Here is a 72,089-nt window from a genome sequence, read left to right as displayed (position 1 = left end):
TGCTCTTTAATAGCAGAGTCTCGGTTTCTTACAGTCCCCATTCACTGGTTTTCAAACCAGCTAAGAGGGCTCATCTTTCTGATGTTGGACCTCAGGGTTGGGGTGCCTAATATGCAGCTCAAATCCCTCACTCCCCAGGGAGGATTTCAAAGTCTGTGATATTCCCCTCCTCTTCTGCGTCACACGCTAGTGGTACAGGTACCAGTTAGATTGCTTCTTCTCCTCCTACCAGATTCCGTGTGTTTTTTCTTTATGGCCTTGGTTGTAGAAGAGCCATTCTCCTAGTCTTAGGTCAGCAAGAGTTGCCATATATGTAGTTGTAGTTTTGATGTGTTCATGGGGGGAGGTGAGCTCAGCGTATTCGTACTCTACCATCTTGATCCCACCTCCATATCATGATATGCCATTCTTATCATTTCCTTCAAAGTCCCACATCATTGGGAGATGGGTAACATTCAGTCAATTGATTTAAACTTAGTATGCTTTGTGCTGGTCGTGATTATCCTATTATATTTCCTGAATCTTGTGAAAGGATTGTACATATTTGTGCATGTTAAAACAAGTATCCCTGTAGCTACATGTGGGGCCCCAGATGCACTGAAACAGTCAGATAATTGTATCCTTCAGAATATATTTCATTTAAATTGTAATACCTAAAAAAATCAAATCAATAATGAGAGATCTCATCTTAAGAAAGTAGAAAAATATGCAGAAAAACACATATCAAGCAGAATTAAGGACAACCACAGAAATTAATGAAATTGAAAACAGAAAAAACATAGAGAAGATCAAAATCAGTGAAACCAAAAGCTGTTTGTTTGTGACAATCAATAAAATAAAAAACCTCTAGCAAGACTTACAAAGAAAAAGAGATTAAACAAAAATGACCAATATCATAAAAGAAAGAGGGGAATATAATAATAGACCCCATAGACATTAAAAGGATATTAAGAGAATTTCAGAAATAATTCCACATGTATAAGTTCAACAGCTTAGATAAAATGGACCAATCCTCCAAAACCACTGTGGTTGGCTTAAAATACCCCTCCCAAGGTATTTGCACATCGTAATCATAGGAACCTATGAATGTTACCTTATATGGCCAAATGAGACTTTACAAATATAACTAAGAATATTAATGTAGGGAGATTATCTGAATTATCCAGTTTTGTCCAGTGTAATCACAAGGGTCCTTATAAGAGATAAGGCAATGTAAAGACAGAGGCAGAGAGAGATCTGAAATTGCTATACTGCTAGCCTTGAAGATGGAGGAAGGTATTCTGAGCCAAGTACTACACGGGATGCAGCTTTAGAGCTGGAAAAGACAAGGAAATGGATGACCCCGTAGAGTCTTTTGAAGGGCACAGACCTGCCAACACCTTGATTTGAGCCCATTAAGACTCGTTTAGACTTTCTGACCTCCAGAACTGTAAGGCAACAGATTTGTGTTGTTTCAATTCACTAAGTTTGTGGTAATTTGTTACAGAAGCAACAAGAAAACTAATACAACTGCAAACTATCAAAAGTCACCTAGTGTGAAGTAGGTAACCTGAATTGTCTTTATAACAATTAAAGTAATTGAATTAGTAAAAAACATTGAAAATAGAAATCTCTAGGCCCATATGATTTCCTTTGTGAATTCTACCAAACATTTAAAGAAGAAATAACACCAATTCTTTACAAGCTCTTCCAGAAAATAAAAGCAGTGGGAATAATTCCCATGTCATTTTGTGAAGTCAGCATTAACCTGATAGCAAAACCAGACAGGATTAAAAAGAAAACTATAGACCAATATTCCTAATGTGGGAAAATGCAAACATCCTCAGCAATATTAGCAAATCTAATGCAGGAATATGTAAAAATAATTATATACACAATGACCAAGTGGGTTTCACCCAGGGAATGCAATGTGGCTTCAATATTCAGAAATAATCAATTTAATTCATCATATAATCAGCCTTAAAAATAAAAACATATGCAGAGAAAGCATTTGACAATATACAACATTCTTTCAAGATAAAAACTCTTGGCAGCTTAGGAGTAGAAGGGATGTTCCTCTGCTTGATAAAGTGTATCTAAAAAAAAAAAAGCCCTATAGCAAACATCATACCTAATAGTGAAATAGTGAATTATTTCCTCCTAAGATTGGAATTAAGCAAGAAGGCAACAATGGTCTCTCTTACCCCTCCTATTCTACATTGTACTGGAACTCATAGTCAATGCAACAAGGCAAATACACAATGAAAAGCATCCCATATTAGAGAAGAAGAAACAGAACTGTCCCTATTTTCAGACAATGTGATTGTCCATGTAGAAAATCCAAAGTACTCTACAAAAATCTCCTAGAACTAATTAGAGAGTTTAGCAAGGTAGCAGGACACAAATTCAGCACTCAAAAATCAATCGTATTTTAATACACATGTTATAACCAAAGACATGTACTAGAATGTTTATAGCAACATTATTCATAACAGCTAAAACTGAAAACAACCTAAATATTCATTAATATTAGAATAGATAAATGCATTATGGTATATTTGTATAGTGTAATACTATACATAAATTAAAATGAATTATTTCTACATGCAGCAATATATAACATAATGTTCAACAAAGTAAGTCAGACAAAAGAAAAGACATCATGTATGATTTCATTTATAGTTAATAACAAGCAAACTAATCTATGGTAAAGAAATCAGATAGTGATTATTTTGGGGAAGCAGGCAGGAATATTTACCGTGAAGGCTTCTGGAGTGTTGGTAATGTTCTATTTCTTGATTAAGGGGAAGTTACACAGATATGTTCATTTTGTAAAAGTTAAGCTGTTGAAAATTTATGGTGCAAGTGTTTTTTCTGTATCTGTATGTATATCTGATATATATATATATATATCTCATGCACATAAACACACAGGTAAATATAAATTTTTAAAGTTTACTAGTGAAAGGAAGCAGTTACAACATATTGCTTACAAAAGAGACATGATAGAAAAGAGATAATATGTAAGTATATCCTCTGAGCATGAGGCAGTTATTTTAGTAAAAATAAATAAGTAAATAAAAAAATAACTTTTAAAAAGTAAGAAAAAATACATAAGTATAAAGTTGGAAGACAGAGGAAAAACCAAACACAAATTTTAAAGTTGTGTTTGTATAATGATGAGTCCCACTCCCACCCCTTTACCATTAAAGGTTAAAATTCTTCATAGGGACTTACCCGATGGTCCAGTGGCTAAGACTCCGCACTCCCAATGCAGGGGGCCTGGGTTCAATCCCTGGTCAGGGAACTAGATCCCACATGCCGCAACTAAGAGGCCGCACACCACAACTAAAAGAGCCCGCATGGCACAATGAAGATCGTAGATCCCTCATGCCACAGCTGAAGATCCCGCACGCGGCAATGAAGATCCTGTGTACCTCAACTAAGACCTGGCACAGCCAAATAAATAAATAATAAATATTAAAAAAATTCTTCATAGTGGATTAGGAAAACAAATACAACAATATAGACTTTTAAGTGTTATTCTTATTATAAAGTCCCCAGAAAACAAAGAAAATTACTGGACAAATATATATTGATCAGCTGAAGAGCATACTTTAAAGCAAAAACTAGTGAGGAGATAAAAAGTATATATTCATAATGATAAAAGGGAGGCCAATAATACATAATATTAATATATTTTTACCGAATGAAAGCAATAATAAAAAATAAATGCACAGAGAAATTGATATGTTTGTAGAATTAAATTAGCATTCCTACTCAAGTATCCAAAAGAAATACAGGAAGAGAATGTTAAAAATAATATTAGTATGATAGAAATAATTTGTATATGTTTGTGGTGGGTTGAATAATGGCCCCCAAAAGATATGTTCAGGTGCTAAACTCCAGTACCTGTGAATGTGATTATATTTAGAAATAGGGTCTTTGCAGATGTAATTAAGGATCTTAAAATGAGATCATCCTGGAGTTAGAGTCGGTCTTGCATACAGTGACAGTGACAGTGTCCCTATATGAAACAGAAAAGGAAAAGACACAGAGACACACAGAGGGGAAAGGTCATGTAAAGACAGAGGCAGAGATTGGAGATGCAGCTACAAAGCAAGGAACGCCAAAGATTGCAGTCAGCAGAAGCTGGAAGAGGCAAGGAATGAATTGGCCACTAGAGCCTTCAAAAGGAGCATAGTCCTACCAACATCTTGATTTCAGACTTTAGCCTCCACAACTGTGATTAAATAAATTTCTCTGTTTTAAGCTGTCCAGTTTGAAGTAGTCTGTTATAGCAGCTCTAGGAAATGAATACAGATTTTGGTAGTGGGATGTGGAGTGCTGCTATAACAAATACCTAAAAATGTGGAGGTGGCTTTGGAATTGGATAGTGGGTGGAGGCTGGGAGTATATTGAGGCACATGATAAAAAATGCCTAGATTGTTTTGGAGAGGTTGTTGGTAGAAATGTGGATGTTAAAGGCTATTCTGGTTAGGGTTCAGAAGGAAGTGAAGAGCACTGTAGAGAAAGCTTCTATCATCTTAAGGAATACATGTGTCATCATGGACCAAATGTTGGTAGAAATATGAATGTTAAGGATGTTTCTGGTGAGGTCTCAGATGGAAATGAAGATTATTGGAAACTACAGGAAAGGTGATTCTTGTCTTAAAATGACAGAGAAGTTGACTGAATTGTGTTCTACTTTGGGATGGGAAACAGAAATTATAAGTGCTGAACCTGGATATTTAGCTGAGATTTCCAAGCAAAGTGTATCTCCTTGCTGCTTCTAGTAAAATGAAAGAGGAAAGAAATATGTTGAGGAAGGAACAGTTAAGCAAAAAAGAAACAGCACTTGATGATTTGGGACAGTCTCAGGCTATCCAGACTGCAAAAGATGCCAATGTTGGGAGATTCATTGATTGGAAAGAAGGTCAATTGTGTGGCTGGAAAAACTTTACTGAAGAGATTAGATGTATGACTCATGGATCCAATCAACAATCTCAGCAGAAGCCAGGGATAGAGATGGGGTTATCCAGGAATGATCTGTGATGAACCCTCATGTCTGATGGAGTGGACCCTCTTCACACACACAGGAGACTGGTGAGGTTTTTCAAAATGTTGTATTAGCAGAGATATTGCCTGCATGGACTGAACGGGACAGAGACAGAACTAAGTGAAAGAGAGCAGTTGGCCTTTCAAAAATTTTCAAGCAGGAAATGGGCTGATATAGCCAGTTGGTGGCAAATATGTACTACCCTTCAAGAAAAAGAAAGAATGACTCTGAGGGCAGAGTCACAGATGCAGAAGCAGAAGCTAGAGAGGCAGGTGCAAAATACATTAATAATACAAGAAACTTCCTTAACATGGTAAAGAGGAAATATTTTTAAAGAGTAGCAATGTATTTAATATTGCTTATTTGTTGTACAAACCCTGGAGACATAGCCACTGGAAAATAGGAAGAAAACATTGCCACTAAAAAAACCCCACTAATGCCATTTTCTGAAATTGCCTGAAATGCTTATTTCATCAAACCATGCTATTCTCTATGTAAATAAACATACATAGGAAGCCTGGGATTTAAACATTAACTAAGCAATATTAATGATGGTGTTATTGAGATGCTTTACCCTAATACCTCTATCTGCACTGCACAAATAGATCTGCCAAAGGTTTCAAAAAGTTATTGTGAGGTTTTCAGGTCACTTTTCTCTAGATGGGCATTATTAATGCTTTTTAGAATTCTGACCGATGCAATGAGACTTGAAAAAATAAATACATGGAGAAGTATTGTATTAGAAGAAACCAATATGTTCTTATTTGTGGATAGCTTGAATGAATGCTGGAAAATCTAAAAGAATCATCTACAAAACCATGTCACTCTGACATGTGTTAATTTATGTACTCATATGATACCAGGAAAATTCCAATAAAATTTGTTCTAAAACACAATAATATTCTTCTTGAAATTAATTTTTAAAATAAGCATGTAAGATTTTAAATATGAGAAGATACTAGAGCAATAGGAGTAATCTGCTCTAGAAGATGTTGGACTCTGGTCATTATATTAATATTTTCAGTGAAATAGACTTATCCTAAAGATCGACCTAATTATATAGGAAGTTTAAATATATAATAAAATCATGTATCCCAAAATAACACACAAATGGGGAATTATTTAATGAGTAGTATTAGGATAACTGAATAGTGCCTTTGGGAGAAAAATTTGACTTAAAAATATGTTTAGATAAATATTTTATATTGACTCCAATAAACTCCAGAAGAATTAAGCATTACCCATTACATCATGCCATAGAAAAGCTAGCAGAAATAGGTGATAACTTTCCACAATTTGAAGTAATAAGAAAAGTTTAAAGGGGATGATTGACAAACTCAATTACATAAAGTGTGAAACATCTGTTCAACAGAACATGAAATGAAAATAAAAGAGAAAACTATACACTGGTATCAGGTATGGCAGATCAAAAATTAACATCAATAATGAACAAAACGAGGATTCTAATTCACAAGAATATAATTAAGATGCCAATGAGTAAAGGGAATCAACAGTCAGTAAAATAGAAAAGGAAAAATAGAGAGGGAGCATAGGGAAAAATATTCAGCCTTACTAGTGACTAAAGCAATGCAATTTGAAACAATAAAGAGGTGCCGTTTTGCACCTATTAAATTAGAAAAATTGAGTCTACTCAAACTAGACAAACTTGTGGTTAAATTAGTGCACTCCAGCCTTGTTGATGGCAGAGCAAACGAGTATAACGTGTAAAACAATTTGGTGATATATATAAAGAGCCATAAATTTTTGACTACTTATTTTACTCTTGGGAACTGAGCCTAAGGAAATATTTGTTAGTGCGTTATCTATAATAGCAAAGAATTGGAACCTAGATACATGTCCAAAAATAGTTGAACGAGTAAGTAAATTACAGTATAGAAATTAGGCATTAAATCATAATTGTAAATATGTAACAACATGGGAAATATATGTGAGATTTTATTAAATAGAAAAGAGGATATCATTTAGAGGATCATAATGATATACATAAAAATATGAAAGTGTAGATGTGGATTTAACAAGTATTTAACATCTTGAATTTTACACTTGGGAGTTGTATCTAGTATGCAATTATATATTTATATGTAATCATTTCTGATCAAGATATAAAACTTTGAACAACCAACATTTAGGTTTTTTTAAATAATCACATTCAAGAGGAGAATAACATATTCTCTAACATATCTTCCCTGCCGTAAGCCATTGTTAGCTATATGCCTTTCCAATGAACATTAGAAATATCTCAATGAAAATATGTGGTGTATAATCATTTCTAAGTATCACTGGAAGTATTTTTCATTATCTTCAACTTAGTGCCTCAACACGTTGATTGGCAGTATTAATTAAAACACCATTTTTATGACTTGCGTGGAAAACGGTGGTTTGATCATGGCCTGTTGATTTTAGCAATAGTTTAACAAAGGAGTTGCAACTTATATAGTTTATTTTGAAGGTGTGAATTAGTCTTTTCTCTCTTTGGAATATTGATTTTTAGCTATGTGAAAATGTTGTGAACTTAGTCAATATGTGTAAAGAAGCAGAACTCTTGGTGGCATGCATATAAACATTTGATCCCAAACCATTTGACTTGTAACATAGTATTATCTATTTAAAAGAAGACTCCTTTAATCTCTAGAAATATGCTCTAAAATAGATGGAACGTTCAGTTGACTGACGCATTTAACACTTTTAAAGACATTGTTTTCCTTTAATTTTTAAATAGAACAACAACAAAAGTAGCCCAATCGAGTTTTTGACCTATGACAACATTTATGGCAGTTCTGTGCCTGCTGGTCTCAGTCCCACAATCTCAACTGTCCTCAACTCTTTCTGCTCCAAGTAAAGGTGTTGGTAGACAGATGCATGCAATAGTTTCCATGTAAGTCTCTTTCAGAGAAGAAAGAAAACAAACAATGGAAGGAAAAGGAGAGAAAGCAGCATGATATACTTATTAAAAGGTATGGATTCTAAAGCTACATTGCTGCAATCCAAATGCTATTTCTTCACTTTAATTGTTATTTGGCCTTGGACAAATTATGGTTTCTTACCAGTATTTTACAGATTCAGTGAAAAAGGTTTTGCTCTTTCTAACTGCATGTTTTGCAGTTTGACCTTAATTGTTCCTTCATCTCTTTAAGCCTCAGTTCCTTATCAATGAAATAGTAACTAATACACCCTGGAAACATGCTTTCTGTTATCATTAAAGAAAAGTACCTATAGTTAACAATACTGTATTATTTACTTAAAATTTTTCCGTGAAGGTAGATTTTATGTTAAGTGCTGTAACCACAAAAGAAAAAAAAATTTAAAAGTGAGCGGGAGGAAACTTTTGGAGGTGATGGATATGTTTGTGGCCTTGATTGTGGTAATGGTTTCATAGGTGTATACGTATCTAAAAATTCATCTAATTGTATACATTAATTATGTACAGCTATTCACATGTCAATCATACCTAAAGTGTTTTTTTTAAAGTATCAGTTTAGATGTATTCCACAAATTTGAAGAATTTTTATTATACAGTTTTAATTATTTAAAAATTCTTATTATGAATTCTTCTTTGAGTAGTAGAATTTTAACATCATGTTTTTAAATTTCCAAATGTATAGAGTTTTGACCATTTCATTCCGGTTATAGAACATGGTCTGTTTGATACAAATTCTTAAGGTGTTTTGAGATGTGCTGTGTGACCACATATGTGATCAACTTTCCAAATATTTTGTGTGTATTTAGAAGATTGTCTGTTTGAGGGGGAGGGTTCTATATGTATATTCCTTAAATTAAGTGCATTAATTGTGTTATTTAAATTTTCTATATCTTTACTATTTTAATTTCATCTCTTAACCTATCGATATTTGAGAGAGGTATATTTTTATCCCTTCCTGTCATAAAACAATTACCAATTTTTCTTTAGTTCTATCAGTGATTGCTGTATACATTCAAGGCTATATTATTAGGCATTACAAGTTTAGATTTGTGATATCTCCCTGGTGAATAAAACCTTTTATCAATATGAAGATTCTTTTGCCCCAATAATAATGTTGTCTTTCACCTTTGTATTTTTTTGTGATATTAACATAGCTACCCCAGCTTTCTTTTGGTTAATATTTCCTAGTATACCTCAGTTTACTATTATCTTTGTCATCCCCCAAATTTTAGCTCCTGGCATCAGTATTTGCACCCAGGACATCCTGAGATTTTGTGTTCTGTTATTATTCACCTCTCAAATTTTAGCTCACTGCTCTTATCTTTCTTTTATAGTTTGCTTGTGTTGGACCATGGTGATTTCATTTAGTGGAAGCTCAAAAATACATTTAAATAATGTGTATTTACTTTATCTAGTATACAAATATAATATTTAGAATATCTTATCTGGCATTTTGCCAGAAGCAGACATCCTTGCTAGACTTTTGACTTTAGTATGATCTAAATAAGCTACTTTATTTAGCTTAGCAGACATTTTAAATATGTTATGGTACTTTTTTCAAGGTTGAAAGCAGTGTAAGAATCTTTTCAATATAGAAATCCACTGCCAGTTAAAACCTATATTGCATTCCTGAGCTAGCCTATGAATTTCATGTGTGCTGTACTTCCCCTGTGTTTCACTCCTTGCATAGTGTATCCTATCACCTAGATTGAAAATAGAGACCAAGAAAATTTTTATGGCAATCCTCTGAGTTCTGAGTCTGAGAAGTGTTCAAAGATGTATACCTTGAAATCTATGAAGTATTAGAATAATTTCTGTAGATCATTAAATAATACTACATTTTAAATACTCAAGCTATTTATTTAACTATCATAATTTGAGGTTGGGTCTAGAATTATGCTAATACTGTAGCCACTAGCCACATGTGGCTACTGAACCCCTGAAATGTGGCTAGTCAGCAAGATATGGAAACAAACCAAGTGTCCATCAACAGATGAACGGATAAAGAAAATATGCTATATACACACAATGGAATATTATTCAGTCTTGTAAAAGGTGGAACTCCTGACAATTGTGACAACATGAATAAACCTGGAGGGCATTATGCTAAGGACATCAGCCAGTCACAGGATAGACACTGCATGATTCTACCTACATGTGACATCTAAAACAGTCAAACTCATATATACTGCAAATATCTTGAAATATTTTTATACTCATCACTAAATTGAAATTATGTCATTTATTATATCTACTGGTAGATTTTATTATTTAATATACTTGATATTATTAAATAATTGTCAAATAATTTAATTACTTAATATATCAGTAAACAAGCACATGGTGTTACTGTATGAGTCACATTATATCTCTACTGGATAGTACTGGGATAGAAAATCATAGCCAAATAAGGCTAGACTCTGTATTTTTAACTTAGGACCCACGAATGGACTTTGGGAAGTCTGTAACCTTTCTTGAAATCATATGCAAAATTTTATGAGATTGTGCATACAGGTATTTCTGTTTTATCAAATTCACAAAGAGTTGCAAGATCTCTCCCCAACAGATTAAGAACAACTAGCCTAGACTGCGAAACTTAGTGATTTTCCATTGTCACAAACCAAGCTGTACAATGTGGAAGTCCAAAAATACATCTTGAAAATTGGTTATAGGTTTAAAAATTCATTCATTTATTCAATTAATCCTTATTGCATGTCTACTAGGGTAGTAATTACTGGAGTTGCCACTCATTTCCAGTAACATATGATTGCATAGCACATGTTTTTGTGACAAGGGGATATAGAAGTGAATGGTCAGATTCTGGGTTGTCAGTAATGATATGGATGTTTCAAATTCATAGACTCATATAATTCATGTCAGTGTCAGTCTGTCAAACTAACACTTATATAGTGTCTCCAAAAGAGAATTATGCAGTTCAATGGGAAGAGAACAAAAGGAGGCTTCCTGATGGAGAACTGAAAAGGCACTGGGATTGAAACTTACTTTTAGATAGTGCATTTTAAATAATACAACCCAGAATTCCCTGTGCTTTATTCTTTCTGAAGTGCTTTTACATACATTATCTCACTTGTGCATTTGATTTCACAATAAGCCTATGCACCTAAGCAAGGCAGATAGTATTACCTCCATTTGGTTTATGTAGCAGACAGGCTTGACTCCTTCTCAGATGCTCAGAGGGAAACTTCTCCAGTCAGCTCAGAAGCAAAAAGTTGCAACCGTAGTTTTCTCTTTTCCCCTAATTTCCTCTCTATCCTCATGAATTTGTAAAAATGGACTTCTGTCTGCTTAAGTGCCTCAACTCATTTACGTCTTTTCTGAGCTTTCTTTTTGCCCCTAGCTCCAGTCTGAAATTTACTCCAAAGATAAGCATACAAGGAGAAATTCCTGTGAAGTAAAGAACTACCAATAGAATGTTTCGCTCCAGACAGAGAGGTGTACTTATCTAGAAATAGAGATTTCTACTAGATTTAGACTAGATTTAGTGGGCACTGAAGTAGGTAATAAAGCAAATTTGACATTAATAGTTTTCTTTAAAATATCCAAAGATAAGGGATGAGGATGTGTAGAAAATGCTGTGATGGGTTGCCTAGAATCTCCCTTTGGTAATGACAGCCCTCAGCTTTCAGCCATCTTTGGGAACTTCTTTAGCTGAAGAGAGCTACCTTTCCTAAGGTCATCCCCCCCTTCCTTAGGTGGCCTACCTCCAATGACTGATGGATATCTTGACTTTGTCATACTGCCCCAACTCAAAACAGCTACAGAGGACCATTTCATTTTCACAACACCCAATAGGGTTGGTTGGAGCTTCCACTGAGGCTGTTTCACAGCTTAACCTTTTTCCTATGGCAAATTCTTATTCTTTATCTTAACTTCCATAGTTTTTGTCCCTAGTAGCACTCTATAATAAGCCTGCTGTATTCTAGTATTTCAAGCATCTGGTTCCTGGAGAACTAACCTCGTTCAGCTAAGGCCAGGAGTAGTCTTAGAAAGCAGATTCTGGAATGGGATTTTAGGTTTATGTCACCTCCTGTCTGGCTGGTAACGACACCTCCATCTTTGATCATAGATGGAGCTCAGGTAACTTCTGGCACAAGCTAGTGGTATAATTGTTAAAACTTTTACATGTGATAAATTGAGATGGTATGTTATTAGAAAATGATTCAGTGGGTTATATCAGGTTTTTGAGAATTGGGGGAGGAGATAGTAACTGTAAGGGTATTGAAATTTGGTTATCTTGATAAGCTCAATTAATATTTTGGGAAAAAAATTGAGCATGATTAATTGGACCTTATAGGCTAAGTGTGATCGCCAGAAGGCCTCCTTGATAGCGTTGAAAGAGACTCTCTTCTTAAGCAGAAGGGCAAAGCTCAGAACTAGGCTGAGGACTTAATCGTAAGAATAGCAGAGTTTCAAAGAAGTTAAAGTTTCAACCAAGGCAGGTCTGCTTTAACAAGGTAAGGGCTCTGACTGGAAAAGAATGGGACATTGACACATGGGATGGGAAGATCTGGATTGATGCTCCTGAAAATCTTGAATCTGCAGTCCCGTGACTCCTCTGAGCATGTAGAAAAGGGCCACTCCTTCCCATGAAGGCCTGGTGTTCCCTTCTTGTTTGGAGACAGTGCAGAAGCCCCTCCCTTACAAGACAATGTGTGTTCCTTTCATCTTCTCCCACATTTCATCCTGGCCACTAAGCCTATGACTAGGGTTATGCTTCAACTTAAACAAGCTAGGAATATGATGGACCTAGTAAAGGAGAAAGGGGACAGGAATAAACACATATTTTAGGTACAAATTTGCCTCTCCTGCCTGTAGGGCCTCAGCCATCATTGTTATGCAAGGGCTTACAGAATGTTTGATCCACCAACATGAGATGCTACATAACACTGCATCAGACCAAGTGATCAATTTTACAGCAAAAGTGTTGTGGCAGAAATGCCTTTATGTGATGCTGTGTTACAATTGGAAGAATACTTGGATCATGGAACCAAGGTGAGGAAGTAGAATTGGCCACAATTACCATCACACCCAGGGAACAGTTTGGGGAATTTATGCTTCCCATCCATGAAACCCTGGGATCTGTGGGTTTAGAGGTCCCGGTTTCCTAAAGGAGAATGCTTCTCCTAGGGGACACAATAAAAGCTCCATTGAACTTTAAGCTATGAGCTTGACAAGGAAAAAGATCTCAGGAGTTCAGGAAATAGACTGTGGTGGACACTGTGATTCACCACCCAGTTCCCCCTTCAGAAATGAAGATCTTATTATCCCAGCTGCTGGAAATGCTTCCAGCAGATGGCTACCAGTTATCATCCTCCTTTTAGGATTGTCTCAGCTGAAGTGGGTTGCCTTCCTTGAGGTCACACCTCCTTCCTGAGCAGCTCACATCTAACGACTGATTGGTGCAGGGGTATAAAGTCCTGGTCATCTTGTCCTAACTTTGATCAGCTCTGGAAGTTCATTCCATCTTCACAGTGCCCTTTAGAGTCAGCTGAGACTTCCACTGAGGCTGCATTATGGCTCAGCCTCTCCCCCTGCCCACTCCTACTTCTTCTCCTCCTTTCCACAGGTGGTTGATCTTAAGAGCATTGCATAAATCTTCCCTTATGCTAATCGCTGTTTTATAATCGGCTTTCCAAGAAAGTCAGCCTGTAACAGAGTTAGAGTAATTATAAATCAAGAGTGATAGATGATATGCTCCTTCCATTTAAACAGGAAATACAAGAAAGAAAAGCTAATACATTATGTGTAATTATTTCATGTAGTTCCTACAGCAACCCTGTGAGGCAATATGGAAAAATGTTATTTTTTATGAGAAATCTAAACCTTGAGAAGTGAACTTACATGGTCAAAATTACATGATTTGTTACAGAGTTGAGCTAGGGTAAGAGCTGATGAGGAACTGCTCTCATTCATTTTCAACTAATGGTTGCTGAGTACCCTCTAAATATCTGGTAATTTATACAGAAAATTAACATGATTATCTATATTTTATAGATAAAGAAACAGACTTAAAAGGATTAAGCAACTCAATCGAACAATTAGTCATAGATCAAACAACTAGTGATCAAAATCAAACAACTAATGAGTTGTAGGGCTGGGATTTAAACTCAGGACTGTCTGACTCTAGTCCAGTGCCTTTTCTATTAGCCCACAATTAACTGGCCTCAGTTGAACTTCCCGTATTTTTGAAGGGAAATGTCATTGAGTTTGGGTTTGATGGCCTTTAAACTGGATACATTGCTTGATTACGGATCCAATTATTAGAGTTCTCAAGGTGTGTGGAGGGGAGGTGTATAGTATATATGAGTTCCTGTGGTAACATTTCAAAATACATATTCAAAACTATGATACAATTTTATCTTTGGAGAATGAATAAAAAATATTGTTTTCATAAATGCTATAGAAAACAAAGCTTGACACACTTCCTTTGCCCCTGGGAATATGCAAAAAATAGCAATGATTGTCTATGTATACATAAGGGGAATGAATTTTAGAATTTTCAAGCAGAGAGGTGAAATTTTACATTTATTTAAAGTGCAAAAGCCTTTCAAAACATTGAAGAATACTGTTTTATATCATTCTGCCTTCACTTTTAGATGATCTGGCACATCTTGCATGAAAATTTCAAAAGATAAAATTAAGTACTATGTGGGTAATCAGTCAATGTTATATCTAATGTGACATCTTGTATGTTAACTGTACCTCTCCTTTACATTCTGATAGTAATTAATCCATTCAACAAGTATGTGTTAAGCTATGTGCCAAGCCCTGTGCTAAATGATACGGATACATGAGTGAAGTGATCCATGAGCTTCCTGTCTTCAAGTCTTCCCTGCACTATATGACAGCAGTTGTGCCTTATATCTAAATCTTTACAACTGAACACGCTTAGCTCAAGGGCTATGCTTTTGATGTTTTCCTTATCCCTCATTGTGTAGTATAAAACTTTTAACCTTTTTAAGTCTTGGACTTACTGTGTTCCATAATTTCTCAAAGACAGAAAAGCAGGGTTAACCAAAACACCAAACAAAAATCTGAAATTCTTTAGTGCCAGCACAAAGACCTAAGAAAACAATAAAGTCAAACAGTAATTTTCATGAACACCAGGGAATGGGTTCAGGAACAATCTAAATAAATTGCCAAGAATAACAGAAATGGATAATTACATTTTTTTTTCTGTGTGAGCTATACGCGATCAGTGAAATTACCAGTGCCTGACACAACATGTTAGAAGGTGCTCTTTTGCCACCAATTAGATCATAAGAATTTTCTTATATTTTTAAATAAAGAAAGCTGTGTGTTCTGACATGCAGGATTTGAGATAAAACAGAGTAATCTAATTACAAAATTACCGAGTTCCCTGTTTATTGTAGTCTGTAGAGTAGGGAGGATAGAAATAAGATACCCTTCTGCTTTCAGAACACTTGAGGCAAGTATATTCATACTGCCATGAAGTTGTGGAATAGCTGCAGGAAGGAGATTTATCTGACGAGGAATGTAATTAGACAGGTTGGCTCCAGCTGTGAATTTGCAGCAGTTAGAGAATTTGGTATAGCAGTCCTAAATTCAACCTGCAAATGTTCTTAGAGAATTTATTATGTCTCATCACAAAGATTTTCTTTGGTTCTTGCTGGCCTTCATGATCTACTCTAATGATATGGTGTTCTAAAGTTTTTGCCTTCACAGAATATATGTTTAGAGACTATGAAAATTACTGTTATTCTGTCATTTCTTGAGGAGTTGTCCTAACTCACATTCACTACCTTTATATTTTTTGACCTTTTGCACAACTCTCACACAGATATAACTTATGGTCAGATGTAATATCACCTCAGAAAGAGAATGGCATAGCTTTATTTATACATTGAAGCCAATGTTGTAAGTTTGCCTGCGAACATTAGCTAGTTAATTTTAACTTTAGAATGAGGTTATATCTAGGGACTTCCCTGGCGGTCCAGTGGTTGGGACTTCACCTTCCAATGCAGGGGGTGCGGGTTTGAACCCTGGTCAGAGAGCTGGGATCCCACATACCTCGCGACCAAAAAGCCAAATCATGAAACAGGAGCAATACTGTAACAAATTCAATAAAGACTTCTTTAAAAATGGTCCACATAAAAAAAAAAACCTAAAAAAAAAAAGAATGAAGTTATATCTAATGATAAATATATAGAAAAGACATGCTCAGAAACTGGCTCTAGAGAGATATTGGCACTTTAGAAGAGCTTGGTTTACATTGAATTTATTGATATTGTAAACATTTATTGTGTTTGCACTCAGACTAGATTTTAGATTCCAATTGTACCCAATTCGTACATACAGATTTTAAAACTCTAAAGAGAGAAAGTATAATATATATTAGGTTGTTTCATCATTTCCTCACTTTATGTCTCTTGGGCTTTCAATTTCCTGCTTATCTCAATGAATAATCTTAAATGAAATTTTGATATATTCCCAAGAACCTTATTTTGAAAACAATTCACCCATTTAGGAGTATAATGCTGACTGCTGTCTTGATTTAAAGCAAAGGAAACAGGGCTTCCCTGGTGGTACAGTGGTTAAGAATCCACCTGCCAATTCAGGGGACACGGGTTTGAGCCCTGGGCCAGGAAGATCCCACATGCCACAGACCAGCTAAGCCCGTGAGCCACAACTGCTGAGCCTGCGCTCTAGAGCCCGTGTGCCACAACTACTGAAGCCCACATACCTAGAGCCTGTGCTCTACAGCAAGAGAAGCCACCACAATGAGAAGCCTGTGCACCACAACGAAGAGTGGCCCCTGCACGCCACAACTAGGAAAAGCCCACACGCAGCAACAAACATGCAACGCAGCCATAACTAACTAAATAAATAAATAAACAAAAATAAAGCAAAGAAAAATAATTAATAAATTAAAAAAATATGACATAACATGCCAGGGAATGAGTTGAAGAGATGGGAAGCATTAGATTGCATGTCATAGGTAGGGCCTTAGCTGGAATGTTGGCTAAGTGTCATAAAACTATTGGATATGAAAATCAGATAAGGAGTCAAAAGTTCAGGTTTTCAGGCCCAAACACTAATAAGTAATTAATTTTCAGGTGTTTGGAACAGCTAAAATGTCAAAGACAAAAGTATCCTACTTCTTTGTTCACTTATTTAATTAATGTTTAAAATTTGTCCTCCATATAACACTTATTATGTGCCAGATACTATTTTAATTGCTTTGCAAATATTAATCCAATTAGTCTTCATAATAACCCTCTGATGTAGGTATTACCCTCTATAGGCACAGAGGTTGTAAGAAAGCTGCCAGATGTCATATACCTGATAAGTGGAGGAACCTAAATGAGGATTTAAACCTCATTCTAGAATTGGCACCTTAACCACTATGCACTATACTAATTTTAAAGTATTACTAATTATCCATTTCAAATCACCCAGTACAGCTTCTTATTCTTAGCAATAGAATGAGGATATTAACTGAGAATCTTCCTCCTGTAGTTTCAGATTTTTGTCAGAAACCCCAAAAGCTGAGACCAATATAAAGAGAAGCAAGAAGGATCTCTGCCTTCCAAAGCAAGGTGTTAGACCATGTTTGCAAGGCATGCTAAAATGCTGCATAAGTAATTAAGGTTGGGGGAACAGAGATAATAGGAGAAAATATTTGGAGTAGGTTGTCAGTGTTCTAGGAAGAAGAGAAAGCAGTGTTTATCCCTCACTTTAAGCCAATCAGGAGAGGGAGCTTCAGGAGAACCACTCAGAAAGGTGGGTCTGAGTCTCTTGGTGTCAAGAACGTGCAGGGTCTGGTGTTGAAATAACCCCTAAACATGGCCAACATGTTAAGAGGCTGAGCCTAGGTCAGTCACAAATGATGAAACTAAAAGACGCATCTGCAGCAAGCTGTACTTTTTCGAACATGACACTTTCTCCAGGCAAAAGAATAATGTGCAGAATTGAAGACCTCCCATCAGATAGACTGAAAGGGGATCATAAGTAGCTATGAGGAAAGGCATTGCCTATGTCACGGGGACCTCAGAAGTAGGCCCTTAATAGAGGATATCCAAGAAGTATTTATAAGTGCCCCACTTACGGAGTATACTGCGGATGTAAAAATGAATGAGGGAATTCTCTATATAATGCTATGAAATGATCTCTAGGACACATTGAAAAATGAAAAAGGCCAAATATAGAGCAATGTTTTTTATTGTACATACCACCTTTTATGAAGAAGGGGGTAATATGATAGATAGATGTAGACATACATATAAATACATACAGATAGATATAGATAAGGTCTGGAAATGTGTCTGGCATTTTTGCTATAAACATCTTTGCTGCAAGCAGTTTCCTTACAAGCAGTTTCCCTTCAAGCAGTTTCACTGCACAACTAAATGGCCATAAGGCAATTCTGCTGTAAAAATACAAAATAACAAAAATAAAATAGAAGAGGGGCAGAGAGAGGTGTGGCCAAGATGGTGGAGTAAGAAGACCCTGAGCTCACCTCCTCACACAAGCACACCAAAACTACAACCACTTACAGATCAGCTACCGATGAGAATGACCTGAAGAAAAAGATCTTCTGCAACTAAAGATATAAAGAAGGAACCACAGTGAGATGGGTAGGAGGGGCAGATTCGCAGTATAGTCAAGACCCATACCCCCAGGTGGGTGGCCTAAAAATGAAAGAATATACAATTGCAGAGGTTCTCCCCAAGGACTGAGGGGTCTGAGCCCCACATCAGGCTCCCCAGCATGGGGGTCCTGCACCAGGAAGAGGAGACCCAGAACGTTTGACTGTGAAGGCCAGTGTGGCTTGCTTTTGGGAGAGTAAAGGGATTGTAGGAAACAGAGACTCTGCTCGTAAAGAGTGCACACAGAATTTCACACACTCCAAGACTCAGGACAGAAGCAGTAATTGGAAAGGAGCCTGGGTCAGACCCACTTGCTGATCTTGCAGAGACTCCAAGAGAAGCAGGAGGCAACTGGAACTCACCCTGGAGATATAGACACTGGCAGCAACCATTTTTGGGATCTTATCCTATCATGAGGACACTGGTGCTGGCAAGCACCATATTGGAATTCCCCCTTTAGCCTATTAACACCAGGACCCAGCCCTGCCCACCAGATGGTCCAGGACCCAGCCCCATCCTCCAGTGGGCTGGCATTAGCCCTGGATTTCCAGAGCCCTGCAGTCACCAGACTAGACCCCCCTACCAGCAGGCCAAAAACAGCTCCAGGACTCCCAAACTCCATAGCCAGAGACCCCAGGACCTGTCTCTGCTCATCAGTGGGATGGCACTAGCCCCTGGCCCCAGATTCACCCACCAGACAGTGGGCACCAACCCTGGCACCTCTTAGGCCCCAGCCCCACCCATCTGTGAGCCAACAAAAAAACCGGGATCCACAAACCCCATAGCCAGAGACCCTAGGACATGGCTCCACCCATCAGTGAGCTGGCAATAGCTCCAGGACCCTCTGGGCCCTGGCCCCACCACTGAAAACCCGACTCCAGCTCTGGAACCCACAGGCCCTACAACCAGAGATGCCTGGACCCAGTTCCACTCACCACTGGGCCAGCACTAGCTCCAGGACCTAGCTTCATCCACCAGCAGGCATGCACCACCCTGGGATGTCCTGGGCCCCAGACCTGCCCACCAGCAGGTGGACACCAGCTCCAGGACACTTTGGGCCTCTCAGCCAACCACCCCATGATCTAGCCCCACCCAGCAGCAGTCTGACACGAGCTCTAGGACATCCTAGACCCTGCAGCCAGCCATGTCAGAAAACGACCCTGCCCACCAACAGCCTGTCACTAGCTACAGGAACCTGACCCTGCAGCCAGCCACCCTGGGACCCAGCTCTGCACACCAGTGGGCCAGTACTATCCCCAGGACCTCCAGGGACTCTGCAATGAACTTGTGACCTTGCCCTGCACACCAGCAGGCTGGAACCAGGACCGGGACTCCCCTGGACTTGCAGCCAACTATGCCAGAACCCAGCCCCACCCACCAGCAGCCAGCAGCCTCTGCACAAGGCAATTAACTGGACCAGGGGTCAGCCACACCTACCAGAGCACCAACAGTTAGTAAGCCTGCCACAGCAGAAGGACCGATACAGCCCACATAGGGGACATCCCTAGAGCATATAGCTCTGGTGACCAGTGGGGATTTCACTGCTAGGCCTCATAAGACGTCTCCTACATAAGGCCATTTCTCTAAGATCAGGAAATGTAACCACCAAACTAAATACATAGAAATAAAAACAGTGAATTAGGCAAAATGAGGTGACAGAGAAATATGTTCCAAATGAAGGAACAAAATAAAACCCCAGAAGAACTGAGTGAAGTGGAGATAAGAGTTCAAGGTAATGATCATAAAGGTGCTCAATGAATTTGGGAGAAGAATGGATGAACACAGTGAGAAGTTTTAACAAAGAGTTATAAAATATAAAGAAGCAGCAAACAGAGATGAAAAATACAATAACTGAAATTAAAAATACACAAAAGGAATTAACAGTAGATTAGATGACACAGAGGAATGAATCAGTGAACTAGAAGACAGAGTAGTGGAAATCACCCAAGCTGAATAGAAAAAAGAAAAAAAGAATTAAAAAAAATGAGGACAGCTAAGACACCTATCAGACAATATCAAGTGAACTAATGTTCACATTATAGGGGTCCCAGAAGGAAAACGGAGAGAGAAAGTGGTAGAGAACATATTTGATGACATAATAGCTAAAACTTCCCTAACCTGGGAAAGGAAACAGACATCCAAGTCCAGGAAGCATAGAGTCCCAAATAAGATGAATCCAAAGAGAACCACACCAAGACATATTGTAATTAAAATAGCAAAAATTAAAGATAGAGAATACTAAAAGCAGCAAGGGAAATGCAACAAGTTACATACAAGGGAACTCCCATAAGGCTCTCAGCTGACTTCTGCAGAAACTCTGTAGGCCAGAAGGGAGTGGCATGATATATTTAAAGTGAGGAAAGAGACAAACCTACAAAGAATACTCTACCCAGCAAGGCTCTCATTCAGTTTTGGTGAAGAGATCAAAAGTTTTACAGACAAGTAAAAGCTAAAAGAGTTAAGCACCACCAAACCAGCTTTATGAGAAATGTTAAAGGGACTTCTCTAAGTGAAAAAGAAAAGGCGACAACTAGAACTATGAAAATTACAAAAGGGAAAAGTTCATCAGTAAAGGCAAGTATATAGTGAAGATAGTAAATCAATGATATGTAAAGCTAGTAGGAAAGTTAAAGGATGAAATCAGTAAAATCATCTATAGCCACAATAAGCAGTTAAGGGATACACAAAACAATTAGATATAAAATATGATGTCAAAATCAGTAATCAGGAGAGGATTAGAGTAAAAATCAGGGTTGTTAAAATGCATTTTAAATCAAGAGATCAGCAACTTAAAATAATCATATATAGGTACACACACACACACACACACACACACACACATATTGCTATATATAAACCCTATGGTAAGCATAAACAAAAATCTACAATAAATACACAAAAAAAAAAACCCAGAAAGGGATCTAAACATAACATTAAGAATAGACATCAAATCACAAGGGAAGAGAACAAAAGATGAAGAAAGGAACAAAAAAGAACTACAATAACAACCCCCTAACAATTAACAAAATGACAATATATACATACCTATCAACAATTACTTTAAATATAAATGGACTAAATTCTCCAATCAAAAGATATAGAGTGGCTAAATGGATACAGAAACAAGACCCGTATGTATGGTGTCTACAGGAGACTCACTGCAGAGCTAAAGATACACACAGACTGAAAGTGAGGGGATGGAAAAAGGTATTCCATGCAAATGGAAACAAAAAGCTGAGGTAGCAATGCTTATGTCAGACAAAATAGACTTTAAAACAAAGACTGTAGCAAGAGACAAAGAAGGACATTATATTATGATTAAAGGATCAACCCATGAAGAAGAGGTAACAATTGTAAATATATATGCACCTATATACATAAAGCAAATATTTACAGACATAAAGGGATAAATTGATAGTAACACAATAATAGTGGGGGACTTTAACACCCCACATACATCAATGGAGAGGTCATCCAGACAGAAAATCAGTAAGGAAACACTGGCCTTAAACAACATGTTGGATAAGGTGGACTTAATAGATCTATATAAAACCTTCCACCCCAAAACAGCAGAACACACATTCTTTTCAGGTACATATGGAAGTTGTTTAGGATAGATCACAAGCTAGGCCAGAAAACAAGTCTCAATACATTTTAAAAGACTGAAATCATATCAGGCATATTTTCTGACCAAAACTCTAGGAGACTAAAAATAAACCACAAGAAAAAAACTGCCAAAATCGCAAACTCATGAAGGCTAAACAATATGCTACTAAATAACCAATAGTCACTGAAGAGATCAAAAAGGAAAGAAAGAAATACCTGGGGAGAAATGAAAATGAAAACACAATGATCCAAAATCTATGGGATGCAAGAAAAGCAATTCTAAGAGGGAAGTGTGTTAAATAGAAGCCTACCTCAGGAAATATCTCAAATTACCTACCCATACACCTATAGGAACTAGAGAAAGAACGAACAAAACACAAAGTTAGTAGAAGAAAAGCAATGATAAAGATGAAAGCATAAATAAAGGAAAAGAGAAAAAATAGAAAAAAAAATCAATGAAACTGAGATAGTTTTTTGAAACTCTAAAGAATATTGATAAACCTTTAGCCAGACTCATCAAGAAAAAAAGAGGGCCCAAATAAAATCAGAAATGAAGAAGTTTCAACTGACACCACAGAAATACAAAGGATCATAAGAGATTACTATGAACAATTATATGCCAATAAAATGGACCACCTAGGAGAAATGGAAAAATTCTTAGAAGTCTACATTCTCCCAAGACTGAACCAGGAAGAAATAGAAAATAAGAACAGACCAATTACCAGTAATGAAGTTAAATTGTTAATTAAACTCCCAACTAAGAAAAGTCCAGGAACAGGTGGCTTCACAGGTGAATTCTACAAAATATTTAGAGAAGAGTTAACCCCTATTCTTCTTAAACTATTCCAAAAAATTGCAGAGAAAGGAATACTTCAGAACTCATTCTATGAGGGCAGCATCACCCTGATACCAAAACCAGACAAAGATATCACAATAAAAGAAAATTACAGGGCAATATCACTGGTAAACATAGATGCAAAAATCCTTAGCAAAATATTAGCAAACTGAATTCAACAATACTTTAAAAGGAATATACACCATGATCAAGTGGGATTTATCCAGGGATGCAAGGATGATTCAGTATTCACAAATGAATCAATGTGATATACCACTACTGATTTGAAAAATAAAAATTGCATGATCATTTCAATAGATGCAGAAAAAGCTTTTAATAAAATTCAACAACTATTTGTGATAAAAACTTTTAACAAAGTGGTTATAGAAGGAACAGCCCTCCACATAATAAAGGCCGTATGTGACAATCCCACAGGTAACATAATATTCAACAGTGAAAAGTTGAAAGCATTTCCTTTAAGATCAGGCACAGGACAAGGATGCCCATTCTTGTCACTTTTATTTCAACATAGTATTGGAAATTCTAGCCACAGTGGTCAGACAGGAAAAAAGAAATAAAAGGAATCCAACTGGAAAGGAAGAGGGTATTATGCTAGGCGAAATGAGCCAGACAGAGAAAGACAAATACTGTACGATTTCACTTATATGTGGAATCTAAAAAGCAAAACAAATGGAGAAACATAGCTAAACAGAAACAGTAATAGATACAGAGAACAAACAGGTGGTTATCAGAGGGGAGATGTGTGGGGACAGGAAAGAAGTAGGTAAGGGAGATTAAGAGGTACAAACTTTCAATTAAAAAATAAATGTCACATGTATAAAATTTACAGTGTGGGGAATATTGTCAATAATTATGTAATATCTTTGTATGGTGACAGGTGGTAACTAGATTTATCATGGTAATTATGTAATTTCTTCTTATGTGACAGATGGTAACCAGATTTACCATGGTGATCATTTTGAAATGTATAGAAATATCAAATCATTATGTTGTGTACCAGGAAGTAAATAGTGTTGTAGGTCAATTATATTGCAACAATAAACAAATAAACTCATAGAAAAGCACATCAGATTTGTGGTTACCAGTGGTGGGGATTGGGGGGAGGGGAATTGGATGAAGGTGGTCAAAAGGTACAAACTTCCAGTTATAAGATAAATAAGTACTAGGGATATAATGTACAACATAATAAATATAACTAACACTGCTGTATGTAATATTTGAAAGTTAAGAGAGTAAACACTAAGAGTTCTCATCACAAGGAAAAATTTTTTTCTATTTCTTTATTTTTGTGTCTATGTGATATGATGGATGTTCGCTAAAGTTACTATGGTAATCATTTCATGATGTATGTAAGTCAAATCTTTATGTTGTACACCTTAAACTTATATCATACTGTATGTCAATTATATCTCAATACAACTGGAAGAAAAAGAGAAAAAATAGAAAAAATAAAAGAGGGACATTAAAAAGGACATAATGAAACATGAAAAATTGATAAAAAGTTTTAAAGATTTTATTGTGAATAATGAAAATACAAAAATATTTGAATACATTTAAATTGCATGTAGATTCATGGTTATAGTTGTATTTGGGTGTATTTTAGAGAAAATGATGATATTCAATACTTCCTTTCTCAAAGTCAATCATTTAAGGATTCAGGATTTAAGTTTCTTAAGATATAAAAAGTTGTAAGTCTTTAGATTTCCTTCGTAGTATTGATAAAATGAACAGACAAGGGATGCTGCTATTTCTTATCAATATATGCAACATATATAAGAGGCAGTACATATCTGAACTGCATTTAAATATTCCATCACATGCCTGGTCCTTAAATTTCACCAAATCATCTAAGCCAGATTCTGTGCCAAATACCAAAGTCCTGTCTGCATCATGTTCTCCACTATCAAATTGCAAAAAAAAAAAAAAAAAGAAAATTGCATTATTTTCAAGAAACTTGCCATCAAGAATCACGTTTCTGTTCTTTTGGGGGGAAGAGGAGGAGCTTGATTCTTCTCTTGCCTCCAGCTTCTAATATTGCGTGATAAATTTGGTAAAGAAGGCATTAGAGAACAAGCTGTTGTATGTAAATTAGCATAAGAATCGATAATTAATCCTCTTGAAGACTGTTATGAGTTACTAGCCACCTCTTTTACATTTGTCATTGCTTGGTAAACTTTTGGTTTTGATGGGTGGGAGGGATGACTGTGCTCACCAAAGGATTTACAAACTGATATATTATCATTTTCTAGTATAGTATGCGGTCTGGCTTTATACTCTCTTATTTCACACTTCCAGTAAGTTTTCTTACCATTGTATTTTCAATTAAGTCAATATACATAGTTGTTATTCACTAGTTTAATACCACCGTGTCCACTTATCACTGTATAGCCCATCATGAGACCTAAGATTTATAGAATATAAAAATGGGAGTACTGCGTCAATGGAGGAATGAAATCAAACTGTCAACCAGTTATTTTATCTTTTAGGGCCAAATTGCCTTATAGCCAATTAATTGTGCGGAGAAACTGCTTGTGACAAAAATTCTTATGGTGAAAATACCTAGAACCAGCTGGGAAGCAGACTTTTCTGAAGTTTCTTTTTTTTTGAATTTTGGCACATGTGATGTTGTGATATAATAAATATAGATTTGATCTTTGTTTCCAGTTCCTGGTATGAGCTTCTAAAAACCCTTGGAATTTTCTGAGTGATAGAGACATCAGAAGCATCTTTAGTTATACATAACAAGCCCCTTTCAAACTTATCTGAGTTTATGGTAAAGAGATGACTGGTAGCTGGAAGCCCATAGATAACTTCAGGATGGAGGCTTGTTGCCATAGGAACCAACCAGGGGACTAGAGGTTTAGAACTTTCAGCCTCCTATCCTGTGCCCACTTCCACCCCCACCTCCTGGGAAGGAAGAGGGGCTGTGGCTTGAGTTAATTGCCAATGATCAATGACTTAGTCAATCATGCTTATGTAATGGAACCTTCATTAAAACCCTAAATGAAGGGGTTTGGAGAACTTCCAGGTTCACGAATGCCTCCATGTGCCAGCAGGGTGGCATACCCCAAATCCATGGGAAGACTCCTGTGATTAAGATCCTTTTGGACCTTGCCGTTTGTACCTCTTCATCTGACTATTCATTTGTATTCTTTATAATAAACCAGTAATAATAGGTAAAGTGTTTACCTAAATTCTGTGAACCATTATAGCAAATGATCAAAGCTGAGGAAGGGGTTGTGGGAAACCCTGATTTGTAGCCAAATCATACAGAAGTGTGGGTAACCTGGAGACCCACTGCTTGCAATTGGTATCTAACGTGGGGGGCATTCTTGTGGGACTGAGCCCTTAACCCGTGGGATCTGATGCTATCTCTGGGAAGATAGTGTCAGAATTGAATTAAATTGTAGGACAGTCAGTGTCTGCTTGGTGTGCAAAAACCACACAATTTGACGTCAGAAGTGCTGTGAGAAGAGAAACAGTTTTCCTATAGTACATGTAAAGTTTCACATAATTAAAATGACAAAATTAAATCAAATAATGTATCAATAAAAGCAAAAACCCTATTCCAAGTAAGGTCATATTCACCAGTACTAGTGGTTAAGAACTCAAAATATCTTTTGGGGGGGACACAATTCAACCCACAACAAAGACAAATGAGGTTTTTGTTGTTGTTATTGTCATTATGTTAAAAGTATCGTTATGACCTCATTTTATGTAATTTGTTATGGTTCATTGCTTTGCAGTTATTATCAATAATGACATTTAAATTGGCCCATCTTTGGTCAGTGAGATTCTTTCAGATTGGCTACTCTATCCTGTTGACATTACCTCAGTAGTTTATCATACCATCTTACTATCACTAAAAGTGGAACAACCACCCACATGTGCTTCCTGGGGTGATGCAATAAGTATGGTACCACCTATGAAGTATTCTGGCCAACAAACTGGAACTAAATCTAGTCAGTCTAACTTACAGAAAAAAATATGAGAGAAAAAAACGTTAAAGTATACATTTGTACTCAACCAAATCCAGACTGTTGAAACTCTACAAGACAAAATGATTCTGTTTCTTTAACAATAGATATCACGGAAAAGAAATTTTGGAGGGGGAATGAAACAAGAAGAGACATACCAACCAAATTCAAAATCTTATTTAGATTCTTTTTTTGAAAAAGTAACTAAATTTTTTTGAGACAATTAGGGAAATGTGAATATGACCTGCTATTGGATGATGCTGAGAAATTATGATTCATTTTCTTAGATGTTATAACGGTATTATAGGTTGTTTTTTTAAATATGCCATCTCTTGACAATAAATACTGAAGTATTCAGGAGTGAAGTGATAAGTCAAGGATTGCTTTAAAATGTACCAAGAAAAAACAAGGAAGCAAGCAAGCAAACAAAACAAACACACAAATAAACACATAAAGAAATAAATAGTAAAAGTTGAAGGATTTTGATAAAACAATATTGGGAAAATGTTGATAATTGTCAAAGCAGGAAGTGTGCATGAGGTTTCATTTTAATATTTTCTTTATTTTTGTCTGTTTGAAGATACCCATAATAAAAACATTCTTTTAAATGTCTTATAATAAAAGTCAGCAATACATTTGTCACCCATAGGGTGCTAATGCCAGATACCAAACATTCCAGCTATTTAAGACTAAGACTAAATTAGAATTGACATATAACATTGTATTAGTTTTAGGGGTACAACATAATGATTTGATATATGTGTATATTACAAAATAATTGCTACAAGAAGTTTAGTTAATATCCATCACTACAGATAATTACAGTTTTTTGTTCTCGCGATGAGAAGTTTTAACATCTACTCTTAGCAACTTTCAAATATATAATACAGTACCATTAACTATAGTCACCATGCAGTACATTACATTCCTAGGACTTATTTGTCTTATAACTGGAAGTTTGTACCTTCTGACCACCTTGACCCGTTTTACCCACTCACCTCCCATCCCCTCACCCCCCACCTCCAGCAACCATCAATCTGTTCTCTGTGTCTTTTGAGTTCTGTTGAGTTGTTGCTGTTCTTGTTGTTTGTAGATTCCTCATATAAGTGAGATCATACAGTATGTCTTTCTCTGACTTATTTCACTTAGCATAATGCCCTCAAGGTCCATCCATGTTGTCTCAAATGCCAAGATTTTCTTCTATTTTATGATTGAATAACATTCATATATCTATATATCATCTATATCTATATATCTATACACGATGTTTGGGACTCAGCTATGGGCCATCAGCAGCTTACACTCCTGGCAGCTGAAGGAATGAGTGCTTCCATCCAAAAGGGAGAAATGGACAGTGCACCACAACATCCCTCTCAAGGGGGCTAGAAAAAAAAAGACAATTCAAAAGATCACTCCAAGAGTCAGCTTATTCAAAATATTGATTGCATGAGTGTACATACATGCATATGAATATTGTCTGTGTGGTGGAGGTAATTAATGACCTGAACTTCCTCCCTTTTGGGATGTTGCAGGAATAAAATACAATATTATTTGTAAAAGTATTAGTGAATGATAGAGTGCTGTAGGGAGTACCGTGTCATTGTGAAAAGATTAAATGCCTGGAAAAGCTCAGTTAGTATCCTGTCTCTCTTTTAACTAGTTATGTCCACATTATACTGTGGTTCTCTAAGACAGTAGTTGTCAAACTTTGGTATACATCAGAATTCTTAGGGATGCCTGTTAAAATATAGAGGCCTTATTCAGCATCTCTGGAGTAGAGCCCCGTCTGCACTTGTAACGTGTATCTCAGGAGACTTTGAGCAACACTGCTTTAAGAGCCTTTCTAGATTTGAGGTCATATTGTCACCTTTTTAGTTACTTACTTGGATCAATATTTTACATTCAGTGTTCTGGAAAACACCAGATTTGTTGGTAGTTAGTAGAATATCATAGAATGTACTTTAGGAAATTCTGACTCGGATTTTTCACAAATTCAAGTTAGCTTGGGCTTTCTAATACTAGTGTACACTAATAATTGCTGTCAGCTGATTTTTAAGGTTACCTACTACTTCCTCTTTCCTTTAGAATACATATTTAATCTTGAATTTTTTTCTGCCATTGTTGAAAATCATACATTGGTTAGCATAACAGGATCTCCTAAACACCTGATACAGCAGAATTCACCTAAATAATTTTCATAAGAACATTAACATATTGAAATGATAACTCCTGTGTGATTCCATAGTAATTGTGATATTAGAATGAAGTGTCATGGGTATGTATATAACAGAAACCATACTTGAAATATGAGCAAGTTATACCTGATAAAAAGAATACTATTTCTCAAAATAAGAAAAAAAAAGAATGACAGTGGAACATTTCTTGAAACCCTCTGCTGTCTATGGGAAAGATACTGAGACTAGGAAGAACAGAATAAAAGCATTTACAAATCAAAATCTTGTCCAAAATATCAGGTTGATTTGCTACTCTTATTGAAAAAAAATCTTACACCATGTCCTGAATATCTCTATTGAAAATGGGTAGCATATACTTCCTATCTTAAAGTTATGGATGATTGCTAAAACAAAAGGTATACAGCACTGAAACTGACTACCTGCATATACAATTGAACCAATAAGATAAAGATTGCAATATGTAAAGTGCCTGATTTTAAGAAGTGCTAATGGCAGTCCAAATGGGCTTTTGATTCAGAGTTACAGGACATTTTCCATCCAGAATTTTAACCATTATTTCTATTTACACTACTGTAAAAATGCCTCCTTGTTTCAGAAGTTTGAATGACACCAAAAGGGGCACCTTCCAAGTCTAAATTTCAAGAAACTCCGTATTTCTCCCTCTCTCTGGCCCACTATACCAAAATTCCAAAGAACCCTATCACTTATGGCCATTTGTACAATTCTCCTACATCTAAATCTGAAATCCAGAAAATAATTCCCTTCCAGTAAACCTGCTGATAATACTTGTCTACTATCTGTGTTTATATATATTTAATTTTTTATTGAATTTTACAAAGCAGTGCACATATAAGAACTCAATTATTAAAAAGTTAATATGTTTATGTGGCCACTTCCCGGATTGGGAAATAGAGCATTGCCAGCACAGCAGAGTCATTCTTCAGTACCTTCCAGTTACTACTTCCACCCTATTCCCAAAAGCAACCACCGTCTTTACTTCTAACACCATAGATTACTTTTTTTCTTAGTCATACAGTGTGAACTGCTGTGGTTTGTTTTTTCACTCAACATTATGTTTGAAATATTCATCCATGTCATTGCATGTAAGTATTATTTATTCATTTTCATTGTTATTGTAAACCATTGTATGACTATATATCAATTTACTTATCCAGTTATCTGCTTATAGACATTTGGTTTGATCCCACATGGAATAAAATTAGAAATCAATAGCAAAAGGAAATTGGGAAAACTCACAAATGCACGGAAATTAAACAACACACTCTTAACCATTGGATCAAGGAAGAAATCTAAAGGGAAATTAGGAAATTTCTCAAGACAAACAAAAATGAAAATACAACATACAAAAACTTATCAGATATAGCAAAATCAGTACTTAAAGGGACATGTATATTAATAAATGCCTATATTAAATAAGGAAGAAAGATCTCAAGTAAACAATCTAACTTATGTGTCAAGGAACTAGAAAAAGGAGAAACTAAGCCTAAAGTCAGGAGAAAAAAGGGAAACAATAAAGATTAGAGCAGAAATAAATGAAATAAGTCATAGAAATACTCTTAAATAATTAGACAAAACTAACACTTGTTTCTTGAAAAGATAAACAAAATTGACAAACGTTTAGTTGGACCAAAAATGAGAGAGAGAAGACTTAAATAAATAAAATCAGAAATGAAAGAGAAGATATTACAACTAATCCCACAGAAATAAAAAAGATCATCAGAAATGAGTACGAACAATTATACATGAGAATATTTGACAATGTAGAAGAAATGAATAAATTTGTAGAAACATATGACCTACCAAGACTGATTCAAGAAGAAATAGAAAGCCTGAATAGACCAATAACAAAAAAGGAGATTGAATTAGTAATTTAAAAAACCACCTAACAGAGAAAAGCCCAGGAATAAATGGTTTCACAGGCAAATATTACCAAACATTTAAAGAAGAATGAACAATAATCCTTCTGAAACTCTTCCAAACTTATTTTTATGAGGCCAACATCACGCTGTTACCAAAGCAAGACAAAGACATGGTAAGAGAAGAAAACTACAGGCCAATATTCCTGATGAACATGGATGCAAACATCTTCAACAAACTATTAGCAAACTGAATTCAACAGTATATTAAAAGGATCATACCCCATGATCAAGTGGGATTTATTCCTGGGATGCAAGGATGGTTCAACACACACAAATCATTAAATGTGACAATAAGGGAATAAAGGACAAAAATTTTATGATCATCTCAATACATGCCTAAAAAACATTTGAAAAAATTCAACACCCTTTCATGATAAAAGCTCTCAACGTAATAAGTATGGAAAGAACTTATCTCAATAAAATAAAGGTCATTATGAAAGTCCACAGGTAACATAATACTCAAGAATGAAAAAGTGAAAACTTTCCTCTAAGTACTGAAACAAAATAAGGATACCTACTCTCACCATTTCTATTCAACATAGTACTGGAAATCCAATCCAGAGCAATTAGGAAAGAGAAAAAAATAAAAGACATCCAAATTGGAAATAAGACGTTAAATTGTCTGTTTGTAGAGGCTGTATTCTTATATATAAAAAACACTAAAGACTCCACTAAAAAACTCTTGGAGCCAGTCAATTCAGTTACGTTTCAGGATACAAAATCAACAAATATCAGTTTCATCTCTTTACACTAAAAATGAACAATCTGAATAGAAAATGATTCCATTTACAATAGCATAAAAAATAAAATACTTAAGAATAAACTTAACCAAGAAGATGAAGCACTTTAAAAAATAAAACTACAAAATATTGCTGAAAGAAATTAAAGAAGACATAAATAAATGGAAACATATCCCAGGTTTATGGATTAGAAGACTTACTATTGTTAAGATGTCCATACAATTCAAAGTGATCCAAAGATTAAATGCAATCTCTCAAATTCCCAATGACTTTTTTTAGTAATATGGAAACCCATCCTAAAACTAATGTGGGATCTCATGAGACCCCAAATTGCCAAAACAATTTTGTAAAAGCAGAACAAAGATGGAGGATTCACACTTCCTGATTTCAAAACTTACTACAAAGCTGCAGTAAGAAAAATAGTGTGGTACTGACATAAAGACAGACACATAGACCAGTGGAATAGAATGGAGAACCCCCAGATAAACCTTTGCATACATATTCAGATGATTTTTGGTAAGGGTGCCATGACCCTTCAATGGGGAAAGGAAATTCTTTTCAACAAATGCTGCTGGGAAAACTGGATATCCACAAGCAAAATAATGAATTTGGAACTTTACTTCCATATACAAAAATTAACTCAAAATGGACCAAAGACCTAAATGTAAAACCTAAAAATATAAGACTCTTAGAAGAAAACATAGGTCAAAATCTTCATGACATTGGATTTGACAATGATTTCTTGAATTTGACATGACAGGCACAGGCAACAAAAGAAAAAAATAGACAAATTGAATTCATGAAAATTAAAAATATTTTTTAGCATTAAAGACTATCAGAGTAAAAGGATAACCCACAGAATAGTAGAAAATATTTGAAAATCATAAATCTGATAAGGGATTGATATCCAGAATACATAGAGAACACTGAAAACTCAACAACAAAGATAGAAACAACCTGATTTAAATATGGGTGGACTTAAATAGAAATGTATCCAAGGAAGATACACAGATGTCCAATAAGCACATGAAAAGATGCTCAACATCACTAATCACTAGGGAAATGCAAATCAAAACTACACTGAGATATCAGTTCAGACCCACTAGGATGGATACTATGAATAAACAGAAAATAAGAAGTGTTGGTGAGGATGTGGAAAAATTGGAACCCTTGTGCACTATTGGAGTGTAAAATGGTGCATCCACTATGGAAAACTGTTTGGCAGATCCCTCCAAAATTAATAATAGAACTACCATATGATACAGAAATTCCACTTCTGGGTATATATACAAAAAAAAAAATTGAAAGCAGGATCCTGAAGGGATATTTGTACACCCATGTTGATAGTGGCCTTATTCACAATAGCTTAGATGTGGAAGCCACTCAAATGTCCATCGACGAATAAGTGGGTAAGCAAAATGTGGTATATACATACAATGGACTATTATTCACCCTTAAAAAGAAGGAAATTCTGACATATACTACAACGGGGATCATCCTTGAGGACATTATGCTAAGTGAAATAAGCCAGTCACAAAAAGACAAATGCTATATGATTTCACTTACTTGAGGTATGTGGAGTAGCCAAAATCATAGAGACAGACAGTAGAATGGAGGTCGTTAGGGACTAGGGAGAGAGGGGAATGGGGAGTCATTTTTTAATGGTTATGAAATTTCAGTTTTACAAGATAAAAAGAGATAGAGATGGATGATGGTGATGGTTGCACATTATAAATGTATTTAATGCCACTGAGCTGTACACCTAAAAATGGTTAAGATGGTTTTTTAAAAAGTAAAGTCGAAACCTACATGTGTGGGAGGTTATATTTGTGATTCATATAATTGTATATTTATGATTCATGTACACGAATTGAATACTTTTCTCTGATTTCAAAACAAGGATAACAAAGATATTTGTTGTACAATTGATGTATGATTTATTGCCATTAATAATAAAAAAGGATTTTTATTTTTCCCAAAATCTGAACTGAGTATACTCACATTTTAAAATGTAACACAAAATGTTACAATAAATAACTTGAACTCATCAATTGAAATACTATTTCTTCTCATTGGTGACAGTGCTATAATAGTGCCAGCATTTATATGACGTTATAAAAAGATGGCTTTTTCAGATATTTACACTAAAAGTTATATCTGTTTGATTTAAAATGTACTAAAAATTAGTCCATCATAAAAACATCTGATGAATTTTTCACTTCTTCCACAGCATTTAACAAGTGTACATAGTGTTGCTGAGCAATATTCTCTCTAATTGTTTTAACTTATGAGTGGAGGATCATGTTTTGTAATAAGAATTAAAAAAACTGAGAATGCAAGAACAGGATTGTTTAGTATAGTAATAAAACAACAAAGTTAAACTGACACATGTTTAATCATATGCAAAGTTATTAATGCCTGAATGATAATTATTCTGAAATATTATAGAAAATGACAGTAATTGGTATTGCTTACCCCTGATCAAATCACTTGTTTCTAGAGCTGCGAGTATTGTTGGACAGCTCTAATTATTTGAAGGTACTTTGTCAAATTGAGCTTTAAAGTTTCCATTGTAACTTTTCTCTAGTCATCCATATCTACTTTCTACAGTTACACAGACTCTGAATCACTTAACTTCCCGCATAGCAGTTATCAAATATTTGAAGATATCTATCTTTGCCTTATCTCACCTTCATGTTTTTCCTGTTTCAGGCAGAACAACTCAGTTTCTTTCAATTGTTCATCATAGGATTTTTTTTTCAAGCTCCTGAGAATACTGATTGCATTCCTATGGATACTTTGTGGCCTTTTTGTTTCTTCCCCAAAGAGATGCATACTCTATTCATACCCTAGATGTGGTATGAAAATTAGAGATATTGATGTGATTCTATCATGCCCCCAAATTTCCCTATACCCCTTCCTATTCAGTCCCTCTCCCACCCCTAGGTTCAAGCAATCCTTGATCTCATTTGTGCCACTAAAGTTTTTCCCCTATTCTATAATGTTATATAAATGGAATCATACATTATGTTTTCTCTTGTGTATTGATTATTACATGCATTGCATTTAGTCCGCTCAGGCTTCCTGTAATGAAATGCCACAGACTGGGTACATTAAACAATAGATATTTATTTTCTCACAGTTCTGGCGAAGTCCAAGATCGAGGTATTGGCAGGCTTGGAGAGCAAGAGCTCTCTTCCTGGCTTTCAGATGGCCACCTTCTTGCTGGGTCCTCACATGGACGTTCCTCAGTGCATGTGTGCAGACAAAGAGAGAGAGAGAGCTCTCTGGTATCTCTTCTTATGAGGACATTAATCCTATTGGATAAGGCCCCACCCTTATTACCTTATATAATTTTATTTACTTCCTTAGTGGCCCTATCTCCAGATATAGCCACATTGGAGGTTAGGGACTCAACATACGAATTTTAGGGGGACACAAAAGTTCAGTCCATAACAAGCATAATACATTATAGACTCATCCATGTTTTTGTGTGTTTCAGTAGTACATTCCTTTATTATGAGTAACATTCCATTTATGGAAATACCACAATTGGTTTATCCATTTACCTGTTGATGAATATTTGGGTTATTTCCAGATTTGGGGCTATTATATATAAAGCTGCTATGAACATTTATGTCTAAGTCTTTGAATTTACTTTATTTTTATTTCCTTGGGGCTAATAGCTAATAGTAGGATTGTTGGGTCATATAGAAAGTGGAAGTGTATGCACAATAAACTGCCAAAATGGGAGTTTCATTTTACACTCCCATCAGGAGTATGAGAGCTGAAGGTGTTCCACATCGTCATGAAAACTTGATTTTTCAGCTTTTTAATTTTAGTTAGCGTATGATGATATTATATTGTGAGTTTAGTTTGCATTTCTCTGATGACTAATGGTATTGAACTTTTAAAAATTTGCATATCTACAAGATGTTTATCTTTTTTGTGCAGTATCTGTTCAAATCATTTGCTTGTTTTTTAATGGGAGTTGTCTTTTTTCTATTTATTATTATATTGTAAAAGTTATTTTTATACTACTGATACAAATCCTTTATCCAATATATGCACTGTGAATATTTTTCCAAGTTTTAACCTGCTTTTTTGTTTTCCAAATTGTGTCTTTCTAAAAGCAGACATTTAAAATTTTTTTGAAATCCAATTTACTATTTTCCTTTTATAGTTTGTGACATTTGTGCTCTATCTAATAAAACTCTGCCTGACTTAGGTTCACCAAAATGTTCTCCTCATTTCTTCTAGATATTTTATAAATTTACTTACACGTCTAGGTTTATCATCCATTTCAAATTCCTTTTTTGGGTATATAAGGTCATCATGATCAAGGTTCATTTTCTTCCCCACATGGACATCCAGTTGTTCTAACAAGAGTTTTTGAAAAGCTTATGCTTTTCCTATTGAATTACATTGGCATTTTTGTTGAAAATCAACTGACCATAAATGTGAGGGTCTATTTCTGGTCAATTTATTTCTTTTCAATTGATCTGTATGTCTATCCTTGCATCAACACCTCACTCTTTTGATCTTTGTAGAAAAATAGTAAGAAGCAGGTAGAATTATTCCTCCATTTTTCCTCTTTGTTTTCAAAATTGTTTTGTCTCCTATGCCCTTTGCATTTCCATATAAATTTTAGAATAAACTTGTCAATCTCTATGAAGAAGACTGCTGGGATATTGATTAGAATTGCATTGAATCTACAGACGAATTTAGGGAGAACTGACATCTTAACATTGAGGTTTCCAATCCATGAGCATGGTATATCTCTACATTTGTGTAGGTTTTCTTTCATTTATCCTAGCAATATCTTATAGTTTTCAGTATACCAACAATCTTGAGTCTGCACATCTTTTGTTAAATGGAAGTGACCCTCTGGGTCTTTTCCTTTATTATGTTAATATGGAGGACTACATTGATTAATATTCAAATGTTAATCAAACTTTCATCTCTAGGATGAATCCACTTGGTCAGGATGTATTTTCTATTTAAATATTATTTTCTGTATTTGATTTGCTAATATCTTGTTAATGATTTTTAAGTCTGTGCTCGTGAGGACTATTGGTCTATAGTTTTCTTTTCTTTCGTATTTTTTTTTTTTTGGCCATGCCATGAGGCTTTCAATATCTTAGTTCCCTGACCAGGGATTGAACCCAGGACCACGGCAGTGAAAGTGCCAAGTCCTAACCATTGGACCGCCAAGGAAGTCCCTGTAGTTTTCTTATAATGTTGATGTCTGGTTTTGGTATAAAGTTAATATTGAGCTCCTAGAATGAGTTGAAAACTCTTCTCCCATCCTTTACTTTCTGGGAAAAAATTGTAGGCTTGGTATTATTTCTTCCTTAAGTATTTAAAATAATTCATCTATGAAGCAATTTGGTCATGGAGTTTTGTTTGTAAGAATGTTATAAATTACGAATTCAGTTTCATTGATAGATATGAGGCTATTCATATTTTCTAATTTTTGTATCAGTTTTAGTGATTAAGTCTTTCAAGAAGTGTGCTTATTTCATCTAAGTTGTCAAATTTATTGTAATAAATTTTTATAATAGTCTCATTATTATTTTAAATTCCATATGATTGATAATGATTCCCTCTCTTTTATTTCTCATATTTCTAGTTTGAGTCTTTTCTCTTCTTTCCTCGACCAATTAACTAGAGGTTTATCAATTTGTTTACATATTAAAGAACCAGCTTTTGGTTTCATTAATTTTTCTCTATTGTTGTCTGTTTTCTAATTCATTGATTACAATTAAATTTATTTCCCTCTTTCTTTTTACTTGGGTTTAATTGTTTATTTATTTAATTTTAGCTTCCTGAGATGGCAGTTTAGATGGCTGATTTTAGATTTTTTTAAAAAAATAAAAGCATTTAACACTGTAAGTTACTTGCTAAATATTGTACTATCTGCATTCTACAAATTTTGATATGTTGTGATTTTATTTTCATTCATTTCAAAACATTTTCTAATTTCCCTTGTAAATTTCTGTTTGACCCATGGTTTATTTCAAAGTATGCTGTGTAATTTATAAATATTTCAAAAATTTCCAGATATCTTTCTAGTATTAATTCCTAATTTAATGTTTCTGTGTTCAGCAAACATATACTGTATAATTTGTATTTAGATTTATTGAGATTTGCTGGTTTAGCATATGGTCTGTTTTAAAAATTTTTTTATTGAAGTATAGTTGATATACTATTCTATAAATTACAGGTGTACAATTTAGTGAATCACAATTTTTAAAGTTTATACTCCATTTACAGTTATTATAAAATATTTGCTATATTCCCCATGTTGTACAATATATCCTTGTAGCTTATTTTATACCTAATAGTTTGTACTTCTTAATCTCCTATCGCCATATTGTCCCTCCCTGCTTCCCTTGCCAACTGGTAACCACTAGTTTGTTCTCTGTATCTGTGAGTCTGCTTATTGTTTGTTATATTCAATAGTTTGTTGTATTTTTTAGATTCCACATATAAGTGATAACATACAACATTTGTCTTTTTCCGTCTGACTTATTTCACTTAGCATAATGCCCTCCAAGTCCATCCATGTTGCTGAAAATGGCAAAATTTCATTCTTTTTTATGGCTGAGTAGGATTCCATTTTACGTACATACCACGCCTTCTGTTGTGATTAATATTCCACATATATTTTATGGTAGTGTTTCTTCTCTTGTTGGATGCAATTTTTTGGCTTTGTAAATGTTTATTTTAAATGAAAAAATATTTATCAGATGCCTAATAATGTTTACATGGCAGAAATAAATATATAAGGTAGAAATCAATTTGCAGTATATAGTCAGCACCATGAGGTACGGATTGTGGTGATGGCAACACGATTTATTACTTATAATGCAGGAAAAAAGGTGACCATAGCAACATTTTTACTTGTAACTCCTCCTCTATACCCAGGAACAACTACACTTTCGAGCTGCCATTTGTAATTTAGGTTGGCACCAATCAAATAAATTACTGAATAAATAAATAAATGGGGATGAAGTGACAAATTTTTCTCATACAATAATTCCAAATAACATGTAGCTACTCCCTGCTCCATAAGGTAGAGCGTGATTGGCCCCTATCCCTGGCCAATTGCCTGAATTAATTTGTATCCTTTGAGTAGTAGTCATTTAAATATTTATTTTTCTTTACCTATTTGCACTACCATGAAGTCTATACTTAGCAATCTTGTTCACAAAGATAACCTGGAAAGCCTAGTCAAATTCCTTTTGAAGAAATGTGCTCTGAGCAACCAGTCAGAAAAAAATTATCTGACAGGTTTTTAGTGAACCAATGTTGGCTTCTAGGGGTCTCCATTTATTTTTCCAAGTGATCTTGAATCCTCATATTAATATAGAACATTGCTGAATATTGATGTCAGTCTCTCCATACATTCTTAAATTTTTGGTAAAGTGCCATTCTGAGTCTTGAAGCATCATTCCCATTTTTCCACAAGTCCTGGACAGTCACTGATTGAGGGCTATTCAATCTCTGTAATTTCTGACATATTTATGTAAATACAGTAAGTCCCCCGCATACGAACGAGTTCTGTTTCGAGAGCATATTCCTAAGTCCAGTTTGTTTGTAAGTCCAACAGAGTTAGCCTAGGTACCCAACTAACACAATTGGCTATATAGTACAATACATAAAAAACACAAAAAATAAAATATTTTTAATCTTATAGTACACTACCTTGAAAAGTACAGTAGTACAGTACAACAGCTGGCATACAGGGGCTGGCCTGGAGTGAACAGGCAAGAAGAGTTCCTGACTGGAGGAGGGAGAGGAGGTGGGAGATGGTAGGGCTGAAGGATTGTCAGCAATAGGAGACAGAGGGCAAGTTGCAATTTCACTCACGCCTGACGTTGATGGCACAGGTTCTGGTTCCTTGCTGGATTCAACTCTATCTACCCTCTTGAAAAAATGATCCAGTGATGTCTGGGTAGTAGCTCTTTTTTTCTCATCATAGATGACACGGTAGCACTGGATTGCATTCTGAATGGCTGCTGCAACCTTCGTGTACCATTCTGCGTTTGGGACCTGTGCCTCAAAAACTAATAGTGCCTCCTCAAATAAAGAAAATCCCCTTGCCATTTTGTGTGTCATGAATCTCTTCGGTTCTTCAGTTACTTCTTCTTCCTCTTGTCTCTCTTTGTCCTTTCTCTGGGCCTCCAATTCCATTAGGTCTTCATTCATAAGCTCCTCGTGTTGCACAGCAAGGACTTCAATGCAGTCGTCCTCTTGAAGATCTAGCCTGAAATAAAGATACTGTACTACTGTACTCTATACAGTACTATACAGTAAAGTACACAAAAGCACAACCACTTATAGAGGATGCATGCACGTGACAATGTACACCGGACATGTGAACTTAATTTACGTGATTGGATATACGAACAGACGTTTGCAACTTGAAGGTTTGTATATAGGGGACTTACTCTATTTACAAACCCTAGCAAAAAATAGTTTTCCACTGTTAATTAAATGAGATGGCTTTGCAAGTTGGAAATATATCCAGACAGGTAGATTTATTTTAATTTTGACCATTAAAGAGGGTGAATCTCAACAAAGGAGGCTGAAGGTGAAGGTGGGCAGCATATTTTGCTGTTCTGAGAGAGGTCCCCAATCATTTCAAAATTATCTTCTTTTTTCAAACTATGCTTCCCTTGGAGAGTCTGACACATACTTCTCCCCTTGTTACTGATGGGAACACTGTTCTACTGTTACTTATGGGAATTTGTCTATCTCTCCGGTATGTTGGAACAGAAAAAAAGGCTTAAATGCCACTGAACAAGGGTGATCACTTTCAAATGCCCTTTTGAAAGAAACAGATCTGGGTTTAAGTGATAATTGTGATGCTCCTAGCTGTGGAATCTCAACTACATTAACTTCTGTACAGTTTGGTTTTCTTTTCTGTGAATGAGGGATAATAATATTTATGTACTTTGCAGGGTTTTTGTGAGAATTAAAGTTTATTTATATAAAATGTTTTGCATATACTAGGTGCTCAGTAATAGTAGCTCGTATCAGCATTATCACCATCTCTTGAGACTTGGTTCCTTCTTATGAATGTTTGTTTAGCTGCCTCCCCACACATGAAAGGGTACGATGAAAAATCAGATTGTTATGTGGCAGTGAGGGACAAAGTTCTCCAATTTTTTGATTTGTCAGGATAGCTGGATTCATTCACATACTCACTCTTCAAAATGACTATTTCACACCCTCTCTGTTCTTCACAAACTTCTGTCACCTTCTCTCTTGCTCTAACTCTCATCCTTATAATCTCACAGAGAAAATTGAAGCAATGAAATGAATTTCCACAACCTTCCATCATCACATCTATCCATCGACCTATACCAGCATCTCTACCCAGATGCTTTCACTTCTGTAGATGAGCTGTGTTTCTAGAAAGGACTAAACCCTCTACTTATCCACTAGATCCTGTTCCCTTTATCATGTTCAAAGACAAGCTTTCAGCAGTTTTTCCTAGTTTTCCCACATTATTAATTTCCCCTTTGTAGATTATCATCTGCTTCAAACTACAGATATCCTTTTATCTTGGGAAAAAACAAAAACTAGAAACCTCTTTTGACAGCACATTCTTTGACACCCTTTCAGCTGCCATCACATTTTGCTACTTCTCTTGACAACAAAATTCTTTTTAAAAGAATGGCATTTACTTACTGTCTTCAATTTCTCTCATTTCATTCTGGATCCCAATCCAGTGAGGCATTTGCCTCTATGACACCACTGTTATGTCTCTTATCAAGGTCACCTATGACCTCCATTTTATTAAATCCATTTCTTGATTCTTAGTCTTTCTCTCTCTAGACATATCAAAGGTATTGGACACAATTGATTATCTCCTTCTCCTTGAAGCACATTCTTCATATGGTTTCTGAGGAAACATTCTTTTGGTTTCCTTCCTACCTTAGCAATTGCTCCTTCTAATTTCCTATACTGGTTCTTTCTCTACTCTTTGGCCAATAAACTTTGGAGTGATCTTGAGGTTAGTCCTTGAAACACTTCACTTTTCTGTTTATCCTTATTCTCTTGGTGATCTCATCTAGTCTCAGGATTTAAATGCTATCTATAGTTCTACCCCATACCTTGATCTCCAAAATCATATACCCAACTGCCTGTCTCACCTCTCCAATTGATATCTATTAGGCATTGCAAACGTAATATATTTAAAACCTAACTTTAAATATTCCCCATCCCCAAACCTACTGCTTCTCAGTAAATGATAACTTCACTTCTCTAACTGCGTAAGTAAAAAACCTTATAGTCATCTTTGATTTCTCACTTTCTTTTTCATCCCATATCTTACAAATATTTCCACACCTTGTTGGTTTTGCCTGCCAAAGATAATATAACTGAACATCTCACTATCTCTTATCCAAGCCATCATTGGTTCACATCTTGACTGTGTAATATCATCTTAGTCTTGCTACTTGTACCTTTTCCACTAGTCTTGTCTTAGTATTACTGTAGCCAATTAATGCCATTTCCTATCTGAAAACACTTAATGGCTTTCCGTAGCAGTGAAAATGAAGCCATGCTCAATCTGGTTCCATTTAACTTTCTGACATCATCCCCTATTATTCTTCCTCCCTCCTCTAATTCAGGCTCATCGGCCAATGTATTTCTCCTTGAGCATACCTGGTACACTCCTGTCACAAGGCCTTTGCCCTTGCCTTTCCCTCTTCCTGCATACAGAAAAATGCATATCTAGCTGTCTCGTCTCCTTCAGGTGTTTGTTCAAATGCACCTTCTCAGTGAAGCTTTCCTTATCTATGTTATTTTAAATTTCAATCTTCAACTTTTGACTCTGTCAACTCTTTGCTTTATTATTCTCTCTAGCACTCATCAGCATCTGACTTCCTATATATTTTACATTGTATATGTGGTAATTGTGTCTCCCTCTTCTGAAATATAGGTCCATAAACTTGAAGATTTTTGTTTGCTTTATTCCTAACTGCATTCTCTTTGTTTAGAACAGTACCTGACTTACAGTTGGTGCTCCATAAATATTTGTTGAATAACTAAATATTGTCCTAGTATTGCCTGATTTTCCTCTTTTTTCCCCAAGATAAAATAGTCAGTAATAACATGTAAAATTTCTGAATTATTGTACCATTTTCCCCCTGTATCTTCTTAAAAGAGCACAATTTACATATAGTAAAATTTGCCCTTTTAATTGTAAAGTTCTGAGAATGCACAAATGTATACAGTTGTGTAACCACCACCACAGTCAACACAGGACAATTGTATCATATCCAAATTTCCCTTGTGTCCTTTTGCAGTCTGTTCTTCCTCCACATCCCCAGGACCTGGCAACTAGTGGTTTTGTTTTGGTTTTGTATCTATGGTTTTGTCTTTTCAGCAATGTCATATAAATAGAATCATATAGTATGTAGCTTTTAGACTCTGGCTGCTTTCATTTAGCTTAATGAACTTGAGATACAGCTAGGTTATTGCGTTTAGTAGTAATTTGTTTTTATTGCTGAGTCCTCTTCCATTCCATTGTACAGATGAACCATAATTTGTTTATCCATTTCCCAGTTGAACAATATTTGTGCTGTTCTCATAGTTTGGTGATTACTAATAAACACTCATGTGCAGATTTTTGTGTAAATTTAAGTTTTTATTTCATTTGTGTGAACACTTAGCAGTGAGGTTTATGGGTTATGTGGTAAGTTTATGTTTAACTGCATACGAAGTTTCCACTTGGAAAAATATTTGCGACCCATCCAATGAATCAGAGTTCTAGTTCCTCCACATCCTGCACTTGGTGTTGTCAGTTTTTTTTTAAGCCATTATGATATGTTTGTAGTAAAATCTCATTGTGGTTTTCATTTATGTTTCCTTAATGGTTAATGATGTTGAGCATAATTTCATGTGCTTATTTCCCATCCATATATGTTCTTTGGTAAAGTATTTTTTCAAATCCTTTCTCTGTTTTTAAATTGGGTTGTTGGTTTTTCTTTTATTGAATTTTGAGAGATCTTTATAAATGCTGGATACAAGTTCTTTATCAGATTTATGATTTGAAAAGTATTTTCTCTTAGTCTGTTGCCTGTATTTTCATTCTTCTAACAGTGACTTTCAAAGAACACACATTTCTAATTTTGGTGAAGTCCAGTTTATCATTTTTTTCTTTTTAAGGATTGAGCTTTGGTGTTGTATCTGAGAAATATTTGCCTAAGCCAAAGTCAAAAGGTTTTCTCTAAATTTTCTCTTAGAAGTCAATTTTAAGTATTTGAATTAATTGAATTTTTATAAAAACATATATACCTGGGAACTGAATGTGACTTGTGGGCTGCATTTTGTCATCTCTAGTCTATAGTCTAATCTGGAAACCATCAATAGAAAAAAAAATCCAATAACTCTCTATCCTAGGGCAATCAAATAATGAAAGACAAGCACTTTTAAAACAGTACATATTTTTACTTTTAGAATATACCTTAAAATATTTCACCACTAAAATCATAGAATATGCACTTCTGTACCACTGATTTATCCATTGGGAAAGAAGCATTCAAAATTAATAAATATACATTAAGCTAATAATCAGAAAGAAAAATTTATTTGACAAATATAGCTTATATTTTAAAAATATAGTTTTCTACTTGAGTTATTTTTCAGTACTGTTCAAGTTTTGATTTTAAATTATCATTTTATATGGATTATTTTATTGGTAACTTTTGTTATTTTCTAAAAAATTGAAAAATGTAATTCTGTGTACCCAATTTATATCTGTAACAATATTCTCTTATAAAACAGGTAGATTTAAAAATCATTCAGTGAAGGCATCAGTCACTACAGAGGTAGTAGAAATAATAAAGTTTCTGATATTAGTTATATAGATACGTGTTAACAGGGGAGAGAAGATTGTAACTACAATTAGGCAATAATTCCATTGTTCACATTCCTCACTATGGAGTTAATGACTAGCTCGAGGGTCCATGAAAAGCAGGGAGTGAATAATGTTTAATGATGCAACGAGTCATTAAATGCCTAAAAAGGAAACACAATGTCAGGTATCATTGCCCTTATGAATGTCCACTGCTACAAGAATAACATTTGAAGTTTATTTGCGCATACATTTCCAAGTTAATATAACTCATTCTGTTGGAAAAAATCAAAAAATATTTCTGGAGCTCTGATCTGTCTGTTGGCATTTTTGTTCCTCGCTTATAATAAACCAACCAGTTTCACTAGGATTAAAGTGTCATCTTTATAATTAAATTTTAGGTGACACAGCAAAATCAGTAATGAATCTGAGCTAGTAGAAACTCTACTTTCAAATGTTAAAGGACTAAAATTTAATTTTAAATATGTTCCAGAGATCTGAAAGATATATTTCATTTGAGAGATATATTTCATAATGAGAAGTTTAAAATGTAGACATCTTAAAGTAAAGAGTAATTAATCAGACAGAGATAGCCATCCAGTCATAATATATCAGTTCCCTCCTTTAACCACCCCTAAATTCTCAGATATCTTCTAGGGGAATTAGAGACATTTCTACCTCAGTTTAGGCTAGATCTGGAAGTGGATCAGAAAAGATAGTCCAATATGTCTTGAATGTGACATGATGATAAATATTGTAGTTTATTGTTCTAAGAATGGGAAGTTGTGATCTAAATTAGAATTTATAACCTGCTGTATATATTAGATATCACCATTTGTACATGAATATTGAAAAATAGCTAGATCAGGCAATAGACTAAGCACATTTTATTAATTGTATGCTTACTGTTCCCCTAAAAATTAGATAAACCATTGATGTCATATTAATTGGCATTGGGGTGTCTTCATTTTATATAGTTCTCCTTTACTCCTATCTTGTTTCCTTTTATTATTAAGAGTCAGTCTGTTTAACAAAAACATCTATAATTTATTAATATTTATTTGAAAAATGCAAGACCGATTTGGAGACATATGGAGACAAAAACTGTTCAAAGAAAACCATCAACAGAATACATAGTGGATGAGTATTAGTCGACAAGCCAGGGCCACTCAATTTATTCAAATCAAGGCAGGGAACAAAAGGGATAAAAGTTTTAATTCTTCTTTTACCAAAACTACCTGTGGATAATTTAGATATATTGGATTAAAATTTTAATATTCAACATTGTTTTTTAAATGGAGATTTTTTTTTTTTTTTTTTTTGCGGTACGTGGGCCTCTCACTGTTGTGGCCTCTCCCGTTGTGGAGCACAGGCTCCGGATGTGCAGGCCCAGCGGCCATGGCTCACGGGCCCAGCCGCTCCGCGGCATGTGGGATCTTCCTGGACCGGGGCACGAACCCGTGTCCCCTGCATCGGCAGGCAGACTCTCAACCACTGCGCCACCAGGGAAGCCCTAAATGGTGATTAAAAAAGAAAAGCAGACTAAGTTCATTTTATCAAGGCATTACTGATCCAGTAAAATATTTAGATTTGTTATAAAACCAAAATAGAGGTATTTCAGGGAGTAAAATGTAAAGCTGTGAAAAGTTAAAATATTTAAATATTTGGATGGCAATCTAAAGACAATTGTGGATGAACAGTCGATAACTTTAGCAATTGTTGTATTTTGAGCCCTACTGTTTATTGAAACTGTGATTATTTACATAGACAATTTCTAAATCTATAGGTCTTATTATTCCAGAAGTGTTTTTATCTTAATGTGAAGAAAGTAAGACTCAGAAATGCTAAACAATCACTGAAGTTCACATGGGTAAATAGAATCAAAATTTGGTCTCAGTCTGCGTTGTCTTTGCTCTTTCCAGTATGCCATATTATCCTTCTAGAGTGGGCATGCTAGTGAGATACCACTTTAATTATACCAGAAGTTTGTTACTCAGAAATATAGAGTGTTTTCTGTTGACAGGAAGAAAGCACAAAATGCATCGAGGAAATCAATATGTCCATGTGATAACATACTTTTTATTTTCTTCACATGAAAATTCCTTATGATTAGGATTTTGTTCATAGTCCCGTATCTATTACTTTACACATTATTCTAAGATGTAATATGTTTTCCTAGTCCATAAAATGTTAAGTGTGATATATTAAAAATTGGAGTGGCAATGCGATGGACAGACACATTGGTTTTAGCAAGAAATGTCAGCTGATAGCAAGGAAGAAAATAGGGAAATGATAGCCATGAGGATTAAAAAACCCCAGCAGTCTGAATTCATTTAATAGAAGGACAAACTTCCTTAGATAGCTTGATAGCTTCCAAATGTATCACTTTATTAAAGCACAGCATAAAACTGACACTTATATTGATGTTTCTGAGTCATTCAGGAAAAAGTGAAGACGGTAACAGCTCATATTTATTGAATACTTACTGTGTGCTGAGTGCTTTTCTAAGTCTTTCTCATTTATTGACTCATTTTGACTTTACAGTACCTCTTATTATATCTGTACTACTATTATTGCCATTTTACAGATGAGGAAAATGAACCTTAGGGGAATTAAGTAACTTGCTCGAGATTGTGTGGATAATATATAGCTTAAAATAAAAATTTTCTGGAGTTTAAAGGGGTACAAATTCATTTATTTGGAGAAGTCATCTTATTTATTTTCAAGCATTTATTAAATTTCTATAGTGTTTCAGACATTGTGCCGTATAATATGGGATAAATTGGGGAAGAATAAGATGCTGTCAAGCCCCTTGGGGAGCTCATAAGTGTAGTAGAGGAAACAGGCACATTTGTGCCATTTAATAAGTTCATAGGCCAGAGCGTGCTTAACTCAGACTGGAAGTGAGGGAAGCCTGAAGATCAGAGAGGACTTCTCTGAAGCAGTGAACTTCAATAAGGGCACTCAGTCTCTGCACTGCAAGAGAAATCAGGTGATTGTGCATGTGTGTGTGTGTGTGTGTGTGTGTGTGTGTGTGTGTGTGTGTGTGTGAGCGCATGCGCACCCATGTCCCTCTTACTATCTCTTATCCTGAACCCTCATTACCACTGCAAAATTGTCACTTTGGATACAGGTCGGGGGGCAGGATAAGGAAAACTGCAGGGGCAGAGGATATTCTGAGAAGTAGAGCCGAAGGAAGGGGAAGGCTGCTGTAGAAGTGTCTTCTCATGTAGGAATTGGAGATTGAGATTAAATTGACTAAAAGGAGGATGAGAATGCCTAATATTTGTTTGTTTAGTGACTCACTTGGAGATAAAAATGGTTTTGTTTCTGTTTGTTTGGTTTTAGTATTCAGTAGTTTCTGAGAAAGTGACTATCCTTCAACGAAGAGAAAAATCCTAGTCCAAATAATTTGTTGAAATATTCATTCACTGCTGGCTGCTCTGTCCGTTGGGCATTTCATGAAGCGATGTGCTCACATGAAGCATGGGACTAATATTAACACAGTGCTAGTGGACACTGTGCCTATAATGCTGTTAAGGGCTCTCTGGGTTCTAGAAACAGTAAACTCAACCTGGTTCAAGTCAAGACTGGGGAGGAGTGAGAAAAGTATCTAGGAAGGTTCCATGGTAACCCAGTAAAAGAGAACTGGCCAGGTGATAGGAAGACTAGGAATCAAGTTAGCTCCAGGGCCGGTGATCTTCCCATTTCCATCTCTGTCTCTTAGAGGGTATCTCATTTCTGAGTCAGCATCAATGTCTCTGTGTCCTGTGTCTACATCTGTCTCCTTTGTGTCTGTCTCTCTTTTTGTCTCTTATCTCCTTTTGTATGTCTGTCATTTTCTGTCTATGTGGTCACTATCTCTGTATATTTTTGTGTGAGAATGTGTCTTCCCTTCCTCTCTTTCTTTCCAGGTCCCTATTCTTCTGTATTTCACTCTGTGTCCTCTCCCTTTGTCTACTTCTGTTGCTTTTCCGTCTGTGTCTTTCTCCTATTTATCTCTGTCTCTTAGGCTCTCTGTCTCTGTCTCTTTCAGTCTGTGTATCCTTTTCTGTCACTCTGTATTTATCTGTTGTCTCTGTTTCTCTGTATTTCCATCTCTCTGTGTATCTCTAAGTGATCTCTGAGTCTGTTTTTCTCCAAATATCTCTCTGGCTGTCTCTCTATATGAGTACTTCTCTGAACTCCATTCTGTATCTATCCGTGTGGTTGTATCTCTCTCTGTCTCAGTCCCTCTGTCTCTGTCTCTCTCACTTTACACACACACACACACACACACACACACACACACACACACACAAACACGCATCTCTTTCTTTATATCTCTGTCTCTGTCTCCCCTTGCTTGTTTATAAAATGGCCCCCAAGTGACTACTTCTTTTGCTAAGAGAAATACCAGACAGATCAACTTTCTATAGCTAATTGCTTATTTCTGCTCTTAATTCAAATTTCTCAAAAAAAGATATCCCGATAAACTTATTTCATCTTCTTGAGACAGCCCCTATCAGGCATACAATATTAGCCATTTTATGGATAAACTATGTTTACTCTTGGCCCAATAAAGGGATGGTCATGGGGCACAACCATGTGTTACAGTGACTATTTAGCAAGACTATGGGAAAGAGTAGATTCCCTGTGAGGGAATTATGGCTTAGGTTTTGTCAAATTGCATCTAGTATCCCATCAAGTGGGAATCATTAACTTTATATTATTGGTGAAGAAACCCATTCTCAAAAAGGTTAACAAGTTGCCACGCGTCACAACTTTAACAAAGATGGATCAGGAATTGAAACAAGTCTGTCTAATCCAATGGCCAAGTTCTTTCCACCAGATTATGCCTCTAAAATAAGTCATAAAACATTCTTAGCTTTTAACCCATAAATTCCACTGATAAGAAGTTATTAATAAATAATTCAGCTGAAGCTAAAAGTTATTCCTTGGAGCATTACGTATGCAATTCAAATGACTCCACATGCTCCCGGCTTCTCGGGTCAACCTTACCCTTAATATCCAAATCAACATACTTGAAGCCTTATCCCACATTCTTTGAGAAATAAAATTCCCTCTCCAATATCACTGAGAATTTCCCTGAATGGTTAGTCCCACTCTATTTTCACATTTTCATTGAAATCTTCATCAGGATGACCAACCTTCCAGTTTGATATATTCTCCATTATAGATTTTTGAATTAATTTTGATTTTTAACAAAAATTACATTAAAGAATTATTTTTGAATATTGAGTATTTTTGGTTCCCTTAAATTTTGCACCCTGTAGAATGCCTCACTCATCTCACTATAATCCCAGCCCTAACGACCATTTAGTTTTAGCCAGAGGAGCAGCAACAACAGAACGAAGACTGTAATAAGTGGCCACTTAAGTAAGAGACACCTACCTGTTCTTCCTTTATCTATCTATCTATCTATCTATCTATCTGTCATCTTCTTAACCTTCAACACATCTAAGAACCAGAGCCTAGGGGAGAAAGAGAGAGTAGGTCTTCTAGAGGCTGACTATGTCAAGGTGAAGAAGAGATAGGAGGAGGACAATATCAGACTACACATTCCTCCCTGTTTCAGGTTCCTGTATATATACAGTCCTGGCTAGCAATGGGAGATAGGAAGATCTAAATCAGTTATAACTTGTCTAAACTGAGCTTTTTATAACCACACATGACTGGGAGTTGCGTCATCTACTTAAGGTGTCTTTAAAGAAAAGGAAAGAGAGATACAACATAGCTCAGGTGCAGGCAGTGTTTGGAGAAAAACCTCACAAAACCATTTAACATTTATACCCAACCAAGTTGAAATGATTGAATAAATTAGTTACATTGAACTATAAACAATATGCCATTTCACCTTCTTTCAATAACCAAGCATAGTACTAGTCATACAACAAGAGCCACAAATACTGCTACTTTTACATGACTTTATTCAGAAAGAAGAAATAAAAATTTGTAGTCATCAGAAATATTTTTCTTTTGAATTACAAATAACAAGATAGGTGAAGGGGATGTACTAAAATAGTCCAGGCGTGTTATTCAGGATGACCCCAATCAGGCACAGGACAAGTGATGTGAGAGGAGAGCCAGCAAAGAAGAGCAGGGGAATTTACTCTTGACATTTCTGACCTAATATTAAAATCAACATGAGATTAGGAAGAGAGGACCAGACCTAGAAAAAAATCTCCAGAGACCACCATATCCAGTCCCCTGCCTTCAGGCAGGTGAGAATCTTCAACATCCAGGACAATGTATTGTAGATCAAAAAAGATTTGCTTAAGGATTTTATACTGCTTAGGACATCTTCTTGATAAGCTTTTTTTCCAACATTTTTTGACAGACGACATTTTTTTTTCTTGTACCTACAATACCACTGATATTCTTCTTTTCCTATAATTCAATTAACGTTCCTAAGATAAATTTTTCTTAAACAGTATTAAATTATGTTGGTATATTAAAAACTAAGGACTTTAACTAATAGATCAAAAAGTACACATGGAAAAAAATACTGTGAGGTACAGCTAATACCCTGTACTTGTCATGTGGCTCTGTCTTCTTTTCAAAGGCTGGGCTAACTGAATCACATCTCACAAATGGCTTGTTTTAATGTTACAGCATTTGGCAAAGCTACATTAAAGAAAAATGACTAATCTATTCAGATATGTTGTACTTTCAAAGAATATTTTCTATACTGGAATTGTGAGTACGGTAGTAAAGAAAATTCATGTACCTCAAGTGAAAACTAAACACGAATTTAAAAAATAAAAACATACATTAAGCAATCTAAGATCTATTTGTATTCTCTCTCTTCCCTAAGATCACTACAAGAGAGGAATTAATTTTTAAATCTTAGTAAAGAGATAGGCATCAGTTGGATCTATTTGATATATAGGTACTATTTCTTTATGTAACGTGTTTTTATAGTATTCTCTGAGAACAGATTTTCCAGTAAAAGTTTTCTGAAAATAGATTTTAGTATTTTACTCACATCTATACACCTTGAGCTCATTTAGAATACAATTATTTGGAAATTTGCAACCAAAGGTAAAGTGAACTGACGTTATTTCTTACTTTGAAACTGTCCCTTAAATCTCCCATTCTTATGCCGTATGCCCGTGAGTTTTGGAGGTCTTTAGCTCAAGATCAGAATATTACAGCAAACCTGCCTCTATTTGGGAGAACTAAGAATATTGAAGAGTAAATTTGGATGATAACTAGGTAGTCGGCAAAGCATGGAGAATAAAAATATCTGGATGTAATTTAGGATGATCAGTTAGCTGCTACCTTTTTCATGTTTTCTTTGGAAAGAGCTTGTCTTTCTGTTTTCTGTTTCTGAGTTCCTAGACCTGAAGAGGCAGGTTTCTTAACCACATTTTGAGTGGTAAATTTGGATCAAACACCTCTCTTTCGATTTCAGTCATATAACTGGATGGGGCTGATCTCATGCCCTAGTCTCAGGGTGAGGCATGACCTAGATCTAGTCATTGCTCCTCTTTCTGGTTGTTGTCATCGGTTTAAAAAAGAACCTGTGCCTGTGCTAGGACAATGAAAGACATGACTAGAAAATAGTGTTCTCTTTTCTTTAGAATTGCTAAGTATAAAGATAATGCATACTGAGGACTTCTGGTAGCTATCTTTGCTACTACATGACAGGAGCCTACCTAAGAATAAAGCCAACAGGAAGAAAAGCAGAGCAAAGGATGGAGAGAAAGATCGAGTCCTGCTGACCTCATTTGACCCATGAATTTGTCAGTCATGTAGGTCAATAAAGTCCTCTCTGAGTATTTGTGTGTGCAGATTAGCTTAATTTGAATTGGGTCTGTGTCACTTGGAACCAAAAGAATCTTGACCAATCCAAGGCTAAAATCCATTAAGTGCTTACTACCTTGTACACACCATGCTAAATTCTTTATATTCATTATCTCATTTAATCCTTCCAGTGACTTAGGAAGGCAATTTAACTTGGATCCTGGACTCAGACTGTTTGGATTCAAATCTCTCTCTCTCTCTCTCTCTCTCTTTTTTTTCTCTCTCTTTCTTGGTTGTATTACTTGAAGCAATTTATTCACACTCTGTGTGCCTCTGTTTGGGGGGGTGGTGGTATTAATAGTACTGACCTCAAGGTTTTTGTAATAAGTAAATAGTTTAATGTATATACAGTTCTTAGAATAGTTTGTCACTCTTACGAAAGATGAGCAATTATTTCACATTGGACGAATGGGGGAACTCAGTACCAGAGAGGGGTTAATTTATCCACTTTGACATATTCAGGAAGCATCAGAGCTGTGATGTGAACTGAAATCTATCTGGTTGAATCTGAAATTCATTTTTCTAACCACTGTTAAAATTCCAATAATAACAAATAAGTAACAATAATAATGATTATTATTATGACTGCTTTTTTTGAATGCATACTGTTTGGTAGCCAGTTTTCTTATATCATCTTTAAATCTACAAAAACTTTGAAGACCAGTATTATTATCCCAATTTTTTAGATAAGAAAATTGAGGCTTATAAGTAACTTGCTTAAAGTCATACAGTCTAGGCCACTACATAATCCATTCACTTTCTGAGCCCAGTTGTGCAACATAGTAGCCCTGCAACAGCAAGTAAATGTCAGATTCTAATTTCAAACTAAGCTTAGCTGCTTCCACATTTATATTCTTTCAGTTGCACTGTCTTTAGCTCTCACGGTTCTCCAGTCTTTCAGCCATTTATCATGGCTAAACCATTTTACCATCTTATGGACCAATTATTTTTTATTCTAGGCATGAAGGGGGTGAGGGCTCAGAGGTATCTATGAAGTCATCTTACAGAGATGGGGATAATTTATAGTTGATACAATGCAAAATGAGATAGTAGGAGTTAGGGTAATGAAGCTATAGCTACCATATTTAAATCCCATTTTGAGAGAAATGTTCCAAGCATCTGAAACCCTAGATTACCTCATACATTTGTGACAGTTCTTATAATAGTATAGTATTCCAGGTTTCAAAGCTAAAACTTAAATGTTATAAGAGGTACACTAGAGCTCATAAAGCAATCAGTATAATTTTCTCTTAAAATTTTGAAAAGATTATTTAGCCTTCAAGCAGCTGTGGGATACTTTTAAGTTGTACAATAAATATTACCATGCAAATAATTTGGGGAGCATAATGAAAAAGATAGTGACAGCTAATATGTAACTGGAAATAGTCAATCATGGGGTATTTGCTGAGCACTATATGAAGTATGATGTCATTCCATACTTTATACATAGTCTTCATTTAAACATTTCATTCTATTTGTCCTCATAATTATACCTCTATTTCTCAGACCATGTGTTCTGATTCTTGGTTTAAAAATACAACAGTAGTAGCTACAATAGGGTGTTTAAGTCAACCGTAAGATCTGGTTTGTTAAGTTTAAAGAAAGAGACACACTTTGGAAGACTAGAAGAAAAGTATGTTGCATTAATAATTTTCAGTTTTGTGTCAATTCTAATGGTCCCACTAGCTTTTTCTTCTGAGGGCTGAGCATTCCCATGGCATTCAACTGTTATAGTACATAGTTTTCAGCAGATACTTCATCAGCCTTCTCTAGGCACTCTAATTAATCAGTTTTGCTCTTAAAATGGGCCACCTGAATATAAGAGACATATGTTCAGATGTATAAGGTCAAACAGAGGAAACTAATGCTATTAAGTCCTGTGATCTAGACAGTATGCCTTTATTAGCGTAATCTTAAATTTTCATTAGCACTTTTTTCAGACTCATGACATACTTGGTTATATGGGATTTATTACCAGTCTACAGAGTGGGTGCACCAATTTATACTCCAACCAGAAGTGTATGAGAGTTTTCCCACATCCTCGTCAGTGCGTGGCTCTGTCAGACTTTTGCCAATCTCAGGGGGAAAATAGTATCTTATTTTTATTTTAACTTCTATTTTCCTGATTTCTAAGGGTAATCCAGGTTTTTCCTGCTGGCAGTGACCCCAGAATTTTGTAGCCGAATATCCAGATACCCAGCTTCTAGATATCCCAGTCAGCCTGGAGAGGCTTCAGTTTTAGGAGTTGAGCTCTGTGCCGTGTCTTTCTAGCTTCAGAGACCAAAGGGTCCAAATACTGAGTTTAGAGATCCAACCTCTTCTTACTAATGTATGAAATCTATTCTCTACTCAGTAGCCAGTGTTCCTGTGAAAATGTAATTCAGATAATGTCACTCTCCAAGGTTCTTACATTGGCCTATATGGTCCTACATGATCTTGCCCCCAGGTTATCTCTCTGATCTCATCTCCTACACCACTCTTACTTTTGTTCTTTGACCTCAAACTATGCAGGCCTTGATGTCTTTTAAGTACACCAACCAAGCAGGATTCTATCTTAGGGTTTTGAAATTGTAGTTCTCTTGGTCTGTTAATCTCTGTCCCAGATATTTGCATGGCTCAAACTCTCTTTTCATTCAGGTCTCTGCCTAAAAGATCTGTCACCTTCTTAGAGAAACTACTTGCTCCATCTTTACTCTCTCACTCTGCTTTATTCTTCTTCATGGCTCATATTATAATAAATATATATTTGTGTTTATTATCTCTCTCATCCATTTGAATGTCAACTCCATGAAAGTCATGATTTCATTATAGTCATTGCTATATCCTCACCTCCCAGAATAGTACCTGGCACATAACAGAGTAAGGGCTCAATAAGTATTTGTTGATTGAATAAAGTATCAGATTTAATCCTCAACCACTATGTGAAGTCAGTGTGATTATTCCCAGCGCTTCAGAATCAGTGAAGCTGCTAATATTCAAAGAGGTTAAATAGCTTGCCTAAGGCTACATTGCTAATAATTGGCAACACTAACTCTGTTACATGTCTTTCCAGAAAACAAAGACCATCAAAATTTGATTACAAGTAATGGGTATCCATAGGTATGCCTCATCATCTTATTTATATTTTTCTCACATTATAAATTAGTTCCTGCAAACATTTTGCTTAAAAGCCCTTCAATAGTTTTCCATTTGCACTTAGAATAAAATCCAAACTTTCACCGTGGCCTTCAAGGCCTTGCATGATATCCAACTTCATCTGGCCCCTATTTAAAAAATTAAATAGATGTATTTCCAAATTAACTACAAAGATAAGCTAGGTTATCATTACTCACATAAAAGTTTTCTTATAAGTTTGTAACTATCCCGGTACATTTAGGATATAATGTATTTGCCTACAACTTTTCAGGAATTTATCTACATGTACAAAACAAAGTACATCTTTAGAGACCTACAGAGGGTGGCATTAATGACCAGTTTTCTAAGGAATGAGGAAATATTATACTATATTGCAACTCTAACTTTGCAAATATAGTTTTACTTTAGTTGAATGGCACAATATTTCAAAGTGAGTACTTTATTATTGTTTACTTTTTTCAAGTAGAGTCAATATCTAGATTGGAGTATAATTTGGGCAATTGTTGCAGGGATCAGAATACACTATCAGGCAGTTGTTCTTGTTGATTTTATTATGCCTATGTTATGCATCTCATTTTCTCCTCAGTCGTTTGAATAAGTTTATGTAAATCAGCATTCTTTATTTGTCCTCAAATTCTCATTTTTGAGTCCAAGTCTATATTTTGGCACAAGTACAGCTTTTGGAAGCTTTTAGAAGGAAGCTGAGATACATACATGATTTCAGGAACTACCTAAATATAGATAATTATTAGATATACATCTACAATGCTAACCTCTCTTGCTCTGTTTGTCCCACATTCTCCGTCATCCACACATTTCTCTTTGGAATCTAAATGATACTTCAAATTTAATATACCCCCCAACCTCCTGTTGTAATTTTCTCATTACAACAGTTGGCTCCACTAATCTCCCAGCTTCGCAAATTCTACTATTCTTCATCTCTTCACACTATCAAGATCTGCCCATTTCCTCCCCTGAAATATATTTTGGCTTCTGTGCTTCCATTCTACATTTATGCCATTCTGGTCCTTATCATCCAACTTTCAGATTACAGCAATAGGGTCATCTCTACACTCCAATGTATGTTACATAATTGTGAAAAGCATCTTTGGCAAATAAAATTTATATCAGCTCACTCTCTGTTTTCATTATTCTGAACATAAAATTTAATAATAATAATAATAACAACAACAGCTAATATTTGCATAACAATTAATGTTCTAGGGCCTCTTAAATGCTTTACATGTACTGATTCCATTAATTTTCAGTAACCATAAAGTAGCTTACTATTATTATTCTCAATTTACAGGAACTGCAGGAACGGAGAAGTTAAGTAACCTGCTAAGATTTCGTAGCTAATCAGTAAGTTTTCCTGTTTCATCTATCAAACTTTTCTGCTTATTACTTTTAACCACTTACCACGTTTGTTCCCCATACCACCTCACTGATCTTATTTCTTTAGGAGTGAATGCATGTCCCATCGAAAGACTATTCAAATGGAAGTTTCCATCAATAAAGCAAGGACCCATAAATGGAAATTATGAGCCACCCAAATTGCTTAAAATACAAGCACACCTGCACTTACTCTAAGGGCAGCAGCATTTTTGCTGAGTTTCTAAATCAGTTACATATGTCAATACGTTTTCAATTTTGGCCATGGCAAATCTATCCCTCATTTAAAGGGAAAGGAAAAGACTAGACCATCACACAGATTTACAAACAGGGAGCTTTCCTTGGCAGATGTTGATGTGGTCTTAACCTCTCCAGGCTTAGCAGCTGGACTGTAATGATTGCTGTGTCATTCTCCAATTTGTGACTAATCCAAACTGCCTCTGTTCTTGGGGGAAACCAGTCATCTGTGAGCTAAGTGATTGGTCATATCAGTTTTATGTTACAAAGTTCTCATCTGCAAAGACCTATCCCTGCCAGCTCACCTAGAGAAAGCTGTCAGAAGTCAAATTCCTACTGCAAACCCCACAAAGTCAGCACTGCCAGCACAGATGAGTCCTTACTTAGCTCTCTGCATCCCCCTTGTGCCTCCTGTCATTTCTAAGAAATGTTAGATTTCCTACCAAGTAGCAGTAGAGGAGATTAGATATTAAATTCTCTGAACTCCCAAAGAGAAGCAATATTAATATAGTAAGGAGGATAAATAAAAAGCAGACATGAACGAAGCTGAAATAGGTTTTATTTTTGACTCTTCTATTTACTGTCTAAGAACAAACTATATAATTTTCCTCAACCTCATAAACTCATCTGTAAAATGGGACCAGGTCCTAACTTATGGACTGCTATGTGGACTAAGTGGCATAACATGTGTAAAGTACCTTGCACAACACCTGGCATTCAACAAATGAAAGATACTACATACAACAAAGTACATTTAAAATCTATATGGAACTTCTGGCCTCCATTTGGCATGTAAAAATTTGGGGAGAGCATCGCTTATACCCTATGACACCAACAAAAACACTGAACAAACTAGAAATTCACAAATTTTCTCATCACAAAGCTGAGGTCACAGGGCAACCAATTAATGTGCAATCTAAGAAAACTAAGACATTTTCAAGAGTAGACAGGACACAAGTTCTTTATGCTTACTTGGGGCAGACATAGACACCTGTAAGAAGATTTCAGCTAAAATTGCCAACAAACTGGTAAAAGCCAAGTCTAGGTTAGCAAAAGAATATAGAATCTTTTAAGACCACACAGGTAAGGGGAATGTGCACTCACTTGAAGGCTATTCTTCCATGAACCTAACTGGGTTAGAATAGCAAGAGTCCTGAAAAAAGCACTCCTCATTGTAAAGGCCTGGGAGAGGAGAACAACAACCACTGTGGGAAAGGCAGAAAAAAAACAAGATACCTCTGCCCTATAGAACAAAAGACTCAAACGTGGGCAAAAATGGCAACCAACACTGTCAACCATAGGGCATGCCTTCTCTTTGGGAAATAGGGAAAGGATTTGAGAACTTTCAAAGGAATAAACGTGGTTTTTTGTGCATGTTTTTAATTGGGCTATTTTCTTGTTGTTGAGTTTTGAGAGTTCTTTAAATATTTTGGATAAAAGTCATTTGTCAGATATGTGATTTGCAAATATTTCTTCTCAGTCTAGGACTTGTCTTCTCATTTTCTTATTCAATGTATTTCATAGAACAAATGTTTTTAATTTTTATAAATCACAATTTATTATTTTTTCTAATATGGACTGTGCTTTTAGTGTCATGTCAAAAAAATACTTGCCTAACGTAAGCTCACAAAACTTTCTCCTATGATTCCTTCTGTAAGGTTTATATTTTTAGTTAGATCTGTGATCCACTGTGAGTTAATTCTTTTTTTAAGGTGCGGGTTTATATATATATATTTTAGTAAATCTTGAAATCAGATAGTATGAGTCCTCCAGACTGTTTTGGCTATTCTGTTTCTCTTCACTTCTGTGTAAATTTTAGAATCAGCTTATTATCAAAGCTCCTTCTGGGATTTTGATTGGGATTACATTGTATCTGCAGATCAAGTTGGGGAGAATTAGCATCTAAACAATATTAAGTCACATTCTTAATGAACATGGAATATATCTCCATTCATTTAGGTCTTCTTTGATTTTTTAATTAATTGTTTGTAATTTTAGGCATTCATATCCTATTCTCAGGGTAGGATAGGATAGGATGTTTTTAGGTATGTAACTAAGGATTGTATTTTTTGGTGCTACTGTAAGTGGTACTTGAAAAAAATTTTGAATTCCAAATGTTCACCCTTAGTTTAATGTAATATAACTGATTTTTATATATTGACCTTGTGTCCTGTTACCTCCCAGTTCTAGAGGTTTTTGGTAGATTCTTTGAAATTTTTTTCCATATAGAATATTATGCTGTCAGCATAAAGTTACATTTCTTTCTAATTTCTATGCTATTGATTTATCTATTTAATCTTATTGCACTGGCTAGGATTTCTACTACAATGTTGAATAATAGAGGCGAAGAGACATTTTGCCATTTTCTCAATCTTGGTAAGAAAACAATTAGTCTTTAACCATTAACTAGTATGTTAGGTGTAGTAGGCTTTTTGTAGTCACCTTTTGTGATACTGTGATTTGTGATAAATACATATTTGGTCTTTCTCCGCATTCTGGTACAGAGCTCCTAACACTCTTGCTGAGATGGGTGCTAGTTACCCTTGTGGTAGAGGGTTGGAAGTTTCAGCCCCAACTTCCAACCTCCAGGGAGTGGTGGGGGGGTAGATGTTGAATTAATCACCAATGGATAATGATTTAATCAACCATGCCTAGGTAATGAATCCTCCATAGAAAGGATGGTGTTTGGAGAGCTTTCAGGTTGGTGAACAAGAACACATCCTTCCCCATGCATCCCACACTCCCTGGGGAAAGAAGCTCTGTTCTCTGGATCCTTCTGGATCTCACCCTATGTATCTCTTCATCTGGCTGTTCATTTGTATCCTTTAATATCCTTTGTAACAAACCAGTAAGTAATATAGTAAATAAACTTTTCCTGAGTTCTTTGAGCCATTCTAGCAAATCAATTGAACCTGAGGTGAGGGTCTTGGGACCCTCTGATTTATAGCCAGTTGATCAGAAGAACAGGTACTGTACTTACAATCGGCATCTGAAGTGGAGACAGTCTTGTGAGACTGAAATCTTAACCTGTGAGATCTGATTCTATCTCCAGATAAATAGTGTCAGAATTAAAGTGTAGGGAACACAGCTGATGTCTGCTTGAGAGTTACAGAATTGCTTGATCTGGAAAAAAATCCTGCACATTTGGTGAACAGAAGTGCCAGAGTGAAATATTGAGAGTGAGTGTTGAGGAAAATACACGAGTGTTTTCTCATATTACCCTTTATCAGATTTTTTAAAGTTTATTTCTAGTTGTCTGAGAATTTTTATAAAGCATGGTTGCTGGAGTATTTTGTTTAATGCTTTTGTTGTATTGAGATGATGGTATGATATGTTAATATGGTGAATTACATTGATTTTTGAACATTAAAACAATCTTGCACTTTGGGACAGACTCCATTTCATTATGATGCATTATTTTATTTTATATTGCTGGATACAATTTACTAATACTCTGTGGAGGATGTGTGCATCTATGTTAATAAGAGGTATAGGTCTGAAAAATTGGGGTTTTTCCCCCTTCAGTTCCATTTTCTTGTTTTTGTATTAGGGGAATGCTGACCTCACAAAATTGTTTGTGAAGTGCTGCCTCCTATATTCTGAAAAGATTCTGTAGAAATGGTATTGCTCTTATTTTTATAATTTATTTTGATAGAAGCTTAGAATACCTATTTGAGATATTTCTTCTTTTGCAATATAAGCACCTAATGCTATAAATTGTCCTCTAAGCAGTACTTGAACACTATCCAACAAATTCTGGAATACTATATTTTATTTTCATTTAATTTAAAAATTTTTTAAATTTTCCTTTGATATTTGCTTTTTGACCTTTAGGTTATATAGACGTGTTATTTACTTTCCCAATATTTGAGGATTTCCAGGATATATTTGTTACTGATTTCTAGTTTCTCTTATAGTCTGGAAACAAAATAGTGCATGACTTCTATTGTTTTAAATTTGTTAAGGTTTATTTTATTGCCCCAAATAAGGTTTATCATAATGAATTTTCCATGTGCTGGAAAACAATGTGGATTTTGTTATGGGTTTTTTTGGTTGAATTTTTGATATATATCAATTAGGTCAGGTTGGTTGATAGTATTATTTGGTTCTTCTATATCCTTACCTGGTTTTCTGCATATTTTTCTGTCAATTACTAAGAAAAGAATGTTGAAATCTATTGATACAACTATAATTATGAATTTTTCTACTCTTTCTTTCAGTTCTATCAGTTTTTGCTTCGTGTATTTTGAAGCCCCATTGTTAAGCAGGCACATACATAGTTAGTATCGTTATATCTTTTGGAGAATTGATCTCTTTATCCTTATGGGATGCCTCTCTTTATTCCTTCATAATATTCCTTGTTCTGAAACCTACTATGTCTAATAGAAATATAGCCACTCTCCTGGAGCTTTAGGAGGGATGTCGTTTCTGTAGGAAATGACCGTCTAAGAATTCACCTATGCCACAAGTTCAAGAATTATCAATTGATCAGAATGAAAATGTTAAACCTTAATTTTTAAATCTTGAGAATAAAAATACAGTTCACACATTAAAAAAAAAAAAGAAATATAGCCACTCTCATTTTCTTTTGGTTGATGCTTTCATGGTATATTTGTGTATATATGCCTTCATATGTAAAAGGGGTTTCTTCTGGACAATATTTAGTTGGATCTTGCTTTTTTAATCCAATCTGGCAGCCATTTTTAAACTAGTTTTTAAACATTGACATTTAATATAATTTTTATATGATTGAATAAAAATCTACCATCTTGCTAGCTATTTTCTATTTGTCCCATGGGTTGTTATTTTTTCCCCTGTTCTGCCTGCACTTGATCTAATTTAGCATTTCTAGGGCTCTATTTTATCTTCTTTATTGACTTATTAATTCTATATATTTAAAAAATAATTTAGTGGCACCTTAGGGTTTACAATATACACCTTTAGTTAATCTGTGTCTGCCTTTAGGTAAGACATTTTCACATGTAGTATAAGAGCCTTTCAACATTGTGTTCCCAATTCCTCCCTCCCATCCTTTGTGCTATTTTATGTCATATATGTCACTTTCGCTCATGCCTTAAACACAGAATATATTACTACTACTTTTGTTTTAGACAAACAGTTATGTGTTAGGGTAATTAATGCAGGAAATATTAATTTTATTTCTATCTTCATTTATTCCTTTTCAGTGCTCTTTATTTCTTTATGTAGATCCAGTTTTCTACCTAGTATCATATTTCTTCTTCCTAAACAAATCCCTTTAACCTTCTTTGCAGTGCAGGTCTGCAGTCAATGGATTCTCTCATTTGTTTTTTAGAAATTATTTCTCTTTTATTTTAAATAACATCTTTATTGAGATATAATTCACATACCATAAAATTCACCATTTTTAAAGGGTATGGTTCAGTGGTTTTTAGTATATTAGTAAAGTTGAGCAATCATAACCATTATCTAGCTCCAGAACATTTTCATCACCCTGAATAGAAACACTGCACCCATTAGCAGTCACTCCTTTTTAGCAGCACTCCTCATTTCCCCTCCCCTCTATCCCTGGGAAACTACTAACCTACTTTGTCTCTATGGATTAGCCTATTCTGAATATTTCATATGGCCTTTTGTGTCGGCTTCTTTTACTTAGAATAATGCTTTCAAGATCCATCCATGTTATAGTGCTGAAGAAAGATGATGATGAAGAGAATAATTGTTAACCTATTATTGACACTTATTTTGGGGCCAAACCTATTTTATAGTCCCAGTAGTGTCCTTCATGGATTTGCTTCTTGGGAGCTGGGATGCTTAGAGTCTAGTTCTCAGCCCAACTGACTTTCTCCTCAAACCATGTTTCTTCATGCTCATAATGTGTTGGTTTTGGCATAAAGTTAACTCGTGGAAGGAAGGGAAAGAAATTAAATGGAAAAAACACTTCTTGAACACTTATTGAAATGAGAAAACCATTTATTGAAGACCTATTATTTATCAAGACTTGCATATATGTGATTATATTTAATGCCATAAAAACTCTCTGAGATAGGTACTAAGTATATCTCCATCTGTATAAAACTATGCCCAAATTTGCATGGCAAGTAAATGATGGTTTCAAGCCCAGGTTTCTTGGAATACATGCAATATTCACTATAACACACTTTAATAGAATTTTTTAAAAAGAAAAGTGATATTACTAATAAATAACAAAATTACTGAAGGTACTATACTTCTCAATAGGCTTATAGTGCCTAATTATGCATCACAGTTATAAAGTAATTTATGTACACTTATTTTAAATAATCATAATTTTGAATATACCTAAGCTCTGTGCTATTTTTTTTTTTTTTTGCGGTACACAGGCCTCTCACTGTTGTGGCCTCTCCCGTTGCAGAGCACAGGCTCCAGACGCACAGGCTCAGCAGCCATGGCTCATGGGCCTAGCCGCTCTGTGGCATGTGGGATCTTCCCGGACCGGGGCACAGACCCACGTCCCCTGCATCCGCAGGTGGACTCTCAACCACTGCGCCACCAGGGAAGCCCTCTGTGCTCTTGATAAACATTGATAGTCAAATAAATCCTCTCATTCTTTGTCATTCAGGAAGGGATTTACTGCAAAGACCCACATTTCACAGTGTGACTTAGATACTTAGATAAGACTTCTGGATAACCCCCTTCTTTACTGAGGACAAGGCCTAACAGAGATCTTCCAAATTCCTTGTTTTTTGCCTCATAAATAATTAGCCAAATTGTATCCACTGAACAATGAGAAGAAAATGCTTGTGAACTTGACCAAAATTTAAGCTTCTTTCCTTCCCACAAGGCCCTTAACTTTGACCCAGTCTTAACCTGAACTAGCATTGGAATGTGGAATAGCTCCTTGTATTAGGGTTGTCCAGAAAAACAGAACCAATAGAATGTGTGTGTGTATTTATTTATTTATTTTAAAGAATTGACTCATGCAGGTATGGAGGCTGGCAAGTCTAAAATTTGTAGGGTGGGCCAACATGATGGAGACCCAGGAAAGAGCCAATTCTACAGTTCAAAACCGAAGGTGTTCTGCTGGAAGAATCCTCTCTTTCTTAGAGGAGGTCAGTCTTTGTTCTAATCAGGCCTTCAACTTATTTGATAAGGCCCAACCACATTATGGAAGGCAATCTGCTTTACTCAAAACCCACCAATTTAAATGTTAATCTCATCTAAAAACACCCTCATAAAAACAGCCAGAATAATATTTCACCACATTTCTTGGCACTGTGGCCCAGCTGAGTTAACACATAAAGTTAACCATTGCTCATCTCCTTAAGGACCTCTCCTGACAAAGACATTCCTTGATTAATTGTGAATCTTGATTGTTTCTAGCCTTGTTTTCCCCTCCCTGTAAAAGAAAAGTCCTTCTCTGCCTGACCTTTGAGAAGTTTAGGATCTTATCATCAGAGCATTCTCTGTATTGCAATAGTCCCTCTGCTCTATTGCAACGACCTTTTTAATAAAATCTCTCTTTACCTAAGTCCACATATGTTTTTTATTTACCAATATCATGTAGCACATAAAAACTTGTGAATTCCAAATTAATAGCAGGATTACGATTCTGGTTTGTTTATTTTTTGGTGATCCCCGAATATACTTCCAAAGTAGGTAGCTCCTTTATTGATTGGAGACAATTGCTTAAAAGTGGATGACTGAATGAAAGTCAAAAGTTCTAATGATTTTTTTGAGCTGGGTTACAAATAACGTCTGACTAGACTTATGTACACTAAAGTTCTTTTCGAAATTCTGCTGATGAGAAATGAATATAAACTAGAATTAACCAATTTTAAGGCCCCTGCTGAGATTTATTCTTTGACAGTTGACAGAAATACTCAGAAATTAGCATTTTGGTAAAACCTTTATTTGTTTAAGATGCCTCTTGGCCAAAGAGACTGTCTGTACAAAAGGATTAACCTATTGACAATGACTTTCTAAATCCAAGCCCATTGAATAACAAGCACTGAATGTGTTTACCTTCCTAATGCACCACAATTCACTATGAAGCTGGCTTTCCTGAAAAGGTCAAAATGCATGAAGAGCTGAATTTCAATAGGAAGACATACAGAAATTTGAAGCTGAATGGAATCGGGTTTCTTGAATATAAATAGAAAGTAAATTATATGAATGTGGGTCATCTAAGTGGATAACACCACTCAAAAAATCCCCACTTATTTTTTAGGCTATTTTATTTCTTGGTAAGGCACTAGTCCATTGTCAAGCACATTATTATTCTCTTAAATAAAACACTTTATATTGTTCCAAGGACCTCAATAACTGCAGTGATATTCTTGCAAACCAAGTCTCAAAAGTTCCCTATGTGAAAAGACCAATAGCCTCTTTATGTATTGAACATTTCCAGGTATATTAGTTATATTCTGGTATTCACTACAGACAAATGCTACTTTTGAACATGTAGAGCAAGATAAGAAGAGATTGATGAAATTGTAGAATTTAATTTTGGCTTTTTCCTGGGCAACTCCTTTTCTGACCTGACTTTTGTGGTTCTACTAAAAATGATTTTTAGTATAGGTAAATCATACATTTATACAATATGACTATTATAGTGCATTCCAAACAGATTTTTATCAAGACTGGTGACTTAGGCTTATAGTGGCCACTTAAAAATTAGGAAAAATGGGTGATTTTTAATTTCTATAACTGGCTTCTGGAGCAGAAACACCACCACTTCTCAGAAAAAAAAAAAAAAGGCATTTTAAGGACTGTAAACCTGTCTCCTTCCTGTAACAGTAAAAGGCCTTGTAGTGCTTCTCCAGCTCAGTGGTAACCTATTTAGTGCTTATGTGATAAGATCCAGAGCTCTGTCTTTGGATAATAATTCTTCAAGGTTTTATAGAAAAGAAATCAGACTAACTTCCCCATCTTGGTAGACTCAATTGTGAGAATGTATTATGGATTGCGTTATATACCTAGCTAATGCAATTACTTCTTAAACCTATTGAGTGCCTCAGTGTAGACAGGAGAGAGCTCATGTTTCGCTAAAAAACAGACACCAATAAAATTAAAGGGAGTGAGAGCTACATGTAATATTTACTAATCAAGTTGTATATACTGCCCTTCATATATAAATATGGTATTACTGAACCCCCCTCACTAAGGCATGCACTTTGAATTATTTTGCAGGTAAGGAGATACGCCTACACTCAGTCCTCCATTGTGAGTAGTAACACATGGTTTTGAATGAGCTGGCTTGTATGAAGAGTAGGATCTGTAGTCCTGGCACAGAGATAATTTTTTTTTCTTTTAGTGTATAAGCAAACTAGCTCACATAGGGAACAAATGTAGGATATTGGTTTCTTTGGCACTATGGTGTAAAGAGTTGAACTAAATCGTTCAGATTATGATGATTAGGGGGCAAAAACTTCATCCTCTGCTCTTCTGTTTTGCTGTTAATATTTTTAAAAACAAGTATACCTTAACAATACCTTATAGATTCTATGAATTTTATTTTTTTAATTTAAAAAATTTTAGTATCTGCTATTATTTATTTTTTTATTAAGGTATAGTTGATTTACAGTATTATATTAGTTTCAGGTGTACAACATAGTGATTCAAAAATTTTAAAGGTTATACTTCATTTAAAGTTATTATAAAATATTGGCTATATTCCCTGTACTGTACAACATATCCTTGTAGCTTATTTATTTTTTATATAGTAGTTTGTACTTCTTAATCCACTACTCCTACCTTTCCCCTCTCTCCTTCCCTCTCCCCACTGATAATCACTAATTTGTTTTCTATATAGGTGATTCTGTTTCTTTTTCATTATACTCACTACTTTGCTTTAGTTTTTAGTTTTAGATATCATATAGTATTTGTCTTTCTCTCTCTGACTTATTTCACAAAGTGTAATACCCTCCAGGTCCAGCCTTGTTGCAAATGGCAACATCTTCTTTATCCATTCCTCTGTTGATGGGCACTTATATTTCTTCCATATCCTGGCTGTTGTAAATAATGCTGCTATGAACCTTGGGGTGCATGTATCTTTGAATTAGTGTTTTTGTTTCCTTTGGATAGGTAGGCAGGAGTGGAATTGCTGGATCACATGGTAGTTCTATTTTTAGTTTTTTGAGGAACCTTCATACTGTTTTCCACCATGGCTGCACCAATTTACATTCCCACCAACAGTGTACAAGGGTACCCTTTTATCCGTATCCTCACCAACATTTGTTATTTGTGTTTTTTTTGATGCTAGCCATTCTGACAGATGTGAGGTGATGTCTCATTGTTGCTTTGATTTGCATTTCTCTTATGATTAGTGATGTTGAGCATCTTTTCCTGTGTCTGTTGACCATCTGTATTTCTTCTTAGCAAAATTGTCTATTCTGATCTTCTGCCAAAGTTTTAATTGGGTTGTTTGGGTTTTTTTTATATTGAGCTGTATGAACTGTTTATATATTTTGGACATTAACCTCTTATTACTCATATCATTTGCAAATATTTTCTCCCATTCTATAGGTTTTCTTTTTGTTTTTTTGATGGTTTCCTTTGCTGTGTAAAAGTTTTTAAGTTTAATTAGGTCCAATTTGTTTATTTTTGCTTTTGTTTCCCTTGCCTTATGAGACAGATCCCAAAATATATTTGTACTATTTATGTCATAGAGTATTCCGCCTATGTTTTCTTCCAGGAGTTTTTTGGTTTCAGGTCTTACATTGTTGAACAGGTAGGCCAAGAAAACAAGAGATTGATGGAATTGTATAATTTGGTTTTGGCTTTTTCCTGGGCAACTCCTCTTCTGACCTGACTTTTGTGCTTCTACTAAAACTGATTTTTAGTATAGGTAAATCATACATATACACAATATGACCATTATAGTGCATTCCAAACAGATTTTTACCAAGACTGGTGACTTAGGCTTTAATCCATTTTGAGTTTATTCCTGTATATGGTGGGAGAAAACGTTCTAATTTCACTCTTTTACATGTAACTGTCCAGTTTTCCCAGTGCTACTTATTGAAAAGACTGTCTTTTCTCCATTGTATATTTTTCTCTCCTTTGTCATAGATTAATTGACCATAAGTACATGGGTTAATTTTTGAGCTCTTTATTGTGTTGCATTAATCTATGTGTCTGTTTTTGTGCTAATACCATACTGTTTTGATTATTGTAGCTTTGTAGTATAGTCTGAAATCAGTATATGTGAAACCTTGAACTCTTCTTCTGTTTCAACTTATTTGGTTATTCAGGGTCTCTTTTGTTGCCATAAAAACTTTAAAAATATTTGTTCTACTTCTGTGAAAAATGCCATTGGTATTTTTTTAACATTTTTTGGAGTATAATTGCTTTATAGTTTCTGCTTTATAACAAAGTTAATCAGTTATACATATACATATATCACCATATCTCTTCCCTCTTGCATCTCCCTCCCTCCCACCCTCCCTATCCCACCCTTCTAGCTGGTCACAAAGCACCGAGCTGATCTCCCTGTGCTATGTGACTGCTTCCCACTAGCTATCTATCTGACATTTGGTAGTGTACATATGTCCATATATAGACTACCACTCTCTTATTTTGTCCCAGCTTACCCTTCCCCCTCCCCGTGTCCTCAAGTCCATTCTCTAGTAGGTCTGTGTCTTTATTCCTGTCTTGCCCCTAGGTTCTTCATGACCTTTTTTTTTTTTAAAATTCCATATATATGTGTTAGCATTCGGTATTTGTTTTTCTCTTTCTGACTTACTTCACTCTGTATGACAGACTCTCGGTCCATCCAACTCACTACAAATAACTCAATTTCGTTTCTTTAATGGCTGAGTAATATTCCATTGTATATATGTGCCACATCTTCTTTATCCATTCATCTGTCGATGGACACTTAGGTTGCTTCCATGTCCTGGCTATTGTAAATAGAGCTGCAATGAACATTGTGATACATGACTCTTTTTGAATGATGGTTTTCACACACCACTTGATCATGGTGTGTGATCCTTTTAATGTGCGTTGGATTTTATTTGCTAGTATTTTGTTGAGGATTTTTGCATCTATGTTCATCAGTGATATTGGCCTGTAGTTTTCTTTTTCTGTGACATCTTTGTCTGGTTTTGGTATCAGGGTGATGATAGCCTCGTAGAATGAGTTTGGGAGTGTTCCTCCCTCTGCTATATTTTGGAAGAGTTTGAGAAATGATAGCAAGGATCAATAAAGCCCTTGGTATTTTGATAAGGATTGCACTGAATCTGTAGTTTGCCTTGGGTATTGTGGTCATTTTAGTAATATTAATTCTTCCAGTCAAGGAACGTGGTGTATCTTTCCATCTGTTGGTGTCATCTTCAGTTTCTTTCATCAGTGTCTTAATAGTTTTCTGAGGAGATATTTTACCTCCTTAGGTAAGTTTAAGGTATTTTATTCTTTTTGACACTATTTTAAATGGGACTGTTTCCTTAATTTCTCTTTCTGATAGTTTTTTGTTAGTGTGTAAATGAAACAGATTCCTCTATACTACTTTTGTATTCTGCAGCTTTACCAAGTTCATAGATGAGCTGTAGTAGTTTTTAGCTGGTGTCTGTAGGGTTTGCTATGTATAGTATTATATCATCTGCAAACAGTGACAGTATTACTTCTTCCTTTCCAATTTGGATTCCTTTTCTTTCTTTTTCATGTCTGATTGTTGCAGCCAGGACTTCCAATAGTATGTTGAATAAAAGTGTTGAGCATGGACATCCTTGTCTTGTTCCTGATCTAAGAGGAAATGCTTTCCCGTATGATGTTAGCTGTGGGCTTATTATATATGGTCTTTTTCATGTTGAGATATGTTCCCTCTATACTCACTTTCTGGAGAGATTTTAATCATAAATATATGTTGAATTTTCTCAAAAGCTTTTTAATGCATCTATTGAGATGATCGTATGGTTTTTATTTTTCACATTGATAATATGGTGTATCACATTGATGGATTTTCAAATATTGAACCATCCTTGCATTTCTGGGATAAATCCCACTTGATCAAGTTGTATGATCCTTCTAATATATTGTTGGATTCAGTTTGCTAATTTTTTTTTTTTTTTTTTTTGCGGTACATGGGCCTCTCACTGTTGTGGCCTCTCCCGTTGCGGAGCACAGGCTCTGGACACGCAGGCTCAGCTGCCATGGCTCACGGGCCCAGCCGTTCCGCGGCATGTGGGATCTTCCCGGACCAGGGCATGAACCCGTGTCCCCTGCATCAGCAGGGGGACTCTCAACCACTGCGCCACCAGGGAAGCCCAGTTTGCTAATATTTTGTTGAGGATTTTTGCATGTATGTTCATCAGTGATATTGGCCTGTAATTTTCTTTTTTGTGTGTGATATATTTGTCTGATTTTTGTATCAGTGTGATGTTGGCCTCATAGAATGAGTTCAGAAGAGTTTCTTCCTCTGCAATTTTTTGGGATAGCTTGAGAAGGATAGATGTTAACTCTTCTCTAAATATTTGGTGGAATTCACCTGTGAAGTTATCTGGTCCTGGACTTTTGTTTGTTGGGGTTTTTTAAAATTACTGATTCATTTTTCATTACAGGTTATTGGTCTGTTCATATTTTCTATTTCTTTCTGGTTCAGTCTTGAGAGATTGTACATTTCTAGGAATTTGTCCATTTCTTCTAGGTTGTCCATCTTATTGGCATATAGCTGGTTGTAGTAATCTCTTATAATCCTTTGTATTTCTGTGGTGTTCGTTATAACTTCTTTTTCATTTTTGATTTTCTTGATTTGGGTCCTCTCTCTTTCTTGTTGAGTCTGGCTAAAGTTTTATCAGCTTTGTTTATCTTTTCAGAGAATGAGCTCTTAGTTTCATTGATTTTTTTCTATTGTTTTTTGAGTCTCTATTTCATTTATTTTTGCTTTGGTCTTTATGATTTCTTTCCTTCTACCAACTTTGGGTTTTGTTTGTTCTTTTTCTAATTTCTTTAGGAGTATGGTTAGGTTGTTTATTTGAGATTGTTCTTGTTTCCTGAGGTAAGCTTGTATTGCTCTAAACTTCCCTCTTAGAACTGCTTTTGCTGCATCCCATAGATTTTGGATCATTGTATTTTTATTTTCATTTGTTTCCAGGTATTTTTTGCTTTCTTCTTTGACCTTCAGGGAACCATTGGTTGTTTAGTGGCATATTGTTTAGCCTTCACATGTTTGTGATTTTTGCAGTTTATTTCTCGTAGTTGATTTCCAGTCTCATAGCACTGTGATCGGAAAAGATACTTGATATGATTTCAGTTCTCTTAAATTTACTGACACTTGTTTTGTGGCCTAGCACATGATCTATCTTGTAGAATGTTCCATGTGCACTTGAAAAGAATGTATATTCTATAGCTTTTGGATGGAATGTTCTCTATATTTCTATTAAGTTTATCTGCTTTAATGTGTTATTTAAGAACAGTGTTTCCTTTATTGATTTTCTGTCTGCATGATCTGTCCATTGATGTAAATGGGGTGTTAAAGTCCCCTACTATTATTGTGTTACTGTCAATTTCTCCTTTTATGTCCAGTAATATTTGCCTTATATATTTAGGTGCTCCTGTGTTGGGCGCATATATATTTATAATTGTTATATTTCCTTCTTGGATTGATCCCTTGATCATAATGTAATGTCATTCTTTGTTTCTTATAACTGTCTTTGTTTTAACGTCTATTTTGTCTGATATAAGTATTGCTATCCTGGCTTTATTTTGATCTCCATTTGCATGGAATACCTTTTTCCATCCTCTCACTTTCAGTCTGTGTGA

This window comes from Neophocaena asiaeorientalis, unplaced genomic scaffold, assembly GCF_003031525.2.
Source record: "Neophocaena asiaeorientalis asiaeorientalis breed wild unplaced genomic scaffold, Neophocaena_asiaeorientalis_V1.1 scaffold541, whole genome shotgun sequence".
Taxonomy (NCBI): Eukaryota; Metazoa; Chordata; class Mammalia; order Artiodactyla; family Phocoenidae; genus Neophocaena; species Neophocaena asiaeorientalis.
The sequence above is the reverse complement of the archived record's forward strand: the minus strand, read 5'-3'. Positions refer to the sequence as shown.